At 41.7% G+C, this 59,088-nt stretch overlaps 5 protein-coding genes across 7 annotated transcripts; 3 read left to right on the top strand and 2 right to left on the bottom strand.

Annotated features, from left to right (window-relative positions):
- The first annotated feature begins 1,898 nt into the window (after window positions 1-1,898).
- On the top strand, window positions 1,899-5,075 carry LOC117451115 (cytosolic 5'-nucleotidase 3-like). The gene is made up of 9 exons (XM_034089233.2): window positions 1,899-2,048; window positions 2,386-2,484; window positions 2,576-2,645; window positions 2,738-2,784; window positions 3,257-3,342; window positions 3,432-3,521; window positions 3,614-3,776; window positions 3,848-4,048; window positions 4,706-5,075. Exons 1-9 carry the CDS (start codon window positions 2,046-2,048, stop codon window positions 4,814-4,816), a joined length of 870 nt encoding a protein of 289 aa, XP_033945124.1. The 5' UTR covers window positions 1,899-2,045; the 3' UTR covers window positions 4,817-5,075.
- An 847-nt stretch (window positions 5,076-5,922) lies between these two features.
- On the bottom strand, window positions 5,923-12,129 carry LOC117451566 (peptidyl-prolyl cis-trans isomerase FKBP10-like). The gene is made up of 10 exons (XM_034089934.2): window positions 11,857-12,129; window positions 11,000-11,145; window positions 9,867-10,056; window positions 9,647-9,792; window positions 8,794-8,983; window positions 8,568-8,713; window positions 7,782-7,971; window positions 6,887-7,029; window positions 6,644-6,807; window positions 5,923-6,567 (listed from the first exon to the last, which is right to left on the bottom strand). The coding sequence occupies exons 1-10, from the start codon at window positions 12,042-12,044 to the stop codon at window positions 6,385-6,387; spliced, it is 1,686 nt and encodes a 561-aa protein (XP_033945825.1). The 5' UTR covers window positions 12,045-12,129; the 3' UTR covers window positions 5,923-6,384.
- A 2,091-nt stretch (window positions 12,130-14,220) lies between these two features.
- On the top strand, window positions 14,221-19,998 carry p3h4 (prolyl 3-hydroxylase family member 4 (inactive)). Its single transcript, XM_034089379.2, has 7 exons — window positions 14,221-14,775; window positions 15,730-15,879; window positions 15,971-16,142; window positions 16,444-16,572; window positions 16,660-16,805; window positions 17,005-17,088; window positions 18,633-19,998. Exons 1-7 carry the CDS (start codon window positions 14,335-14,337, stop codon window positions 18,780-18,782), a joined length of 1,272 nt encoding a protein of 423 aa, XP_033945270.1. The 5' UTR covers window positions 14,221-14,334; the 3' UTR covers window positions 18,783-19,998.
- Window positions 19,999-22,131: 2,133 nt separating this feature from the next.
- Window positions 22,132-43,380, bottom strand: LOC117451652 (disintegrin and metalloproteinase domain-containing protein 11-like). 3 transcript variants are annotated; one of them, XM_034090052.2, is made up of 26 exons: window positions 42,629-43,376; window positions 41,764-41,954; window positions 37,902-37,978; window positions 37,543-37,609; window positions 34,951-35,033; window positions 34,746-34,809; window positions 34,588-34,648; window positions 33,891-34,072; window positions 33,129-33,200; window positions 32,785-32,951; window positions 32,601-32,685; window positions 31,956-32,046; window positions 31,435-31,486; window positions 30,764-30,863; window positions 30,213-30,284; window positions 30,030-30,122; window positions 29,192-29,272; window positions 29,044-29,094; window positions 28,899-28,962; window positions 27,812-27,917; window positions 27,349-27,468; window positions 27,101-27,269; window positions 25,617-25,728; window positions 23,843-23,933; window positions 22,712-22,729; window positions 22,132-22,297 (listed from the first exon to the last, which is right to left on the bottom strand). In XM_034090052.2, the coding sequence occupies exons 1-26, from the start codon at window positions 42,687-42,689 to the stop codon at window positions 22,282-22,284; spliced, it is 2,346 nt and encodes a 781-aa protein (XP_033945943.1). In that variant the 5' UTR covers window positions 42,690-43,376; the 3' UTR covers window positions 22,132-22,281. The 3 variants fall into 3 exon arrangements, with proteins under 3 accessions (XP_033945943.1, XP_071060099.1, XP_033945944.1); XM_034090053.1 differs by lacking the exons at window positions 22,132-22,297; window positions 22,712-22,729; window positions 23,843-23,933 and adding an exon at window positions 23,942-24,101 and having other exon boundaries at window positions 42,629-43,380; XM_071203998.1 differs by lacking the exons at window positions 37,543-37,609; window positions 37,902-37,978; window positions 41,764-41,954; window positions 42,629-43,376 and adding an exon at window positions 36,523-36,568.
- Window positions 43,381-49,627: 6,247 nt separating this feature from the next.
- Window positions 49,628-52,470, top strand: 42sp43 (P43 5S RNA-binding protein). Its single transcript, XM_034089820.1, has 9 exons — window positions 49,628-49,846; window positions 49,941-50,041; window positions 50,122-50,218; window positions 50,363-50,451; window positions 50,693-50,766; window positions 50,995-51,078; window positions 51,158-51,387; window positions 51,570-51,623; window positions 51,915-52,470. Exons 1-9 carry the CDS (start codon window positions 49,694-49,696, stop codon window positions 52,176-52,178), a joined length of 1,146 nt encoding a protein of 381 aa, XP_033945711.1. The 5' UTR covers window positions 49,628-49,693; the 3' UTR covers window positions 52,179-52,470.
- Window positions 52,471-59,088: the final 6,618 nt, after the last annotated feature.

Genomic DNA, 59,088 nt, shown 5'->3' on the forward strand with positions numbered 1-59,088 from the left:
CACAGATGTCGCAAGTTTTGAGGGAGCGTGCAATTGGCATGCTGACAGCAGGAATGTCCACCAGAGCTGTTACCCGTGAATTGAATGTTCATTTCTCTACCATAAGCCGTCTCCAAAGGCGTTTCAGAGAATTTGGCAGTACATCCAACCGGCCTCACAACCGCAGACCACGTGTAACCACACCAGCCCAGGACCTCCACATCCAGCATGTTCACCTCCAAGATCGTCTGAGACCAGCCACTCGGACAGCTGCTGCAACAATCGGTTTGCATAACCAACGAATTTCTGCACAAACGGTCAGAAACCGTCTCAGGGAAGCTCATCTGCATGCTCGTCGTCCTCATCGGGGTCTCGACCTGACTCCGGTTCGTCGTCGTAACCGACTTGAGTGGGCAAATGCTCACATTCGATGGCGTCTGGCACGTTGGAGAGGTGTTCTCTTCACAGATGAATCCCGGTTTTCACTGTTCAGGGCAGATGGCAGACAGTGTGTGTGGCGTCGTGTGGGTGAGCGGTTTTCTGATGTCAATGTTGTGAATCGAGTGGCCCATGATGGTGGTGGGGTTATGGTATGGGCAGGCGTATGTTATGGACGACGAACACAGGTGCATTTTATTGATGGCATTGTGAATGCACAGAGATACCGTGACGAGATCCTGAGGCCCATTGTTGTGCCATTCATCCACGACCATCACCTCATGTTGCAGCATGATAATGCACGGCCCTATGTTGCAAGGATCTGAACACAATTCCTGGAGGCTGGAAACATCCCAGTTCTTGCATGGCCAGCATACTCACCGGACATGTCACCCATTGAGCATGTTTGGGATGCTCTGGATCTGCGTATACGACAGCGTGTTCCAGTTCCTGCCAATATCCAGCAACTTGGCACAGCCATTGAAGAGGAGTGGACCAACATTCCACAGGCCACAATCAACAACCTGATCAACTCTATGCGAAGGAGATGTGTTGCACTGCGTGAGGTAAATGGTGGTCACACCAGATACTGACTGGTTTTCAGACCCCCCCCAATAAAGAAAAACTGCATGTTTCAGAGTGGCCTTTTATTGTGGCCAGCCTAAGGCACACCTGTGCAATAATCATGCTGTCTAATCAGCATCTTGATATGCCACACCTGTGAGGTGGGATGGATTATCTCGGCAAAGGAGAAGTGCTCACGATCACAGATTTTTTCAGATTTGTGAACAATATTTGAGATAAATGGTTATTTTGTGTATATAGAAAATGTTTTTGATCTTTGAGTTCGTCTCATGAAAAATGGGAGCAAAAAAGTGTTGCATTTATATTTTTGTTCAGTGTAAAACCATGTCCTGAATACTATCAGGACATGGTTATAAGACATTTTAAATTAATATTCTATCACATACTATAGGCCTACTATGATTTGTATTGCATAATATTCTGTGTTTTTTTTTTTGTTCCAATTTTTCTCATTACATATTCTATATTTTGGCTTTCTATTGCATTTTTATGAAACACTATACAATAACCTTTTCACTTAAACACACTTCACTAATATTGTATTACCATATAATGAAATTTGTATAACGTTTTACGATATTCAAGTGGGAACCTTCTATCTGTGCCTTTGCCCTGGGTGGAGGAATACATGACGTCCCACTTGAAGTTATACAAGTAGTGGTGATGCATTTACGTGTTCACCATAAAACTCGTACTTGTGAAGATATATCATACGGAAATAAATGCTTGGAATCTTTAGGTCGCAAAATAAATGATATTAGTATCTTCATATTTTCTGTCATATGTTTCCATTCATCGCTCCTAGCACACGTTACATTTCAGCTATGGGGAACAAAACATTACTGTTCACCACATCACTTGAAAAAAAAATACCTACACTTTGGTCAGTACCGGAAGGCAGCATCACCGCTCTGTCAGCAGATGTCAGATGATTCTTTAGCTCGCTCTCCCGTAGCAACATTAAGGGGATTTATCAACGGAGACTGGCAACTGTTGAAACATCTTTTATCAACATTAACTGAGCAGCAACCTATATCCAGACAATGGTAATCATGTTTTAAGTTAAAGTTGTTAGTGTGCCATGCACTAAAAAGAAAAGCAACAAACTTGCATACTAGCTAGCTAGGTCAGCTAAACGTACCTAGCATGGCTGTTGGCATCACTGTGGCTAATATTAGCTTATGTTCCTCTGTGTTAGCGGCATCGTCTCTAACAGTACATTCAATTATTATTTGACTATGGTGTCAATGTTTGGTACTACTGGCAAATGTTGTGCGTTAAAACAGCTGTCTGGGGGACATTGTGGTTTGCTTGTGTAAGACATTGTCTAACCACTTTCTCTTATGACGTTTAAACTAACCTGCATATGTATTCAATGCTCAGATTCCAGAGTTGTCCAACCCCTCGGTGTGTATGAGGGACCCTCAGAGGGTGGAGGAGATCCTGCAGTCCATGGTGAAGGCTGGCTCCAACACCGTGCAGGTACATATCCACTTCTACCAAGTGTTTTCCCTAAATTACACGTGCAATGTGAAGAAGTGTGATATTCTATTTCTATTCCTATTCTATTCAGGTGATCGCAGATTTTGACATGACTCTGACAAGATTTGCATACAAGGGCAAAAGGTGCCCTACATGTCACAGTAAGTGCCAGATGTAGTTTGGGGTTTTCATGCATTCAAAGGTTGGTCTTGGCCAAATGTTGTAGACATTTTGTCTCTGATTTTATTTACAGATATTCTTGACAACAGCAATCTTATCTCCAATGAATGCAGAGAAGAGGTAGGAGTGAGCCTTTAGTGCAAACATAATTGTTTCCATTTGTTGGACTATTGTCTTTAAATAAACTTCCAATATATGTTTCTGCAACTGTAAGCCTCATCGGAGACACAATGCAGTTGATGCATGTTCAAATAGTTAGATATTACAAGTGAATATATGCATATTTGCCTTTTTTATCTTAAGTGAAAATGCTTACATCTTAAGAAGCAGATTACCTTAGTACAAACAAGCACAATTCTTTGAAATGCCCAGTAAGACCAAATATTGCTTATTATTTGGGTGTACTGTATATATTCATTTTAAGAGAGTGTTTGGACATTATCAGCATTTTAAACACAGAAAGAAACACATTCCAGAATCCCTAGGACAAAAAGAAATTGTAAACTGACAATTATTTCTAATTTCTCATTGGGTAAAAAGCAGTTGTTTCCTGACTGTAACAGTGCTCTAAGTATTGTCCTGTCTCTGTCAGCTGAAGGTTCTGCTCGACACATACTACCCTATAGAGATCGACTCGGCACGATCAATAGCAGAAAAGCTGCCCCTGATGGTGGAATGGTGAGTATCCAACACACCTTTTACTCAAAATATCATATTCCTTACTTTAATGTGTTGATGCAACTGAGTCACCCACCTATATGTCACAGGTGGACTAAAGCTCACAAAATCATGGTGCAACAGAAGATTAGGAAAGACCTGCTGGCCACGGCGGTGCGGGATTCTGACGCCATGCTGAGGTCAGAGCGAGTGATCCCTCAGAAGACCAGAACATCCATTTAATAGTCTACATGTTGAAAAAGACGTGTATTAACAGTTGCTCTTTCATCAGGGAGGGCTACCAGCTCCTCTTCGACCACCTGCACGAGCACAGCATCCCCCTCCTCATCTTCTCTGCTGGAATTGGAGACATCCTAGAAGAGGTTATCCGCCAGGCCGGAGTCTTCCACTCCAACGTCAAAGTCTTCTCCAACTACATGGACTTCGATGAGTCTGTGAGTATCCGCGCCTCAAACTACGGTTGACCCCCGCACCAGGGATTGACTTGATGTATTTGCTGCTACAGGGATTGTTGAAGGCTTTCAAGGGAGAGCTGATCCACATCTACAACAAACGGGAAGGCGCTCTGCTGAACACCGGTCACTTCCAGGAGCTGCGGACGCGCCCCAACGTGCTCCTGCTGGGAGACTCTCTGGGAGATCTGACCATGGCCGACGGGGTGCAGGACATGGAGAACATCCTCAAGATCGGCTTCCTTAATGACAAGGTAAATACAACCTCACACACAGCATTTACACACCACCTGACTCGGGACAGTTTATCCCACAGGCCATACGACTGCTCATCTCCTGAGCTTGCATTTTGTGTTCTTTTTCTGTATTCATTTGTTATGTCTTGTTGTGTATACTGTATTTATATTGCATTGTTGAGGAACCTTGGACCCTAGTTTGTCATTACACAACTACACTGTAGTTGTGAATAGGACATTAACCCTTTGAGATAAAAATGACCACATGGTTACCACTTTATATTTATGGCAATCTTAACCTGTTTACATTCAGGGCATTGTGTACATTTGGTTTTCGCACCTTACTGATGATCTGTGTTTACTTGCACTCGGTCTTACATTTCTCCTTAACTGCTACAAAGAATTGTGATCACCTGCTGCTCCGAGATGAACACTCACATTTAACTTCTAAGAGAACAATAAGCATACATTTGTACGAAATCATGTTATTTAATGACTGTATGGTGGGATGAATTTGGACACTGGTTATACTAGTTGATGGAGAAACTTTTAAAAACGAAATGTCTCTTAATTGTTTGTATATCATTTTGTTAATGTAGCTTTTATGTTTTTTGAAAATCCACTAAAGAAAGTGTAAAAAAACCTACTGACTTCACATCTCCTTTTTCTCCTCAGGTGGAGGAGAGGAAGCAGTCTTACTTGGACTCGTATGACATAGTGTTGGTACAAGATGAGACCCTGGAAGTCCCCAATGCCATAATGCTCCACCTGACGGGCAACAAGTAAAGAGAGCCCTGCTGTTTTCTACTGTGCGCTCCAGTGCCATCAGCTGAAGCTCAGAAGGTGCCAGTGGAAGGCTTATTTAGAAAGTTACACGATTGTTTTAAAAAACTCTTCACAAGTCCAGTTTACAGACACAGCTCACGTTCACCATGTCACCCTTTGATATGTTCCTCCATTGGCCTTCCACTTGTGTGTGTGTGTGTGTGTGTGTGTGTGTGTGTGTGTGTGTGTGTGTGTGTGTGTGTGTGTGTGTGTGTGTGTGTGTGTGTGTGTGTGTGTGTGTGTGTGTGTGTGTGTGTGTGTGTGTGTGTGTGTGTGTGTGTGTGTGTGTGTGTGTGTGTGTGTGTGTGTGTGTGTGTGTGTGTGTGTGTGTGTGTGTGTGTGTGTGGTGTTTTTATTTGGAGGAAGAAATAAGATAATATTGTTTTAGTTGGTGGGTCTGTTTTTGTCTTCATATAGGATGTCATGATAAAGGGAAAAACGCACAACATAAGTGGCAGCATTTGACATCTGGTTTGAAACCAATTCCTTACAATAAGCTCTTTACCAGCAGATACAAACTTGATCTTTTTCAAAAGTGTTTTCTTACAGTGTCGAGTCTTCCAGTTTCTGGACTCATTGTAAGTTTACAGTACAGGTTCTATTTGTTATGAACATTTTTACATTTTGCAATGTTTTTGTTAACATTATAAGGGGTAATACGAAATACGGTAATCTGGCAAATACGTCTGATTTTAAGCTTAAAATAAATAGTCATTTTTTAAATGTGGTGGAGTGCACTGAAGGTCAACGTATTTAAAATGACTAACATCTATCTCATAAGTGTTGGTATTAAGATTATCATAATTTAGTGTGTTTACATGAAATAACCTGTCATTTTAACAACGGTTGATTCAAAAGTGTCCACTGCAACAAACATTTGGTTTTTAATTCAATAATCAGTTTAATAATTAATTTTTCATATGGATATGATGCCATGTTCAGTCATTCTGAAATAAAATAAATGTAGTTTGATTCTGTCACACATGTCATACCTCTATCTCCTCCATTTCTACACAGTTGTCTGTCAAATCAAACTGAAACATGTATTATCATTGTGTGAAATAAAGTTTCATTTTACTACAAAACTGTTTATTTTATGTTTCACAACACATTTTGATAGAACATTTTATACAAACCTGATATTATACAAAAAAGCTACTCCAACGTAATCTGTTTTTTCATCATGTTTAGATGAGGCATTGATTTCGTATTTAATACAGTTATATTCTGGAAGAGGGGCCCAGCCCAAATGCTTTTTACGGTTTGTAAATGGAAAGATATCAAATTTGCCTCGTTCAACAGAACACAATTTCACTACAGACAATTGTTCTTCCTTTCACATTTTCACACCTGTTTCATGTTCACACATTATTTTAATAAAACCAAGTTAAGTAGGACTGCCTTAAAAGGCTCAACAATGTTTCTATCTCCGAAGCATTTTCAAAATAGTTGCAGGACAGATTCTCATATGACGACTTCAGCCACTGCCTGCCTGTTCCTCTCCACCAATACAATACAGAACGTCCCATTTACAGCTCGTCTCGTCTCACTTGTTGAGACTCCCCCTGAAGTTTCAGTTCATCTTCAATAATCTTCCCGTCTTTATTTAAGTCCTGGTTATTGAACATGTCCTGAATGATGGTGTCGGCATCAAACCCTGGCCGCAGACGACCTTTGTCCTCCTTAACCTGGAGCATGATGAAGGCCGAAAACTGGAGGAAACAGGAGATGGTTGTTAAAACATATTCACTGTGTATATCCAGGCTGGATAGATGCAGTTACTCTTACCTCCTCTAGAGGGACCTCTTTGTCACCATTGAGATCCATGGCAGAAAAGAGGGGGTCTGGGCTCTCCCCCAGCCACACAAACATGAAGCCTTCCGGAATACCTTTCTGCAGCTTCTGCAGCTCCAGCTCGAAGAAGAGCACAGCGCTCCCGGGAACATCACCAGCTTGGGAACAAAAACAGAGCAGAGGAAATATGAGTTGGGGTAAAAAGAAAAGTGTGTTTTGAGTGAAGTTCATACTGACCTCCATTTTCACCATGTCCCCAGTGTGGTGGAGCGACCACCTCCCTCCTCTCGCCCACACACATGCCACTCAAACCTTCCTCCAGACCCGGAATCACCATATTCGCTCCGAGAGTCGTGATGGAGGGGGAGTCAAACTGGTCCCTGGAAACGGACAGATAACTGGTTAAGACTTTTAACAGTGGGGAGTTAACCTTTATGCATCAGGACATTTTGGCTCTTTCATTTGATTATAATTGTCGATGCATCATTGATGCATATTGCATACATTTTAATTTAACTGTGTAGCCAACAAAGAGACAATCAGAAACCCCCCCAATTTGACATACAATTCTTTGATACCCGGCCTTTAAATCATCTCAAGCTAAAACTCTGGCTTTACATTTTAAATTTGTAACTGTTTTCCACAAAATTGAGCTTGTTTTTAATGCTCAGGAATGTCTTGCCTATTGGGACATGCCGCCGTCCTGTTTTAAATTAGGCATATCCCAAACTGTGAAAAACACAGAAAATAATAATTCATCAACAGTGGGATTATTTATAAACTGGCATTTAAAGGGTTACAATTCAGAAAGAAATATTATGATAAAAAACTGAAGTAGGTTAAAAGATCTAACTTGAGAGAAAATAAAATAGTAATAATAATAATAATAATAATAAAATAACACTCTTTTTCCCTCTAAGAACATTAAATCAACTTTTCTTTTTAAAGGGATGCAAAGGGTTAAAAATACTAATTAAAAACCTCAAATCTCTGAACCCTGAGCCTATGCAGGAATATGTGTTGTAATCACGGATACATAAATGGAGTTGTATCTGCAGTTCTAGTCCCACAATGAATCGATGATTACATGCATGCAGCAGCAGGGGGGTGCAGTGTAGCAGGGGGCGCTCACGAGGAGTACAGCAGGGTGCCGTCCATCAAGGAGCAGTTATAACGATACTGAATCAGATCATCAGCTTCACTGGTCACTGTGCATTCCTGGGGCTTGTGGGTAACTTTAATGTCGACTGTGTCTTCGGGGTTGTGGAAATCTATGACGTGAATGTCGAAGACCAGAACAGCAGAGCCAGGAATGAGGTCAACTGGGGGGGAAATAAACAGGACTAAGTGGTTTGTTGGTTCATACAAAGTGTCTTTTGATTTTTCTTAAAGGTCCCCTATTATACTGTTTTGCATTACTTTATAATAGGTCTCAGATATATACAAGACATGTCTCTGAAGTGTTTGGCTCCAAACACCAAACAGCTCATTGCAGCATTACCCATAATCCCCTCTGTTTCAGCCTTGTCTCAAAAGTGCTGATTCTCTGTCTGTTACTTCAGATGAAAATAAGGAGCCCCTCCCCACGCCCCTCCGAGAGATATTTGGTTAAAAAGAACACAATGGTGCTCTAGGAGGAGATTCAGGTGATAAGGGGGGGGGTTACCTTGGTTGGTGATTGGCTAATGGTTACACAAGCCAAAACATTGTTATGACATCACAAAGTGGCCAAAATCTGATCAGCTCATTTTCAGACAGGTTTTTATATAAATGGATCAGGACAAAAAGTGAGCGACACTTTTTTCCTGAAACTTTCAGAATCTCCCACGCAGAGGGGACACATGTTTATGCATAAAAGACATGAAAAAGTGGATTTTTTTCATAATGGGTGACCTTTAAACGTATTTGTCCAACTCACCAACTCCTTCCTCGCCGTACGCCATGTGAGGAGGGATGGTAATCCTCCTCTTCTCTCCTATGCACAGCCCAAGCAGGGCTTTGTCCATTCCTGGGATCACGTATCTCTTGCCGATGTAAGTGTTATAGGTGCTGTTCCGCTTGTAGCTGTCAAGAGAAGCGTTACACTCGGTTATTTTCCAGTTATATGTTTTATTGCTCTCCTGGAAATGGAATCCTATGTTCACCTGGAGTCGAAGGCGGTGCCGTCCTGGAAGCTGCCGTTGTAGTGGTAGCGGATGTAGTCTCCAGACACCGTCCTGCGGGTGCAGCCTTCAGGCACCTCCTTCACCACAAACATGAGATCATCTTTAGGGTTGAACACATCCACCAGCAGCACCTCAAACACCAGCGTAGCCTGAGGAGGGACCGAGGTTCCTGTTGGAAGAAAAAACAAAATGCGTCTTTATTTCAAATTCTAATTTGGTATGCAGTAGGGGAGAAGTAGTGGAGTACAAATACTTCGTTACTGTACTTGAGTACATTTATCTGGTATCAGTACTTTACTCCACTCCACAACTTTTTACTTCTTACATTTTTAACACAAATACCTGTACTTTCTACTTCTTACATGTTCAAAACAGGCTCGTTACTTTAGTTTTAATCTGCGTTTGTTGGCGTGATCATTATTATTTAGAGTCATTGCGTGCCTATTGATTTTAACACGATCCGTGTATCCATCATTTCCTGGTATTCTCTTAAGAAGAGGGACCAATGAAAACGTTGTCATGTTGCCGTTGTTCAGCATTCATTAGCTAACAATGACATTATTGTTCTATTAATATAAAGGGAGGTCAGTTATTCTTTAAAACAGCTGGTAGTTATGGGTACTTTTTACTTAAGTACATTTCGAAGCCCATACTTCTTTGCTTTTACTCGAGTAAAGAAGTTTAGTCAGTACTTCTACTTTTAGTATTTTTAAACACGAGTATCTGTACTTCTACTTGAGTAAAAGATGTGTGTACTTTTGCCATCTCTGTTGGTATGTGAAATGATAAGCTATTAGCCAACTTTAACTCAAGATGATTTATTAGTTAGTACCGTGGCCAGTCTCTCCATACGCCAAGAAAGGTGGGACGATGATGATCCTTCTCTCCCCGACACACATGCCCAAAAGCCCCTCGTCCATGCCTTTGATGAGGTCGCCCTGTCCCAAGTAGGCGTCATAGGTTGAATTCCTTGCGTAACTAAATCAAACACAAGGTAGGTGAGAATGGAGGAATCCCACAACAGTCACCTTAATGTTAGAACCTAACCTCACCTGGAGTCGAAGGCTGCACCCGACAGCAGGGTGCCGTTATAGTGGTAACGGATGAAATCTGATGTCTTTGTGGTGCGTTTGCAGGCTGCAGGTTTGCCGAAGGAGCGGATATCCACCTTGTCCTCCTCGTTCCAGATGTCCAGCAGGAGAATATCATACACCAACACAGCGTCAGGAGGAATTACACCACCTGGAAGGCAAACAGCACAGATTTGGCCAACACCAGTACAGATTATGCATCCAACAAAGGGCTCTTAATCACCCATAGGGTTTGACAGTTTGAATCTGGATGGAGTCAACGATCACTTAACCATGGTTGAAAAGTTATGAAATCTATACATCATTTTTAAGATACGCTAATATTTTTTATTTCCCATGTCACATCGGTATCACTTTCAAGTGCACCTCGTGGAGACCAGTAATACATATTTTTGAGTTAATGTAAATGCAACTGATTGTGTTAAATATATATCTTATATCGTAACCTCTTCTAATTGAATAGATTTGAAAATATTTTTAAATGTGATATTGGATCCTTAGCCAAAGACTCTATTATATCCAAGGCCGGATTAACCATAGGGTCAAATTACTGTAGGTCTCACTATGTATGCGCTCAACTTTATTACTAAGCGGCGGCGGTGTATAGCCGAATCACAGCCCCACGCTTGAGCAACCACACCATTTCACTACATATTTTATTTTTGTAACTCTCAATGTTTGTGACTAAGAACTCCTCGTGTACTTGTACAGCCAGCCAGTCATATTTTGGCATTAAGTGGGGTGCTGCTCTGAGGTTTTGATTGGTATTACCTAGGTATTCCTGAGCCATCTTGGGATCTTATCCATTGTATCTTTGTCTTGTGTTTTTTGACTGAAAGGGCATGGTTGAACTATGTGGCTGCGTCGCTGCTTTTGACAAATAGGTGTGCGATTTGACATGCCAGATTGACTGAAAATTCTAAATATTGGTCATGTTGGTAGGATTGGGTAGGCGTGGTGTTACTTGTTGGTACGTGGGTTGGGGGGGGGGGGGGGGCATGAGTGCTCAGTGCCCAAGGGCCCCTGGAGGTACTAATCCGGCCTTGATTATATCATATCATTTTGTGAAGAAACTTCATCATGTGTTTCTTCACCTGCCCCAATGCTCCCATAGGCCAGGTAGGGGGGGATGGTGATCCTCCTTTTCTCATTTACACACATGCCCTGAAGGCCGCGGTCCATCCCAGCGATCAGTCTGCCAAAGCCCACCTGGCTGATGAAGGCCTTGCCTCGGTCATAGCTGTAAACAGAGAAGAGAGCAGGGTGAGAGGGCATAATCAATGGAAACCACTGAAGGTAAGTAGGTTGAAGGATCCAATTAGAAGGCAACATAAGAAAAAAATGATGTTCTATTGTAAAAAGCTAACGTCATGGTGCTATGGAAATGTTATGGTGATATAAAGTAAGCATTCAATGTTCCATCCACATTAGCAGTATTATAAAAAAGGACAATATGGGCCTCCTGGCTGCATCATAATCAACCATTTTTTTAAATATTTAAACTTTAAAAACTGGGAAGTCAACAAAAGACACAATTGATTTTGAATACTTAATTAATGCCTAGATTAAAGTCCTATTTATATAGTTCCATTGACAATTTCAATGTGATATGGCGATTGACACGTCTGCAGTTGTAATCTCAGTAAATGATCTGTGAATCCATCAGGAAAAATGATCGCATTTCGATGTCGTATTGTCTCCAGGAAAGTAAATAACAATACCTTATGAAGACATTATTATCCCACTTTGCAACACAATTTTTGGAAGAGCTAATATGACATGGTGCATGCTGGGTTCCATTATACTTTTGCAGATGCATGTAAGGTTTGATGTTACTGTAGCTCGTTGTTTACTTCACAACATATGTAGAGAGACAAACTTAAGGCTGTGAATGAGCTCACTCTAAACGAATTGTATTTACATTCAATTATGTTTTTTGCTGTAACTGCACCTGGAGTCAAACTTTTTCCCGTCTTCAAAGAAGGTTCCGTTAAAGTGATAACGGATAAAATCGTCAGTCTCCACTTCTCGAGGACAAACTCTCGGTATGTCGTACCGATCCACAACAACGTCCACAAAATTACAATAAACAGTAAGTACATGAAGGCAAAATGAAGCACTATATATTAACAGATCCATTTGAGCAGTTGTGACAATAACTGCGGAAGAGAGTCTGTAACGGGGGAGTGATGAGGTTAAAGAACAGTGGAGAAAAGTACAGACAGGCGAGCTGGGTCAAGAGTGTCGAGTTGAGACGGACTACTTCCGGTTAAAATTACAAAAATAAAAGCCTTCTGAAACAACATGGGATATGATGACACAGACTGTTAAATAAACGGATACACACCTATGATACACACACAGGCAGAGGTGGAAGTACTCAGATATTGTACTTGAGTGAAAGTACAAGTACTAGAGTGTAGGAATACTCTGTTACAGTAATAGTCCTGCATTCAAAATGTTACTCAAGTAAAAGTAGAAAGGTATGCATGGGCTTCAAATATATTTAAAGTACCAAAAGTAAAAATACTCATTATGCAAATGTGTCAATTTCAGAATAATATAAATTATATGTTTTGATTATAATTATTGATGCATTAGACTAGATCACTTTGCATGCTGCAGTATAGCTTGTGAATTTACTCCAGGTGTAACTAAAGTCTTATATAAGTGTTGTCACATCAATAAAACCAAATATGCAAGTAATTAAAGAAATGTAGTCGAGTACAAGTACAAAGTAGCATAAAATGGAAATCCCAACCAAATTTCTTTCACACAAAAGTATGGTTGAACTATACGATCAAGCTTGGTAAAAACGCATTGGAATAATTCTGGTCAATATTTCTTGTGTACATTTTCAATAACTTCACAATATGTTATAGTAAGTAGTAAAAGTACTACTAAATGATCCTCTGTTGGTTGCACTTCACTACTTTTTTTTTAAACTATTTAACAACAACAATGCTTTGCCACATCAATGATCGACTGCTAGTTGTGCTACACTGGTAAAATATGCTTTAAACAAATGTTGGTGTATATTTACATTTAACTATTGTCAACAACTTCACTCTTTATATTTATTTTATTAAAGAGAAAAAAGCATTTACTTTGTGCTTTTACTTTGGACTGGAAACGACACAACGTCCGGCCATTGTTGTCTCTGTCTTGCTTGACGCATCTTGGGATCGTGAACTCCTCAGAGCAGCAGGAGGTGTGGACCCTGGGCCCCCGCCCTCTTTTTAATGGAATTCTGCAAACGTGTAATGCCTGGCCCAGAGGCCTGACTGCCCCCATAGTCTCACTCATGAGTTGAGCCGAAAAGGATAACTCTGTATCATCTGAAGGTAATCTTTGGTTTCAGAGAAAAAAGTTTGGCTTACTGTTATACTGCAACTTTTAATCAGTTATTATTACACACTTTTTGGAGACTTCTGTCTGAATCACAATAAAAGGCCCTGGGTCCTAATAAGCATCATACTCAGAGTTCTATCAAAACATGCCTAGTCTGATATGTATGAATGTGGAACGATACAGATATTGCAGACTCAGGTGTTATATTTGCCCAAAATCAAACATGCAAATTATGTTGTATCTCACCAACCCAAGTCTCAGCCTGTCAGTTTGAGCCTCGGAATGTGGACAACCAAGATAAAAAACAACTCTTAAAACTCTTTGGACAAATGTTCAGTCAATATTATTTATGAATACACCATATTCCCACAGTTAGAGAGCTGCAGGGAACATTAGTTCAAGTATATACAAATTAAACGACTATATCCCTGTTTTTAAGTTACATTTTTGTTCAGGGGTCTGTTGAGTGTTATGACCCTGTAAATCACTGAGGAAGCGGGCTGGTGATGTATGTCCAAATGCTCTCACGTTTGTCAAGCACAACATATATATCACCATGTATACCGGAAGTAAGGACTTGTTTTTTCAAGGTAATTGAAAAGAGTATAATCGGCTGTAGGGCTGGTAGAGACCATTTTACCTGATTGATATTGCAAGTTTTTTTTTTTATAAGTTTCTTGATCAAACTTATTTAAGTAAATAATAATAGAGAAGTCTACTGCAGGCCAAAACAATTACTTAAAGATTAATAAATGCACAAATTACGTTCCTGTTTTTTGTAATTAAATGAATGCCTTGTGGAAGTAAATGGAGTGGAGACAAACCATAGAATATCTAAAATACTCAGCCTGCTAAGTGAGACTTGTACTTTGAGTAAATGTGCCCAAAATAAAAAAGATCCATCACACAAATCAGTGCAACCTTTATTTTGAAAATCATAGCCAGAAGTTCTTGTTTTCAGCATCTGGTTCGCAGCTTTCACATACGTGCAAGCAGACATGTACATTCCCTGGTGAAGAAAGGAAGTTTCCTGCTCCATTCAAAACAAGAACTCCTGCTGGAGCCGGCCGAGGTAACGATGCTCCTGAAGGGCTTGTTTCTGGCCCTGCTCCTCCCGGCCCTGGTGCAGGCTCAGTATGAGAACTACAGCTTTAAAAGTTTCCCCCAGAAGGACATCATGCCGCTGGACTCCTCATACAACTACGCACTGGAGCAGTACGGGGCCGAGAACTGGGCAGAGAGCATCAAGTTCCTGGAGCTCAGCCTGAGGCTCCACCGGCTGCTGCGGGACAGCGAGGCGTTCTGCAGCCGCAACTGCAGCTCCGTGAGCCGGGACAACGGCTCTGTGTCCGCCGACAGCAGCCTCCGCGTCGTGCGCCACATCCTCCTGAGGGCTGCGTGCCTTAAAAAGTGCAAGGCAGATTTTCCAGTGTTTAAAATCTCATACCCACGGAGGGATTTACTGGAAAGTTTCGAGAAAAGAGTACCGTATCGGTACATACAGTACGCACATTACCAGGTGAGAGCAAAGGCTTGATGTGTCGACATTTGTGCCAAAGACTGGAATGCAAAATAAATGTAGGCCTACGTTATGAAGTTACACCAAAGTGGATGTTATAAGAATGTCAAATAAATTGCGATGTGGCTGTTATGATGTCATTAGCATGTATAATAACTAAGTAATAACAGTAGCATACAGTAGCCTACATGTGATTGAGCATTAGCTGGGCGTAACGGGCGCTATTGCACAGCAACATTTGCAGTCGGTTTCCTAAAGCACATTGACTGAGTTTGACTCACGGAGAGGTAATATGTGGCTGGTCGGTGTGCTGTATAGTTTCCCTGCTGCTTTGTTGCTCCATCCTGCTGAGCGAGCCGGAGTTGAGCATGTGCCACGTCTCTTCCAGTGTTCCCCCCAAACAACCCCTTATTATGCTCTGCCGGCAGGGTGATGAGGACAGGTTACAAGGCAAAAACACTGACCTTATTTAGCTTTTCATAAAGTCTTTAAAGATCTCCAGGTAATCTTCATGTCATTGTGAATACACAGCCACCACCACAAGCCCTTTAACTGTGCTATGATCCTCCATAAACTAAATTAAGTTATTGACATGACACCATTGAATTAGAATTAATTGGAATAGTTTATATTATTCTTGTAAATTCAAAGGTGAATCAAAGCTCTCAATATGGTGATGAAAAACCCACCCATAAACTTGTACATTACTTTGATTTTACTCACTATTTTTGTTTTACAACCATGAACATAAGAAATTGTTGTAAGTGTCAGTATTTCTACCACATTTCTGCATAAAGCACCACAGCAGTCTTTTCCCTGACTCAACACAAAATCATATTCTGACATCAGTGGTCCATGATGATGTCAGTATGAGAGATGATGGTTCATAATTAAATGAATGTAATACCCCAAATGCTTTGATATCCATTGTAAAGCGTATCTACTCTTCCTCAGATGAACAACTTGGAGAAGGCCGTGTCAGCGGCTCACACCTTCCTGAAGAAGAACCCAACTGATCCCTATCTGATCAAGAACATGAACTTCTACAAGACACTGTTTGATGTGGAGGAACATATCATCGACCAAGAGGAGCAGCCGTATGAAGTTTGTAGAATAACATTGAAGTTATTATCCAGTGGACGAATTAAACCCATGCTAAACTATCCCTATCCACACGTCTCTCTTTGTTATCCAGAGTGTTTTCGTGAAAAGTGTGGCGCTTTACAACAGCGGTGAGTTCAGCAGCAGTGCCCAACACATGGAGCAGGCCATCACGCAGTACTTTGAAGTGTACAGTCTCTGCTTGGCAGGCTGCGAGGGCTCATATGAGATTGTGGAGGTCAAAGACTTTTATCCCACCCTGGCAGGTAAGGCGACAAACCCCAGACTTAAACACTGTTTAATTGAACTGGTGAATTCTGAAATATTGGGCTCTTTTACTTATATAACATCTTTCAGACTACTGAAAAGGAAACATCCATTATATTTCAGGACGAACAACTGTTTAATGTTACTTATCATCCGGGGAGGTTTCATAGTGATATCTATCAGTTGAAATGTGTACATATTTTTTATCTGAAGTGTGTCCATGTAAGAAGAAGGTCATTTAAAAGCTGTTTCTGTTCAGAGTGTTTTAGATACTAAATAATATGCTTGTTTTTTCTCCAGATCTTTACACTGATGTGCTGAAATGTAAGGTAAAATGTGAAGAGCACCTGAAGCCCAACGTTGGAGGCTTCTTTGTGGAGAAGTTTGTCGCCACCATGTATCACTACCTCCAGTTCTCCTATTATAAATGTAAGAACTATGACTCTGGATTCAGGCTTTTAACAGCAGTGTGTGTAGGATTGTTTTTAACACATAATATTGTGTGGTCCTTTACAGTGAATGATGCAAAGAACGCTGCTCCGTGTGCAGCCAGTTACATGCTGTTCGACCGTAATGACCAGGTGATGCAACAAAATGTAGTGTACTATCGCTTCTACCGGGAGCAGTGGGGACTCGAGGAAGACGACTTCCTGCCTCGGCCTGTGAGTGAACTAGCTGTTTTTCTTCTCAAGCTGCCCCAGCCTCAATCACATTTGGCACTGTTGTAAATACTTTAAGGCTTCCACAGCGAGAGGAAGTAAACAAAAGGACACCAGGCCAAATGTGTTTTTCTTTGCGGCGTGAAATAAAACAGGCTTTGGCTTGTTTGTGCCTTCTGCTGATGTTCTTTTTGTTTTTCAGGAGGCCCTGAAGTTCTTTAATGAGACAACCAAGCAGAAAGAGATGCTGGAGTTTGCACTGAACTACCTACAGACTGACGATGAGGTATGTTTCTACTGGGCAGCAGAGTGATAATGTTAGCTCAGATAACTTGCTTAATGTCTGGATATTATAATTGAGTTATCCCATGAAAATATCTGTAAAGCAAGCCTTTGTAACTTTTGTTAAAACGGCACCACTGCATACATAAGTGACAATTGTAAAAATAATGTTAAGTGCTTAATCAGTGTAGCTGTAATATATCTATACCTTATGTCTGCTAACATTAGCAACCATAAGCTAATTGTCATACCAGACTGTAGCTGAAAAAAAATCATACATCTATGTATACATTTTTCTATACATTCACAATATGTTACAGAATCCTTATTAATATATCATCTGAAAAATGAAAGATTAAAGGACCATTTCACCTAAACAAGACGTGTAAAATGACTTACCCAAAGTAGTGGTATCTCAGTATGATTTGATCTGATGACGTTTTCAGATGTCCATTGCAGAGATTATTTTTGTAACTGCACAAACACAATTCCATCAACCTCTATTGTGCTAGAGTGGCGGCTCGAGTCAGACATCTCTAAACCTCAGCAGATAAAACTGTCTGCATCACTAGACAACCTGAAGGGTGCTCATGTATCCGAATGTGAACTGACACTTGAACTTGTCTCAACAATAACTAAAGTGGATGTTGTAGTGTGAGTTTGGGCTTTTCTTTTGTTTATTAAATTATTTAAAGAGGCCCTATCATGCTTATTTTCAGATTGATTGGATTTCTGCCTCTACTGTGTGTCTAAGTCTCCATGCTTTAAAGTTCAAAAGGCTCTTTATTTTTCTCATACTGCCTGTGCTGCACCTCTTTTCACCCTCTGTCTGAAACCAGAGCGCAGTCTGCTCTGATTGGTTAGCTGGCCGGCTCTGTTGTGATTGGCCAATGTCCCACACCTTAGCCTTTCACGTTCAATGTGTTGGAGCACTAGCCAATAGAAGAGCCACTGTTGCATAGTGATGTCACCATGTTACATGAGTAAACAAAGGAGTCAAATGGAGGCGTTTCAGACAGGGGGGGAGTGAAACTCTCTGGAGGGATTTGAGCCTTTGCAGACCCTTTACATGAACCCAAACCATAGCACATACTACAGGAAAGAGAAATCACCAAGAAGCCCCTTTAAAATATGTTTGGGGATGTAAACGTTTACTATGCAGGATTTAACTAGCAGACTAAATGCAAGCTGCTGTTGAGGTTATGGAAATGGGAGCAGGACAAAAAAGTCTAAGAGGATGAAAGAGATAGAAAGAGGGGAGGGAGGCTGCAGGAGGGGGGCTGCGCTTTCCGCCAGCAGCGTGTGGTATGTAGCTGAGAGGTGTTGGCCACTGAGGCTGTGCCAGATCCATTTATCTCCGTCAGCCCCTCCCACCCTGCCTGGACCTGAGGCTGGGGGGGAGGACGCAGAGAGTTTAAACTGAATTACAGGGAGCACAAGTGACAGATTTACAGACATGAAAAGGAAAAAGTAGGTTTTTGCCAGATCAAATGAAAGAATGTAAGATGATTGCTGTTGACTGTGAGTACTTTGTGTTATCTTTTTAAGGACGAGGTGAGTACAGAAGAAACGGCCTCCCCTCACACGCCGCAATCTGACGCTGAGTTCGAGGGGATGGGAGACTACGAGGAGACCTTCCTGGCTGACTGGTGGCAAGAACCCAAAACTAAGTGCGATGCAGGAGAGGTTTCAGACTGACCTGGCTTCCTGTGCAGAACGCTTCTTCATCTGGCTCTATTCCACCTTTAATGGCGACAAACCAAAGAATGCTGACCTCCATGCACACAGACACTGACATGCACAACAGTATTTAGCAGAAAAAGCACAACTAGGCTGTGTACTTTCATCCAGCTGAAGAATAAAACGACAAATATATCCATCATGTTGATCAGGAATCAGATTGACATATTGTGTCTGGGCTGCCATCAGCCTTTTAAAACTGTTATTGTTTTATTAAAGGTCACATGTCATGCTTTTCCGGTTATTACCCGTCCCCTTGTGTGTTATGAAGGTTTTTATGCATGTAAACGGTCTGCAGAGTCAAAACCCTCAAAGTACACCCTGTAGCGAGTAAAACTCTAACACGGAAAATACCTCCCAAAACGCCTCGTTGGAGATACGTCACTGTCCATTTGATTCTTCCGGGTACATCATGATGTCATGTCGTCCCCGGAACGAAATGGACCAATCCGTGGAGCCGTTACGTTACGTCCGTGGAGCCGTTACGTTAAGCCCCCGCTGATTGGTCCAAATTGACCAATCCACGGACTTCCTCATACACACACTCAGTGCATGCAGCTCTGCTGATCTCTCCTCCCTGGCTGCAGGCTGATAACAGACAGTTGGGATCGCGGCGAAATTCTCTCTGCAGACCCATTCTCACAGCGTTTATCAACCTTTTTCTTACTCAATATCAAGCCACACTTATTGTTTTTACTTCGGCTGTGACTTTGTGTGTGCTCAGGGTGAGTTTCGCTGTGTATCGCTAAACAAGGAAATCACACCTCCACGGAGTTCAGCGCGATTCACAACGTCCCGACTGGTCCCGACCAATCGGAGCACACTGGGCTCACAGGGAGGGGGGGGGGGGGCAAGAGCTGCAACGAGCCGTTTAGTGGAGAGAGTGAATACACATACTTTACAGAGATGCTGTATGCGAAACCAATGTGAGTTTGGAAAATTGCACAGTATAAATCTATTCTAGTAGACCTCAACAATGGAATTATGATCAGTGGAAATGGCCATGACATGTGACCTCTAATAATTGGCCTCTATGACAATACCTGTCAATGACTTGTATGCATCTGTGCGGTGATTTAAGGAAGGTGATTTTGCTTTTAAATAACAATTTCTCATTCCTCAACTGGGTTTTGTTGTAATCATTTGCTTATAAATAAAGTAATATTTTAATATACCTTTTTTGTTACTTAATATTCCATTAGATTATCAGAAAAGTATAAGGTGCACCAACTCCCTACATTTGATTGGTTTAGACTGGTTGAAAATAGTCAGATGCCTGTTCCACTTTCACAAGTGTCAGGTCTTGCTGCTGTTTCTCATTTTTATTTTGTAAATTGTACCGGTTTTATCTATTTAGCCGGATTAAAGACAAATGAACAAATCAAAGACGCCAGTTCGGACTCTAAGAAACTAACTAACTGATTTTTGCAGTTAATTGATCTTACAAAAAAATAATCTATTACATGAATTAATAATACAAATAATGGTCAGTCAAATATAGATGGATGATCTTCAAATTGTACATGATTTAATTAAAATTTTCATTTTAAACCTTTGCGCCCTTGTTTCCTTTATACCCACTATAATATATAATCATTATATATCACAATTATGAACTTTCAGAAGCAGAAAACCAAAGCATTGAAAAAGTATAATCATTTATTAAAATCATGAACTATAAATACCAAAAAAAAAACAAGGTAGCCAGAGATGAAGGTGTGTTTTAAATGTTTCAGTATTTTATTTTCCTTCATTGTCAAATCAACTACAATCCTTTAGTTAATTTCTCTCTTTTTGTCGCAATTCGAAAAGATTGTCTAAAAATATGGGATACGATTTATATTATTCTCTTTTTTTATTTACCTTTGAAATCAAACAGATTGTATTTCATACTGCTGTACATTTTATAATTACAATAGTGCAGCTGCCATAGTGCAAAGCTCAAAGGAACCAAACTGACCTACGTACAGTTTCAGACGAGCTGCCTCCTGGACCCCCCCACTAGATCTCTTTAATCTCATTTACAGCGGCATCATTACAAAGCCTCTTGGTGGAGCTGTTCACCCAGGGCTCAGAGCTATCAACAAACGTACAAAATATCCTGGACATCTAAGGGACAGCTGGAATGATAAGAGTGAGAGATTGAATATTGGAGAGATCTGCAGATGTCTTGTCAGAATACAACTCATTATTTTAACATAGCTTTTAAATACATCTTCATACAGTGCATTCAGTCATTCTCGCACATATTTACAAATAAGTGTGCATACAGTTGGCTAGTGCTCCTTTTCTGTAGATACATGAAATAAAAACAGTTTCATTCTGTATTAATGTGCTGCCTTTATGGTTCCATGGCTGCAGTTGTAGAAAGAGATGATATTCTAAGGTTCAAAACCTGCCAATCTACTGTGATAGGAGGAGTGTTAAAGTGTACATGGACACAAACGGCCCCTAGCACTAATGTAAACGCACATACATTCTTACTTTCTTTAAAAATCTCTTACATGCGTACATTCAGACATACAGATCCGACCTGGGCGAGGGTGCACACTTTGGGTCTCAAAGTGGTGAGCACACAGACGGATAAAGTGGAATGTATGTCGGCTGGAAAGCACTAAGTTACGGTCTCTGCTGAAGTTCAGTTGTTTTTAAAATGATCCCAAAACCATGACACCTTGCTTCCCTTTTTGTACCTGAACACTTGCGTAAGGGGGCAGGTAAGATGCCTCAAGTTTAAAGAACAAATAACGATGAACATAAACTCGGTTATCAGTCTGGGATCTGGCTAGTGACTGACTGGTTTTTGAGCCTTCGGTTGAGCCCTTCCACATCAGTCCAGTGTTTTCTGTTCGAATTCATGGTGCCAGACGTGTGGATTAAAACAGACTATTGTCCACTTTGAGGGCCTGTCCTTTGAGGAACTGTGCCTTGGGTCATTTCAAAAGAAAGCATTCAGCTCCTTTTACATTAGTTTAGTCTATTAGAAGTCCAGTCTGTCCAACATTTAGCTGTGGACTCAGTTGGTGGCCAGATGAATTTGTATCCAGACAGGCAGGCAAGACAAGTCTGATATAGAATTGGACGTCGATATGATCTTCACCAGACTGTTCAAAAGGAGGTGCACAGACACCGAATCACACTCCACCAGACTGGAGGAAGACCCCGGTGTCTCTCAGGGGACGGACCCCCTGCTCGGGCCCACACACAGTCCTCGGTGGCGACGATGGAAGCAGCCACAACAAGTCTGACTTGGCTGGTTTGGTGAATGGAGCTCCGCAGGGCCCGGATGGAGGACGGACGATAGGAGGAGACGGTAATCAGTAGAGGTTTGGAGAAATTTGAGATGTGGAAGACTTTTTTTTTGTTTCCCTCTTCTCTGATGTGGAAAGCACACAGTGCGAGGAGGAAGACAGGAGTAGACAGGACAGACAGACAGAGAGAGAGAGACAGACACATCTTATCCACCGCCAGATCTGAAAGCGAAGGGAAAACGGAGACAGGTAAGAGAAAGAAAAACAAACTGTGTAGGCGACAGGAGAGGACGTTGATTTAGAAATGGGAAATGCTATTCTGCTTTGCGATGATAAAGGGAATATTAAGGGATAAGGGACAGGAATGGGGAGTTTTTTAAGCAATAATTGGAATGGGGTGAAAGCAGAAGGAGCAGTGGGATGAACAGGACGCATGAGGCCCTGTGGGGACAAACCAAGGGAAGAACTTGAGATGGTGAAGGGAAGAACTTGAGATGGTGAAGGGAAGAACTTGAGATGGTGAAGGGAAGAACTTGAGATGGTGACTGAGGGAGTAAGGATCCATGGTGAGGGGTTTTGGGATGTTTTGTGATGCTGCTCCATGAACAGAATATCAGAAGTGTGTGCAGGTTATACCTTCCTCTCCGGATGTTCCTGCATCCAGTGAAGACACGTCAAGAGAAAAGACAAGAACAAAGACATGTCAATATCAAAAGGAAATTATGACAAACTCACAAATAATTACCTTTTTAAGAAGCATGTAACGAAGCTGATCATTCAAGTGTCATGGAATCAAACAAACAAGCAGGCTTCCTTTGTGGCTTCAATCAAGCTTTAGTTCTGCAGTAAGAAACTAAATCATTCAAAAGGCAGATGCTATGTTATCCCATAAACATTACCCTGTCAACAATGTTAAGTTAAAGCAAACAAAAGAACTGGTATATTGCCACTTGAATACATATCAAATCTGAATGAATATTTGATTTCCCTTATAAGATTAAACAAAACTACACACAGTAGTTCCTTCAGTCCATTATTCATCTTCCAGTCCTCTCCAAAACACGTTTTGCCAGTTTACAATGATGGCATCATTGCACTGACCCTTCAGCCCCCGCCCCCCCCCCCCCCCCCCCCCAGCCCAAGGTCTCATTCGGATAACTTCGTACAGCTTCTCACATGCACACATGCACAGACTCTTACCTCTGGCCCTAAAAGGACTGGCTGCATGCCATCAGTTATAAACATGTTGTCTTCAAATAACAAGGCTTTCCATCAGCCTCGATTATCTTATGAATCTAAGAGCAGTCCTTTTAGATCAGAGTGTAAGGATTGAACCAGAGCAACATGCAGAGGTAGAACAGAGCAGAATGAGCGCACTAGGGATTAGGGTGCAGCCTGTAGCAGAACAACTGGGTACTGCGGGCTAAGTGAGCACCAGCGGTTAAACACATTTCAGAAAAAGCCTATTTAATTAAATGTTTTCATAAAAGGATAATACATCTAGTGGATCCAAGAGAAGCTCTGCAGCGGTCTCTGGCAGATCAATGTCTCCGTCCTGCCCTTACACTAAAAGGGACGGAGAGGTGCATGGTGTTCCTCAGGGTTCATTAATGGTTTGATCAAAGGCGCCAAACGCAGACAAGCTCTGACTGCCTTTTGGACGATGAGTTGCAAACGGGCATCTAGTGGTTCTGAGTGAGAGTGGGAGGAGCGGGGGTCCTTTAGGTAGAAGCAGACAGGTACACAAAGGCATGCCAGAACTCTTACTTAAATCCCCATCCTGTCCCCCCTAGGACTATAGCTGCCAGGAGAATAGCCCCTGCGATGGACCCTATTATGATATTGGTGCCACTGGGACCTGCGCAGAGGAAGGAGTAGGGAGGAAGAGTGCGGAAGAGGAAGAGGAGGGGCAGAAACAAAACAACACCACTAAAAAACACACGTTAGAGGACAGCATCAACACTGTACATCAACAACGACAACTAGAGAGAGAGAGAGAGAGAGAGAAATGCAGATGGTGGGATACCTGCAGACAGAGAAAGAGAGATGGAGGAGAGGAGGACACCAGCACATGGGGTGGAGGTGGGAGAACGGGGAGGTGAGCGAGGGAGGTCAGGGAGACAATGGTAACAAAACAAAGGAGAGAGAGTTTTATTACTTTGTGTTTATTCCCCCTCTCCTGCTCTCTCAGCTGGACCTCTCTCAGCTGGACCTCTCTCAGCTGGACCTCTCTCAGCTGGAGATACACACACACACACACACACACACACACACACACACACACACACATACACACACACACACACACACACACACACACACACACACACACACACACACACACACACACACACACACACACACACACACACACACACACACACACACACACACACACACACACACAGAAAGGAAAACACTGTGGTCTAAAAAAGTGATGCTAAAGGGAGAGTTTTGATAGTTTAAGTGGGAATGAATGAGGGACTTATCAATAGGCATTGAGATGATGGTAGGCGGGTCCCAGTTTTGAGAAGCAGACAGGAGTAGAGAATAGAATATAGAATAGAATCGTTTAAAGTCATTATACAGAGGCAGAGAAGCTAAGCAATGTGCTGCTGTGGAGGGGGGCAGCAGCAAATGAAAAACAGCCCACCTAAATAAATCCGTGTTGTCTGTGTGAGGCGGGTTTGATTAACCTTGCTGTCAGACAGCCTGAGGGAAACTGAAGCTGTTATCCAGTGATGGAAGAAGTACTCAGATCATTTAGTAAGTAAAAGTACAGATACTATGGTGTTAAAATACTCGATTACAAGTCGATTTACAACGTTTTCGTTTTTCAAAAAAAGAACGAAAGTATTACAATCAAAATGTATGTAATCTTTATGCACATTGGTCAAAATTGCAAAAAGTACATTAACTTACTTTCTACCACTGCTGTTGTCTATGCTCTTGTCAAAGCCACCAGACTATATTGACAAAAACAAACTTTTAACTTGTAGAACAGCTACTCCCTTTTTCGTCTTATTTTGTGACTTTTATTATTTCGGATTAGCGAAAGTCACGCATTAATACAAGCTGAGTAAATGATCGAGGCAGTCTTGTTCTGCAAGGTTGAAGTGCTGTTTCCGTCAATAAGGTCTGGTGGCTTTTGAGAAAGCGTTGATGAATATAACGGCTTCAGTTCTATGTTGAAGAAGCTGTCTGACAGCAAGGAGAAGTGGTGAACATATTCAAACAGACAGAGCTGGCCTTTCTTTTAGGTTGCTACAATCACTTTTGCTGCATCTTCAGCGGCACGTGTATTTGCTCCTGCGCCCGTGCAACCACCATCTACTGTAGATCACACGCTGACTATGGATGAGAGCATCATAACACCCACTTTAAACAATCCAAAGTATCCCCTTTGACTTAGCAGAACTACTCTGTGTGTTTAAAAGGATGAGATACCGTGCTCTGCTCAGTAGAAGCTACAGGGATGATGGGTAGAGATATGAGAGGCAGACAGAAAGAGAGACATGGGCAGGGGGGGAGGGGTATGGACCTTTCTTCTCTGGGCCTGTTGGGACGGTTGGCTCTGGGATGGGGTCGAAGACACTGCAGTCCTTGCCTGTGTAGTCCCTGTCACAGATACACTTCACTTCATTACTGCAGGTCTACAGAGAGAGAGAGAGAGAGAGAGAGAGAGAGAGAGAGAGAGAGAGAGAGAGAAGGAGAGACTAGTGTAGTGTTCAATAATAGCTGCTAAGAAGAGAAAGATGTTTAAACTACATCAATGTTTAAAACACATTGTAGCTAGTTAGTATGAAGTCGGTGAAATGCGTCACTCTGGTCCAAATATGTCACTCTTTCCTACGTGAAGCCAAACTGTTTTAACCCATAAGGACCCACCATTACACAGGTGTCACATGACCTTTAAATGTTCTGGAAAGTTCCTTATACAGCTTTAGCCTTTATTTTATCTCATGAAGTCCCTAAGTGACACACACTGAACAGTTTGGTGGGTCATGGTCCAGGACATGTGATTTTGTGTTCCCATGACAACTTGTCCAAGATGTGCCAGAACTAGCTACATTTCAGAAGCTTGTTTTTTGTTGCTAAAGGTCAAATTCAAGACATTTAAGAATTAAAATGCTCACATAACATGTCCTTTATTACATTTAACCTGTTTTGGAAACATTTCTTCATCAAATTGATATGAAACAAACATCGCTGTGACACTGGTGTCACATCGGGACTTTAACCCTAAACATTCACAGTAAACCCGGAGTGACATATATGCACAATTAGAAATATTATTATGATCTGCTCAGTTAATTTAGCTGATTCAATTATATTGAGTTAATATATTCTTTATTCTTCAATTCAAAGAATGTTCAAACTAATTTAAACCAAAAAATCTTCCTCATTAATTAAGTTATAAATAAGAGTTACTTTACCATTAAAGCCCAATTTGACATATATGTCACTGTTCAGATATTTGACACTCTTAATTTCCCTTAATTTCCCCAGAAGTAGAAATGGGTCCGGGTTCTTATGGGTTAAGGTTTTTTTTCTTTGGGTGGATCTATGTTATTTTGTATTACTATTTTTCATAGTTATGCTTTGAAAATGATAAGCAATAGATTATGAATGCATCTAATTAAGTATACGGTTGAGACACTATATTCTTGGTGGAACTTGGGAGCTTTGAGTATAAATAATCTACTTATATATATTTTTTTTGTTGTTCTTAATTTCAGTGTATACATACAAACATTTGCTTTGGTTTGTCCTAACTTGGAAATGGCTCATATTCTTTTTATGAATGGTTTATATGTGAATTTTAATTTTAAGTTGAAAGTGAAATGAATAAACTAAACTATGACCACTTTAATACAAATACTGTAGATATATGTTCCCCTAGTTGTCACCAAAATGAGCTTCATAAATATGCCACGGCTGTTGTTTTAGATGCACAGGTATTCCTTAATGGTGTAACTTGTATGACTATAAATGTTGAGTTGTGAGCTCAGGGCTATTGTTTACCCCGTGGTCGGAGCAGATGCGCCCAAAGGTAGATCCCGAGCAGGTGCTGAGGTTGAACGCGGCCACAGGGAGGCAGCGTCGCTCCAGACACATCATGTTGGGCCCGCAGGGGGCGCCGTCCTCCACATAGCCCAGGTCGGAGCCGTCCTCCAGCAGAGCATGGCCTGCTCTGAGGGGAGCATCACACAAGTGAGACAGGTGGGAGAGCAGGAGGAGAACTACAGATCAGATATATGTGACCCACTGACCTGCAGTCCAAGTACTTGTTCTGGTGGTAGAGGGTGAAGCTGGTCACCTCCCCCTGCAGGTCTCCAAACTTTGGCTTCATGGTGACGTTGGCACAGAACAGGAAGCCGCATAAAACATCCCTACACAGGAGGAGTGATGTCAGAGAACAATGGGGGCTTTGTTCACAGAATTCAACTTGAATAAAAAAAAAAGCTAGTCAAGAACTAGATGGAGCTTATTTTGGTGACTGAGATTTTTTGCAACATAGTTTCAGGCAGTTTACTAATTATCCTCCAGGTGTATGTAATACATACATTTTGTATTTGTTTCATTGTAGGTCATGAATCAGCTAACAGCAGTTTTGGTCTTTTCATGGAATTAGCTTTACCAGTTGGTAAAAACTGCACAAAATGCAGCTGAGGCAGCCCCGTTTTGCAAAAACAACAACATCTTATTCTTCTATGAAATGATCAGCAGACTCACGGCTTGTTGCACTGCAGCCAGCCCTGGCCCTCAGGACCCGGGCCACAGTTTCCTTTCTCTGTCCCCTCAGCGTTCAGCTTCTCATAACAAAACCTGTCTGCTGAATCTGGGAGGAAAAAGAAAAGGAGTATAAGACTACAAAGCCATAGATACAAAAAATACCCTTTAATAATAATAATAATAATAGCTTTGATTTATATAGCGCCTTTCAAGGGACCCAAGGTCGCTTTACAAGTAGTAGGGCAAAAACAAACATAACAAAACAAAAGTCAGACAGACAAAACAACAGATCGATTAGGGGCCGAAAGCCTTGGCAAACAGATGGGACTTGAAGGCCCTTTTGAAGGCGTCAAGTGTGGGGATGTTGCGAATCTCCGCAGGGAGAGCGTTCCAGAGGGTGGGGGCTGCCACACTGAAGGCTCTGTCCCCAAAGGTGCGGGGGGTGGTAAGCAGGCCAGAGTCTGAGGACCGCAGGTTCCGGGGTGGGGCATGTGGGTGAAGGATGTCCGATAGGTACTGGGGGGCAAGGGCATGGAGGGACTTGTAGGTCAGGAGGAGGACTTTGTAGGTGATGCGGGACTTGACTGGCAACCAGTGGAGCTGGATGAGGGTGGGAGTGATGTGCTGCCACGGCTTTGTGTGCGTGAGTACCCTAGCAACACAGTTTTGGACATACTGGAGCCTGTCCGGGGTTTTGTTGGGAACCCCGAACAGGACACCATTGCAGTAGTCCAAGCGGGTGGTGACAAACGCATGCACTAGGGTTTCGGCAACCGACTCCGAGAGTGACGGTCGGAGTCTGGCGATGTTCCTCAGGTGGTAAAAGGCCGATTTGGTCACAGATTTTACGCGGGAATGGAAGGAAAGGGTGGAGTCGAGGATGACACCCAGGTTGCGGGCTTCAGGTGATGGGGAGATGGAGCAGCCGTCGACCTCAAGGACGAAGTCACCAACCTTCTGGAGCAGGGCCTTGGGTGCCACAACCATGAGCTCTGTTTTATTGCTGTTCAGTTTCAGATAGTTGGAAGACATCCATGTTTTGATGTCATGCAGTTACAACTATAATCTTCTTGTGCTCTATACTTACTATAACCCCAGAGGCCCCTACACTGTCCATCACGAGTCCTGCATCGTCCTCCGTAACAGCGGCCCTGAACAAATGAGGTAACAACAATCAAGAATACATCATAACTCAGAGTGAGCAGCAGACTAGAAAACAAACCTGCCTTTACCTGACTCGTATCACATGTGTAGCCGTCCAGCTTGTGCACATTGTGAGGACACTGCAAGAGAAGAGAAGTACTTCATGTTCTGAATACTATTGTTAATCTTGTAGTTCTTCCCCCCCCCCCACTGGTATTACATAACAGTCATCTGTACCTGGCTGGAGTCTCCGGTGCAGGTCTCTGGGATATCACAGTCGTTCACAGCCTCTCGACACACCGCGCCTCTCTGCTCATACTATGTCACAGCATGAAAAGGAATCAGGGAAATGCTGGATATGAAATATTCATTAAACATTTCCGTTATTTTTGCCTTTTATTCCAGTTTAACTTAATGAGTAGTTGACAGGATGCCTGGTTTCTAAATGTGGTCCAACAGAAATTACAGCAACACATTTGACTATTTTAAGTGGAGGCATTTCAAACGTGGTATTTTCTAACCCGACAGGGGACACATGAATGGGAACACCTGAATGAAAGAGCAGAGTAGCACATGAGATACAGATACCTCCATGTGCCGGGCTCACTGAATAATTGGTGAGTATAACAATGATGTGAACACAAATGCTTTGTCCTTTGAAGTGGCCAGATCACAACCCAGTTTCACAGTTAGACCGTCATGAAAGACATCTCCAAAACTATAGTGTTTATAATAGAACAACTATTCTTCATTTGATCCTATTAAACTATGATTGTCTCTGATGCTTTATGTCCTTTTCCCATGCCTGGCGACGCTTGGTTTGATTTCTGCTGTACTTTGATCTTGATCTCAATTACCTGATCAAATGAAGTTGGTCTAAATGAATGAGGGAACATGCGGTGGAGGAGGACTGGTGTTTATCCCTCCCATAAAGTCCCACAGACTTGAACAAGATGCACTGCAGCTGTTCTCGAGGCTTGCCCGACTCTGAACTAAGACACTTTATGTTGGTTTTTCACCTATCATTTTACATCAGGTTCCCGTTTTTGATCCCCTGTCATATAAGTGGGCTCACCTTGCAGCCGCTGCAGCAGAGTCCGTTACTGCACATGGCATCGTGGGTAAGTGTGCACTTTTTACAGCAGGCTCCTCCGCTACGGGCGCACTCCTGCAGCCACAGATGGAAAACAAACCGTCAGCTCATTTCCAGAACACAGCTTACAGTAAGAGCTGGCACGGTGTCCGACTGGGGACTCACCACCTGGGATCCACAATCACACTCTTCCCCCGGCTCCACGAAGCCATTCCCACACTCTGGAGGGTCCAACAGCTGATGGACAGACAGGGACATATATCAGCACTTCTTTATATAAGTGGGAGTCAGATGGACAAGAGAGGAAATGTGTCAGTTGTAGGAGATGAGCAGAGATACTAATATGAATTACCGTAAAGAAGAAGGAAAGAAATTCAATTCAAATATGTGTTTCCAATGGAAATGAGAACACAAGAAAAATAATAATAACACTAATTATAATAATTAGAAATATAATAATACAAAATAATATAATAAAAAAATAAACATAATAGTCCGTATTATTAAAATTAGAAGAATAAGAGATACTTTATGGTAATACAAAACAGACAGCAATAACAGTACAAATAAATATTAGTCATCAAATATTACAAGCAGATTTACATAGTGTGTTTTGGAAAAAGGGCAGTCGGAGGGAGAATGTCAGAAAATTAATTAGTATAAAAATGTTATGCAGAGAGGCTGCTCCTCTCACCACATCCCATCATGCCCCTCACCTTGTTTGGCTTGTTGAAGAGGCAGCTCCCGCCCCCCTGGAGCAGGAACTGGCTGTACTCATCAACACTGCAGCGAGAGAACTTTCTGGGAAGATAGTATCTGTGTTCACACACACACACACACGCGCACACACACACACACACACACACACACACACACACACACACACACACACACACACACACACACACACACACACGCACACACACACACACGCAGAAAGAGATTGAGACCAGGACGTGGCAGAAATGTCCCATCACTTTGCAATCGGACAGTAACTGCATGATCTGCAGTAGGATATTATACAAATGAATAATTCAAATCTGTATTGCACACATCTAAATCATGCATACCGTGTAGTAAATACTTCAAATTCAATATGTAATTCTTGGTTAGCTTGCTGATGTTTGATAGATCAACACCTGTTCCTGTTGCATGAAATCCAAGCTGTGATTATCACAGGCATGGCTCACTGAAGACAGAGTACAAGTCAAAGCATCCCTCTGCTACAGGTGTTTAATTCTCTAATTGAGTGAAATTAACGGAACAGATCACAGCTTAGGGTGAATGCGAAAAGAAACAGTCCTGCTGTTTAATTGTGTCAACAAACAGAGAAGAGATTTATGTTTTGTTTTTGTTTAGTTCAGTGTGCTATAATGAGGACATTTACCCCGTGTCCTCCATGATGCAGCCCAGCCAGGCGTCTGGACACCTGCAGTCTCCTGTGAGGAACACCAGGAGGAAGAAGAGCACAGAAACTCCAATAAATAATGTAAAATAAATAACGTAGATCAGCATTTAACATCCGAGCTGTGACACTTCACATGCTGGAAGATGTATGATCTGAAAGGAATAGAACTGATGGCAGATAAATGGAGAGCCTATAGTGTGCGCTCCTGGCATTGAATAATGGCCTGATGGCTCTTCAACATTAATCACAGAGCACATCGTTCAGTTGCAGCGAGGCTCTAACCCCCACCTGCCTTCTTGGAGGCAGGTGACTAATCACCGAATGGAAAAGTCTAATTACAGACGAGACCTGCTGGACAAGGTTACCCACAATGCTCTCCCTCCCTGCCTCCATCCTTCCCCCACTGATCCTACTCTCTTGCTTTGATAATTAATTCAGTTCTACCATTAGTTTATAGATGTCTCTATCCTCCCCCATCCACAGTCACTGTTATTGTTTACCTGCAGAGTTGCGCATGTTGTTCCACCTCATGCCGATGTTCTGGCCGAGACTCTGGCACAAAGTGATGGCCATCGCTCCTACATTCCCATACTGCAACAATCACACAGAGAGTCCACACAGGAGAGCTTTATTGTGAGACAACACGGATATAAAACGCTTAAGGAGCTAGGCTTTGACCAACATGGTGTTCTGCAAATCAGGATTAGAGGAAGATTTTAGCAAGAGAAGATCAATATCACAATACAGTACATAGCAGGCTAGCAGTTTTCAGTTGTTTCCATTATTTATGCTGAACTAACGGACTGCTGGTTCAAGATAAATGTTTTACTTAAACACGAGAGGGATCAGAAGCAATCATCTCTTATAAATCGTCTTCTTAAATAGCATATTTCCCACAATGTCAAACTATTGATACTTTATATCAAGATTAGCTAACAAACTAATTTGAAACCTATAATATTTAAAATGCAAACATTTCTTCATCTCTTGATTTAAACCTGGCAATGTGGAAACAGACTTGACCAACAATTCTACCTCTGAACTTGACTGGTTCAAACGAAAAAACCTTTTTCAAACTTAGATTCAGATAAACCTCATGTCCTAATATACAAAGGAAAATAGATATATGTGTAGCTTTCCCTCACCTCGTTGATGCCCCCTCCTCTTGTTAGAGAGCACACCCCCCCGGTGTAGGCCGTCCCACTGCGGCTACTGTGAAATGTACGCCCACTGAGGCGGGAAAAAAAGATACCATCGTTTAGAATCAAACGTATCAAGCACCCAAAAATCATCCAAGCCTTAAATCTCCAGATATTTAAATTGCCTTACGAGAAAAGTTGGACGATGTCACTCTGATCTTTGATGTTGTCCTTCCTGTGTCTCATGAAGTTCTGCAGCGTTATCAAAGGATCTTCCATTATTGGCATCATATTTTTAGAGGTCCAGGTCTCCATGGCAACCAGCACGATCCGCGTGTTCAACTGTTCCTTGTAGATCTGAGGACGGAAAACCGCCATCACGTTCCTGCTTTGTTGGTGCGACACCTGTGCTGTCAACACTCTGTGTGCCATCTGGCATGAATCATTGGAAATAAGCACACACTCCCTGACAGGTGGCTGTGTGCCGAGCAAGCGGCGTTTAAGAGAAGGAGGACTGTTAAACAAAGCTCTTACCGCATCTGCCATGTTGACCACTGCTTTGGCAAAGTTCTTGGTTTGGCTGCTGGAGTGACGCAGCTGTACAAACTGTGGAGACACAGAGATACACAGATGGTGTGAGAGATCTCCTTCAATCTCTCACACACAAAAGGAATACAGACAAACAAATATATAACTGATCCAATCCATCCATATATCCGTAAATTCATCCAACCATCAGTCCATCCATCCATTCATCCAAATATTTAACTGATCCAATCCATCCATCCATCTATTCATTCATCCGTTCATACATCCATCCGATGTCTCCGGCAGCCAAAATGTAGCTTTCATTTTCATTTCATTTTCATTTCCATTTCATTTTCATTTCATTTATAGGGATGGGTGGCGCAGTGGTTTGTGCATCTGATCACCAGATCAAGGGGGGTGCTGGGGAACTCCAGTTCGAAACCCGCTCCTGCCGCCACTGCATCAGGCCATTGTGTCCTTGGGCAAGACACTTCACCCGGATTTGCTCCTGTGGGTATTGTCCACAGTGACCATTGCATGTATAAAAAATATGTGTAATGTGTATTTGTAAAGCGCTTTGATCACTGGAAAAGCGCTATAATAAATGTAAGGAATTATTATTATTATTTGTCTCCAGATCTCCCTTTAGATCTAGGTCCTATTAAACAGCCTCATTGACAATTCAAATGTCTCTGTACGACAAAGACCACCAGTGCAGATGTCTGACGTCTAAACAATTTTAACCGGAAAGAGTACTTTTTTACTAACCATTTCGTTGTCGTTGACCACCATCAACTCAATATATTTGGTCTCAGTCTGGACAGAGGGTTTGCGGACAGATCTCTTGGATCGCCTCAGCCCCCCTGACACCTGCTCTTCTGTGGTTTGGTCCGGTCTGTCGTGATCACCATCACCTCCTCTGCTATCCCACTCACTGTCCTCTGTACAGTCTGGACACACAGAGAAGCTCCAGGCACTCAGAGCAACACTACTTTTTATAATGCTGTATGGTACAGTGCAAATATTTGTATCTACATTGTCAGTCAAAGATTTAAATATCCCAATCCAAAAGCTGAATTGTACATGGGGGTATAGGACCATTGACTACGGCTTTGTATTCAAAAAGTGTTATTCCTACAGTACATAAAACCTACGCCTTTGTTCACTTTTCTCTTTCACTGATGTGAAGAATTCCTCTCTTTGACTTCAATGAGAAAATAATTACTTTTTGTATGTAGGAACATTTTGGAGTGTTTTTGTACAGCGACATAACAGTACCTATGAAATATTAAGCAACAGTGCATTTGAAATGATTGCAACAGTGGAGTGAAGTGAAATCTAACTTGAGGCACTGCGGTTATATTAAAATCTAATTAAGATGAGAAGATTCAAAAAAATACTTTAACGCAGTATTATTCTGATGTGATGCGAGTGTCAGTAGTTTGTTTTAAATTCAGTCATTTACCTGTGCAGTGAGGGGAAAGTCTGATATCAGGCATCCTGCGGATTAAGTGAGCACCATCCTCCTATAACACAATCAATACAGATGACATTACACACATTAGTACCTCAAAATTCAACATCCAGATCTCAATATTGTATTAATATCACTCTCCTATTTACCTGATTGCTTCCATTTTGAACAGGCTCGATACCGTAAGAGAAGAAGCCGTCAGAGAACATGCCGCTAGGAACCAAGAGACGGGTGGTGAGATGTAGAGCAGAAAGAGACAGACAACTCGTAAATTAAGTACAGTTCATAAGAAATGTGTTTTTTAACAGCACAACAAATGTGATTTTATAAATAAAGGTTTACTGTGGGGCTCACCACAGGCCGTGGCAGGTGGAGAGCGCTGCCCAGGACTCGGGTAAACCTCGTAACCTTCCCTGGTAGTAGCAGTGCTCTCCTCCCTGTGGACACAAGAAACAACCTCTACTGACACACTTCAGGCTCACTTTCATACTTCATTGGATATTATAATAGGTCAGCCCGGGGTAGAAAACCTCCGCAAAGGTAACTCCCCTCTCCTTCTTTCCACACTTGTGCATTTACGGCACAGTTTTTGACCTACTTGTGTCCTCTTCTCTACCCCACTCTTTCTGCTTCACTGCCAATAAAGGTGGAAGTAAATCCTTGACAAGGATCTCTTCAATAAATCATCCATCTTGTTGCCCACACAGTTAGATCTGAGAATTGAACATGGGATGAAGGTTGCAACTGAAAAACACAGGGTGAGAGAGAAAAAAAAAGGAAATGGCGCTCTGCTCTTTCCTGTCCTAGTAACCTTGAACACCACGATAGAGCGTTTTGCCTCCAGCTAACATTTCCTCAGAAGTGGGCGCACCGCTTCACGAGGTCACAGTGAGCAAGATGAATCACCAGGAAAGGTGAGACAAGTGAGAAACATTGGTTCACCTCGACCAAATTGAGTTCAGCAGGGTGTCTCAGCCTTGCCACAACAAAAACGCCTCTTGCTTTAAATGGAAACAAAAGCCGGGGTAACAACACATTTTCCATTTGAATTTATTTCCCCATCGGACTCACACTTCCAGACCTCTCTGTTTATTTTAGGACCACATTTGACATCTGAGAAAAAAAAAGCTTGATGCTTATTGTTACAAAATGTTTTTAAAATCCAAGAGTTACATTTTGACTGTGAAGGCTATTATGTTGCCAAATAATTGCCAGAGGATTGAATAGTCTGTTTATTTGCTGATATAAATCAATCAACGGAAACCCACAGGATTTCAGGCTGTAGAAGTACATCAGTGCAATATTATTGTTTTTTGTACCTGTAACTGTATACTTTCACTCCAGACAATAACACAGAAGGGATTCCTCTATTCACTATTTATCAGGGTATTACAAAAGAGAACTTAAGTGTATTAATGTTGTGTTTCACGGCACCCTCTCATACATTGTTACCATTCTGGAGTCAATGCCAGTAAAAACAAACTTCTTGTAGTTACATTTTTCCAAAGAATTCTACATTTTATATTTTAGAAAATAAAAAGAGGTCTGGAAACACAAACATCCTTCCGTACTCTGTAGTGTTTTCTATATAATGATCAGGTGCTATAAATGACTAGAATACAATTAATTAGTTTTCCATGTTGTGTAGGAATCCTAAAAAAGCATTTTGGCGACTGAGAACAGTCAGGTGACGTGCTGCCCAGAATGCATCACACCTGCGATGTCCAGCAGCACAGAGGCATGATGGGAGGCCACCGTCCAGCTGAGAGACAATCTGTCCGGACCACAGGTCTCCATCCCGGACATTTTAAGCCTCCTCCCCCTCCTTCCCGCAAAACTGGGAACAAACTGATCATCTATGACCGCACACACACCCCCAAAATTATCCAAACTTATATTGCCTTTGTATTAAATGGTATTTAACACCTCAATATCCTCCTTCTCTTCTCTCGCCGGTCTGCTCTTCCCTCCCTCTCGCTCTTCTTCCATTCTCCTCACCGTACTTAATGACACTGCTGAGCTAACTGGTTGCTATGGAAACAGGCTTGTGATTGGTCAGGAGGAGTGAGGGAGAGTTTGGCACGATTGTGGGTGGGGAGGGGACATGTAGTGCTTTGACTGCTAGGGGGGCAGTGAGTGACACATTTATACAGAAAAGAGCCATCCCTCCTGGGTAGCAGAATGCAGTGACATTCCTCTAGTCTATGCTCAGAAGCACACATCACATTAGATGTCAAGGCTTTCATCCAGTTTCCTGTTATCTCCTAATTCTTTCTCTGAGCTCGTGGATTTTACACCACAGACATCTGCTGCCTTTCTTCTTGGCTGTCGGAGAAAGGCCACAGCAGAGAGGCATCGTGCACTCCGCTGACAGGAGAAAGGCACCAGCACGGTAACATACATCTTAACAGCTACATGGTAGTGTACTTTGAAGCAGAGAGCACACAATGCTCTTTCTATAAATAGTTAAAACAAGAAGATGAGATCAAACTTTAATAAAACATCACATCAAAATCAGCCTCGAAAGATAAAAACAAAATGTCTTTTGTTGCTAAATGGAGACTTTAACCAAACAGATCTGTGTTAGATGAGCCTAAAATATATATTTCATATCAAATATAAATTCACCTTCTCTTGTATTGGTTATCGGGCTTTTATCGTTTCTGTTTTTATTACCATGATAATTGCCTTTGAACTCCCTTTTAAGTAAAATGGTGTTGTATAAGGAGCTCTGGTGAGGCATTGCATCTGACAAACAAAACTTTCATTCTAACATTCATGGCAACAGCAAGATGTGAAAAGTCTCAGTTTCTGCAGCCAAAGAACTGAACGCTGCACTGCCATTCTGGTCACATCATTAACATGCTGAAGTCTTTGTGCCAAAAGACAAGTTAACTCACTAGAATCGTGTCAGTACACACGCCCACGCCACACAATCAGTCTTACCATCGACTGTGAGGGTCTGCCATCATGGTTAAAGTGCCGCTCCACATATTCTGAAGACAGGAGGTGACTGCAAAGAGAGAAGAGACACCATTAACATCCTTAACAGCATTATCTCAATCACCATGTCATCAAAATTGGTTATCAAAATGATATTCTCAACCTCCCCTCAAATGTATTTCACAAAGAATACATATTAACATGTGATGTTAATAAAATCAGTGGAAGCTCAGCAGTGTGTGTTTGCCACATTGGTATTGGTAAATGCTACTGAGTCCAGCTGCAGTGGATTAGGAGCACCTACTGTTACAAGCGTGTACAAAAAGGCAGACCTGATGATTTGTTTGGATGGTAATACTAACTGGTTTAGCTCCAGGTCCAGAGTGAAGGTGTGTCCAAATGCTTCCACTTGAAAATAGCTCTGGGACAAGTGGACAGGCTGAAAAACAACAACGAGCGAGAGCGAGACAAATTAAATAGTTGATCAATCAAAGTGTAACAAAACAATTGTGGATAAGAGAGTCGCTCTATAACAGCCACAGAGTGATTGAGAAAACAGTGCCATGAATAATACAGCAGATTCAATAGTGTGCGCGCTTTAGCAACTCAGCAGCTGAAATAATATGATTGATAACGTCCCCATTGATCGACAATGGCCGCCAGCATTTAGGCAGGCCTGACTGCAGAGAGTTATGGTTGTTAAAGAGCTAAACTAGGATTTCGTAAGAGGGTGGGAAGAGGAGGAAAAAACATTGCTGGTATCGTCCCAATTAAAAAAGAGAAAGACTAGGACAGCACGGATTTGATTTCTTAGTATTGCCTTCTATATTGACTGGTAATCTTACAAATTCAAATTGGAGTGCTGTCATAGTCTTTATTTTTTCAACATTTGCATTAATGATCTGGAATCCAGTTTAGTGTTTTAATTTCTATGGTCTATATTCAGCCATGCTGCCCCTGATGGACATCTGGCGGAGGAGGTGAGGAGGAGACAGCAGGGCCAGGAGAGAGGAAGGCTCACTGCAGACTGAACAGTGTGTCTCTGGAGCAGCTCTGGACTTTCATCTCAGTCTGGAGGAACCAGGCTGATCCAATGCATCACTTTGCAGGAATCATTCCAGTGAGCATGGACAACAGACGTCTTACTGCTGCCTTGTTGCTGTCTACAGGGGCTTCTGTCTCTGTACAGTGCCGTGTTCCACAGCTTTATATTTGTGTTCAGATCATAAAGTGTGACTGCTCTTAGCTAGGTGAGAATGGAGAAACCAGCTTGAGTGCGCTAGAATTTGAAAGTACACAGCCGATAAATGAAAAGCCCCTTCATTCAGACTTCCTCACAGAGCCCCTCCTCCAACACACGAACGTGCACATGACCTATGAGGGCACGAGATATGTTTATGCACGAGATGGAAGGCTGACAGGCAGGTAGGCCATCCAATTATCTGCCGCGGCCCGAGGAAGATAATTGGCCTTGCTTTTTACAGCGCCACGGCTTCCACAGATGAAATATTTGTATATATTTATTGTCAAAGCATTTAATGTATTCATTGCTATCGGGATGTTAAGAGCATTGCATGGAATATAACAAAAAGGGTTTCTGAAGTGAATTACCTACCCTACCTTTAAGGTGGTTGCCAAACCTTTTATTTATCTGCTCAGAAGGATGTCTATGTTCAAATGTAAATTTGCTAGGCACCTGAAGGACTTCTAATTAAGGTTGTTCAAAAGGTGAGATTCATTATTTCTTATTGACAAAAACAGCTCCATTTAGAAGCTGCTCTCGCGAATGTTACCATGGAGGAAAAAGTACTTAGTTAACTTTCATAAAACTTTGGTGGGGGGCTGTATCATAGTCCAAGTCAGAATCCGGTACATGTTTGGAGCTGAATCATGCTGCGTATACAAGGCAAGGCAAGTTTATTTATATAGCACCTTTCAGCACCAGGCAATTCAAGGTGCTTTACAAAAATGAAAGACATTCAGACAAAGGCATTTAAAAACAGTAAAAGATAATAAAAGAAACATTAAAAGAAAAACAAAAAATGAAAGACATTAAGAAAATGGCATTTAAAATCAGTCATTAAAAAGAAAAGCTAATAAAATAAACATTAAAAGATAAAAGTTACAGTGCAGTCTAAGATATGAATAGTTCAATTATTTCGGTTCTTGATTTTTCATTTATTCTCAGAACCTCCCTTTGGAAATCCGAACATTTCCGTCCCGATTGTTAATTTAGACTGATTGTTTTCACCATGTTATGCTCGCATGACATCCACAATCGGACCCTCAGGAGGGTGTACTAGCCCCCTACTCTGCTTTGCGTTCCATAACAAAGTCTTTAAGTGTTACCTGAACACCCCGTGTTACCAAAACACTATTTTTCAGCCGTCGGTGCTGTGATACTTGTTCCTCAGTACAAATCACCTAAAAACTGATCGTAAACCCTGGCTACGATGGATATCCCAAATATCCTACTTTCGAGCAGTCCCTCTCATAAATGTCATGGAGAAATTAATTAAGTTTAAATTTAAAACATTAAAAGAAAAAATACATGGATAAAAGTTACGGTGCAGTCTAAGATATGAGACGTTATCTATACACACATTATGTTTTTGTTACGGAAAGGGTCTTGACAGAGGGCTTCACTCAACAAGTCCCCTTCTACTTTTTAGATAATAAGTAATGCCAAGGAAGTTGAATGACCTCTTTATGTTAAGCAAAAAACACATGTGGGGATTGTTCTCAAAGTGGTTGTTTCACAAATGACATACAGGGCTTTAATGAACCAATCAAATCAATTTCAGATAACCTGACGGTAGATAGCCTACCAGCCAATAATATAGCTATCCTTGAACAGCATGTCAACTGCTAAACCAGAAATGAAGTCTTTATGCTAAATTAAACAGAAAGAAAGGAATCTTATTATTAGTTTTTTAGGGACACAAATAATTTATCACAACAAAAACAAGTACGGCAAAAGCAATGTGTCAACAATTTTCATCGCAGCATGATATGACAGAAGAGAAAGAAAAGGGTCAGCTCACGACCCCCTGCTGCTTCTAAATGTATCATGTCCCTCACTCCAAGTGTCTTTAATATTTAAAAAAAAAAAAAACACAGCAGGTCTGGAGAAGCAGCTAAAACATGGACCTCTGAAACATTGTATACTTGAACAGTGTCCTCATTTGTATATTCTGAATGTCTATCATGTGAGATGCTGTCGTGTTGTATTCATAGTAGCGTGCTCTCCAGGGGCAATAACATTCATTTGGCCTATAGTCTTTAATCATGTGCTCTCTCATAACAGTTACATGAACTACATCATATCAGCATGACCAAAAGAGAGAGACGGGGGGGTTGCTAAAGCCTCTTTGGCCATGCAATATTTCTCACACAGGCCTGCTTTATAATGAATGGGGACATACTTTAACACACCACTGAATAATGAAGAAGTGGAGGGCTCAGCCCAGCAGCCGGATGATCGGAAATAATGAGTCAATATTTCAGGGCGGGCTAAGCTTCATCGTGTGAAGATGAGAGGCACTACACACAAACATTTAAAGACATCGTTGGTCAACTGTGCATTTACTACAGAGCTTGCATGGTGAAAAGAGAAAGCAGGTCTAAAGGTTCAAGTTGGCTTGAGTTTAGGCAGAAGAAAAAATCTGTAAAAAACACAATGTATGTCTGTGCTTCCTCTCAGCTGATATTACTTCACGGTGGACATTCAAAGGTATTTTCAGTGACTAACTAGGTCAAAGTCAGAGAGGAGTCTGCTGCAAAACACCGCCCTGCCATCCCTGTGCAGCTTCAGCAGCACTGTTACAGACACTGGAACAATGTGGTTCCCACCAGCGGAGTAACAGTCTGTCTTAATGTCACACACACACACACACACATGTGCACGCACACACACTTGCTACACTGTCCCTAATAGTGAATCTTCCTCAGTAAAGTTGTATGATGATACTGAGCACTATAAAACATGTTCAATGATTTCCTGAACTCACTTTTGGTCCAGAAAGAAAATGAACCAATCTACTCCTGATTTTTGCTGGGGGATTCTTAAAACCCTATCAAAGCCCCATTGATGTTCCTCACCCAAAACACTTAAAACACTATGACCACTGAACTCAGAATTTCAGATAGAACCAATGTGAAAATGAACAGAAGTGGGGATATGAGAAATAATTGATGCCAAAAGCTGTGTTAGTTAGAACTTACCAAAGTGTACTCAGTGCTGTTCTTCACCCTGGTATCCAAGTAGTCACGAGCCATTTCCCCCTCCGACTCGATCTTTTGGACCAGCCGCTTAGGATAGGAGACCTCGATGGCAGTGTCCCCGCTGTCCGGCTGCCCTGCCGGGGTGAACCAGTCCCAGATGCCTCCATCCTGCACTGGGCTCCTGTCCACACCTGCAGGATGAACAACAGAGAAACTCACAGGGAGGGAGGGCACGGGTGTGTTGGCCATGTAGGCACACACCTGTCTAATTGGCTGGTAATGTGAACATTATAGAGGTGATATATTGTTTAATAAAACACAATGTGGGATGACCGAGATAAGTGTTTGTTTCTTTAATTGTATGGTGACTTAATTGATCACACTGACTAGTTCATTGAACAACATTGCATCTGTCACTGATCTATTCTAATGTAATGGCCACAATAAGATATTGTAGGAAATAATGAATGTCGCAATTTGCAATAGTTTTTAGGCTACATTGTAGACTGACGCCCATCTTAATAATTGCACAGGGCCATAGCCTCACATTTCAGCAATCTTTAGACAGGCTGTCAAACACGGTAACTGGTGTTTGACAGGTTATATCATTGTGCGTTGATATGAATTAAACACCGCTGGTAATGGTTATGGATAAATGCGAGGGGGGCTGCGATGGGAATGTGTTGATGCAGGAAATCAATCGCCTCGGAGACAGAGTGCTGCTTGGCACCGGGTGACTCCTACAATAAAATCGCCGGAGTTAGAAAGTGCTGGTGCAAGTGAAAACAAATTGTGGATGCAAAGGAAACGAAAAAGGGTGCTCCCGCTCTTTATCCAAACCTCCCTCACTCTCTCTCTCTCTTACCTGATACCGTAAGCCTCTCGCCCACTGCAGCAAAGACCATGAAGCACCACACCGCCAGCATGATCTTCACATATTCCCCCGGATTACAACATCGAGAGTCGCAACAATGTCACGAACTCGGCCGACGGTAGGGAGGAAAAAGACCAAGAACCGCACAGCAGGAATGACGGCGAAGAGCGAGAGAGGATCTGCTAAACATCTGATGATGCGGGTCCTCTCATCTCTCCCCCTCTCTGTGTTTCTCTCTCTCTCCCTTTCTCAGGCAGACACCGAGACTTTGGTGAGCATATCGGAAGGATCAAACGCGAATCATAACCCAGACCTATGGCGGAAATTATATATTGATCAGTGCGGAAATAGTGAGGTGAAGGGAGAGTGCGCGCTTCGGATGCATCGCTCCATGTAAGTTTGGGTGTATATGGGTGGGTGTGAGGATGTATATGTCAATCTGCGGTATGCTGAAACGACGGGGAAGCGGAGAGAAATGTGTTTGCGGTGAGGAGAGCACGTGGGACAGCGGGACCCTCCCTCATCCCGGGCAGCCTCTTCCTCCCGTTGCCAGGGAGAGGATGCGACAGGCTGGGTGCTGCTGAGGAGGTGAACCGCGGAGCAGGAGCCGGGGGGCATTCATGGCCTCACTGCACACGGGGATGAATGGGTGAATATATCTATGGTCCCCATCATCATGATTTAATTTCCACCTGTTTCCATGGTAACCAAGTCAAACTGTTTATATGTTTGTCAATCCTTTTTTGTTTCATGTAGGCTAGCCTAACTTATTGTGACATAGCCTATAAGTCCATGTCTTTCTCTTCTGTTAAATGTACAATAAAGTCAAATTTCATTGAAACCAAACAACAGTTCCATGACTTATTTTCCTGGGATTGACTATTTAAGTAAACATGAGCGGGTCATATGATGTGTGAATGTATTGTGTGAAAGATATTGCAGCAGACAATCAATTGGCTTTTTATGAGGACCCATACAAAGATCAATCAAAGAATGAGGCTGCAGAGCTAAGTGTTGCTGTCTCAGCCCTGTGACCTGCAGCATTTGCTTCCTTGATAACGTTAAGTGTTCCAGCAGCCATCCTGCTAATGGAGGCACATTGTGCACTGACAGCCCACTCTGAATATTTCATCTGCCCCCCTTTGAGACAGGGATCAAGAGATAGTGGGGAAGAGATGGAGCGGAAAGCAGCAGGATGAGGGCAGCATCCATGCTAAATATGTGCTCTTTCTGACAAATTGGAGTTCTCCAACTCGCATCAGAAACCAGTACGACTGAGCCTTTCGTCTGTTAATCTGAATTCAAACATCACCACATGTGCCTTTTGGTGCCTTTCATGGGATGAACATCTGATCACACAGTGCTGCTCAATTAATCAGCAGCGTTGAGTAACAAAAACTGCAGAAAGACCTCTGAGAAGTCAGGCTGCTTCAGAAACTAAATAATTATTATGAGCTGTGGTCCAGATTTAAGTGTTTCAATCCTTTACTGAGGTAGAACCATCGATGCCAAACTGTGAAAACACTGCATTAACCCTCCTGTTGTCTTCGGGTCAAATCTGACCGATTTACTTATCATAACTTTTTTGTTTTACATTCGATTGCATTAAGGCTTTATGATATCCTTCACAATTTGAACATATACAATTGCTGATCACTACTTTCATAGAATTTTGGATGATTTAGTCAACTTTGTAACACCCATGGTGTTGCCGGTCAAAAATGACCGCCATAAAGAAAAGGAATTAGTAACCATCCAGATCAGATAAAACACACACAAACACCCACACCCACGCGCACACGCGCACACACACACACACACACACACACACACACACACACACACACACACACACACACACACACACACACACACACACACACACACACACACACACACACACACACACACACACACACACACACACACACACACACACACACACACACACACACACACACACACACACACACACACACACACTCTAGATGTGTTTCCCCCATGTGCCCAATCCCCCCATGTGAATTACACCTGGCGCACACACAGAACAATTTGACACATGTCCCGCTCTTATGTGCCCATCCCCCCACATGGATCACACCTGGCACACGCAATACATGTACAGTGTCTATTCTTTGTGTGAGGGAATAATTCTCCTTCACTCCTAAGATATTTAACCTTATTGCCTGTTGACGTTTACGACCAAACCCGCTCTGTTATCTCTCTTAAGGAATGGGAGGCTCCAGCTATCTTGATAAACCAGTTCAACTCTCGGTCACAAAATGGTTTACGGCTGTGGGAACGCTGGCTTTCTAAAGCTCAACAGATGTTTACGCCTCCCCCATTATGCTCATTAACTCTCTGTAAACTAGTTAAAAGGTCTATTGAGAGATAGGCTGATCAGAATTGACATGACAACCCACCCGTGCAGTCAGAACCTTTTGCTGCTGTGACTTGTGATGAATTCTCCGGCCGTTGACTTGTAATAAACTACCAGTGTTTGACATCAAAGCTCCAACTCTCCTCGTGTCTCTCTGAGTCCTGACTCTCCATTGCTGCAGAAATTTCCCTTACACTTTGTATATTTTATTTACTGCAGTTGTTCATGTATACCAGTAGTGAAAGGGTGTTAAATGAAATGTGGTGATGATTAATGGTTTTTGTGTTAATGTAATGGCAGTTAAAACAGGACCGGTCAAATTTGACCACGAACACCAAAGTAAGGGGGGGAAACGAAGACAATAGGAGGGTTAAGGAAAAGGCCTGCATTGAAAACCTTAACTAAGTTAAATAATAGGTATTAATATGAAAGTGCAGTACTTCAAGTATCACGCTAATAAAGTAAGCACACATTGCAGTTATTTGCTAACGGTCAGCGTTTTCATTCTTCATAGACTGTTGGATGTTTAATCTACACAGCAATGCATCATATTCAATAAAACCATCATTTGTAACTTATAGCTATCATGTGAGAACCACCTACCAATCATTCAAAGTTTGCTGAGCTCTGAAAAACAGCCTTGTTTGAGCCTTGTGATGATGCATTTAGAACTAATCCAAAAGGGTTTTGAAATAGTGTATTTATAAGAAGTTTTCACAATTTATGAAGACATTTTTAATCCTCCAGTGATATCAAAAAACTGATATCATCACATTCAAAGAAACAAGATTTTACCTGCAAGGGATTGAAAACAAATATTTTGTAAAGCAGAGCTGTTAGTTATAGTTAAGTAAAAAGTACAATCATTTAGTCACAAATAGTGCAGCAAAGTACAAAAGCAAAACAACTCCACCCTGAATAAAATTAGGAATTAATGAGACGTAAATCCTTATAAACTAACTCTTATAGTCTGATGGTTTGACCTGATATGATAGAGACATGAAGGAAGTCTTTCCCCTAAAATCTGTTTAAAAAACAGAGACACTAAGGAAGATCACAACAGGACTTACCCAGATATTACAAAACAAATACAAACAGTGTACAGTCAAAGTAAATGCCAGAGTGAGCCAGAGACACACTACCCCCTACTGTGCAAATAGCTGCATCACACTTACAACAGGCTATTTGCAACTATCAAGTCAGCCAGGAGAAGGGCAAATATATCTCTGATCACTTTTGGAAATAGATTTCTTTCTTTCTTCTGCCATTGTGTCAGGCGTAGTGTTATTAAGAGTGGAGAATATGTCTTCTAAAAGGTTAAGAAAGCATTACATGTGTTGATAATCACATTATTTGGAAGAGTTTTTTTGATAGATACCACAGTGTATTATTGTACTAAATACTAGTGATGTTACGTATTGCGCCGAGGCTTCGGAGCGTGTGTCGAGTAATCCCCGAAGCTTTTTGTGAAGCATGTATCGAGGCTTGTATCGTTTTGGGCCAGTGACGTCATCGATGACAAACGAAGCCTCTCTGCCTGTCGATACCACGTGACTGCTTCACGAAGCGATTCAGATCGGTTGAACTGTTGAACCACAACGCTCATAATACCCATGGATGTATACTAAGAATCATATTACCCCTCCTGTACCCGGCGGGCCCGGTGACACGATGGAATCAAGAGAGCTCAGACCAGGGGCGGACTGGGACTACAAATCAGCCCGGGACTCTCGACCGGCCCACTTTGGTAGCGCCGGCCCACCGCAGACTTGTATTATCACTGGTCCCATTGTAACCACTGGCCCGGAGCATTCGTCCAAAAAAAAAATCGACTAATAATGAAGAAAATGAACACATTTGTTGCAATAGTAATGTATGCACTAACTACATTACTAGCCTACTTCTGTACTACAACATTTGAATCATCAGTTCTCATTTTCCTCAATTGTTCATATTTGGTTTATTAAAATAATGATATTGTGGTCATTGTTAAAAAATGTCTGCTATTATGAGTATTATTATTTGTATAATGCACTTTCTGCCTTCCTGTCATTAGGAGTTAGACATGTAATGGCTATATGTAATTGATTTGATTAGAGCCTTCATTATTCTAAACTGCTGGGACATTTCGCCAATACCTTTATATGGTCTCTTCACTTACTTGTCAGCATAGGTCGGCATTGATGTACAGAGCCGACAGAAGAGCTTGTTTATATTGTCATCATATTGAGAGATGCAGCCAGTGACGCGTCCTGAAACCAGGAAGTAAGCTGCTGGTTCCCTCGACAAAAAGCAACGGGATTTCTCCACAGGGTTTTGGAAAATAGCTGGAAATAAGGTCTGTGGAAAACAAACCTGTTTGATAAATGCACGTTTTGTTCAGCCGGATAATCTCCACATGTCTACCCTACTTTTATAATTTTCGAATAATAAATCTAATCGATAGATTATAAAAGGGTTTTAGGACGAGTCACTTCACCACCAGAAGCCAACTCCATCGATCAAGCTGGATGAAACTTTCTCTCCCTCTTCTTCTCATACTCCCTGTCACGGAGCGTCCACACTACAGCTCCAAAAATAGCTTGGAGCTGGGCGTGTCTGGAGCTTGGGGATTTTATTCAAGTAACACGGCCAACAACCAATCACATGAATCTCCCGCCCCCGACATACAAAGCAAAAACCCCCGGGGATTTTATGCGAGCAATATATATATAAACTCCCCAAACAGGCGAAAACCTACCAGTTTCCCCCACTGTCTCTGCCACCTCCCTCCATGCCTGGTTCCTCCGGTTTGTATCCCGGTAGGTGAAGAGGGTCTGGTCATACAAAACCGGGTGATTCGCTACGGCGATAGTTAGTTTCTCCTCCGACTTTTTTGAAATATAGAAATGAACGGCGGGATATCTCTCCCAGCTTAGACGCGGTTTGATTGGCTAGCGCTTCAGCTGTCAGATTTTGGGAAACGGGATTTGATTGGCTGGCGCTGGCTACTCCGGCGTCCAGGCGACCAGAAGTTGAACAATGTTCAACTTCTGGTCGCCTGGGACATAGACATATAAAGAGTCAAAGAGACTCTTTATATGTCTATGGCCTGGGACGCCTCGCTCTGCTACCCACAATTCAGTTCGGCGAAAAAGCGCGGCTACGTGACGTCACCCCATTGAAAGTGAATGGGCAGATTGGAGCAGCTTGGAGCAGCTTGGAGCTTTCGACGCTGTCGACGCTGTAGTGTAGACGGGCCGTCACTCTCCTTTAACTCCTCCGGTGACTTTCTTTTATTTGAAGATTGTTTTTTGCCCGGCGCTTGACCGGTTACCGCTGGTATTAAAAACATTTGGCGAATGGTTAGGTGGCGCGATAGTCTGTAGTGAAGCAGCGCGCTCACGGGAGCCTGCTCGCGCTGCGCTCCGCAGCAAACAGCTGTTTGCTTTTCCCCCAACAACGACAACCGACTCACAGAACGCTATGTTGTAGCGTTAATAAACGAAACAATTTAACTAAATTGCTAGTCAAGCTACCAATACCACAGGAAACATTTTTTTAAAGCAATATTTGTAGTGGCCCAAGCGGGCAAGTGGAAAGTATGTTATGCTGGCCCGGGGTGTCTAGTGCTTCCGGGCCAGCGGGCCATTTAATATCGAGCCCTGCCGGTTACCGCCCGGCCCACTTCAGTACCGGCCCACCGGGATTCGTCCCGAACGTCCCGATGGCCAGTCCGCCCCTGGCTCAGACCCTCATAGAGGTCGGAACATGTCATAAGTATAAATAGATACAAGCATAAATAAATGTAGGAATAAAAACATCAATAAATACAGGAATACATATCTTGCAGTGTTTCAGGGAGCTTTAGTGTGTGTACTGCTGTGGCTCAGCTGGAAAGCAGTTGACTCATGACCGCAGGGTCCCTAGTTCAACGACTGAACAATACGTATTTTTTGTTGTTTATAAAAGCTACAGCTAAATGAGATAATGTAGTTAATAAATGTATTCTTTGATATGGTTTAGCTTTTCTCAGGCTACAACATGGTTAAGTTATGGATATTATTAAGGAATACAAATCCATCTTTGCAATGTTTAGCAGCCTCATTAGGCTTTTCAATCACAATCATTCAACTGGAATAAATACACTATTGTTAACATGAACATATGATTGTATGTTTGTTGTTTAGAGTTATTCTAAGGCTTTACTCAATGGGAACTCGGTATGAGATGATGGAGCACACTGTTGAGATGTCCAACCTGCCGGTTTTACACACTTTGACCAACAGGGGGGGTTTGTGTTCAGATGAAGCCTCATGAGGTGAACCCTTTTGCGAACCAATTGGCTGGAAAGCTTCAAAACTTCATAAGGCTTCATCTCGCCATCACTACTAAATACAGTGCTAGTCTCTTTAAACACTGATAGGCAACACCTTAGTGGCGTTAAAAAGTTGGTGCATGTGTTGGCTTGCCCGTGTTTTACGTTTGTTTGCACACAGCTGAGCTGCGCAGGGCAATCAAGTAAATTAGTTTCAGCTTCACTTCTTGAGCCGAGCCAAGTGGTAAATCATTGAACACATGCTGGTGACCAGGTGCTGCAAATTAACCAATTAGCTCTCCCTATAAGACAGGGTGATGAAAGCAGCAACCTTTCCATTACATTTCATCTTAGTAAAAGTGATCACATATCGAAGAAAATGAATGGTGTACCCAACGGGAAAGCTGTCGTCAGTCCGCCGCTTCAGCTGTTAAACTGCGAGCAAGCTCACGCTGCCTGTGGAGCGACGTTCATCAGAAAGTGGAGACTGATGGAGCACGAGATGGTGCACGCGATTGTGCACACTGGAACGGTGAGTTAAATGTTCAGAATTCCTAAAGTAATACACCAATGTAACTTTTAAAATGCATTTTGCCAAACAAACATGACGTTGTTCCGTCACACAGCACCCGTGTCTCTGCACAATTGCTGGCTGTGGTCATCGTTTCACGAGAAAGTCCCACCTGAGCCGCCACATGCTTCAGCACAGAGGGGTGAAGCAATTCCAGTAAGTCACATAATGTCACTGTACTGTTTCTCCTCACAACCAATACCCACGTTCTCATTCTTTAATTTCCCTTTTGGCAGATGCAAATTTGCGAGCTGCACGCAGAGTTTCTTCCACAAAGGCAATCTGAAAAGACATGTTCGCTACGCCCACGGAGACAAAGACAAGTATTTCAAGGTTTGTCTTGGTAAACGAATGTGCCCACAAGATGGCGCCAAAGGGTCGTATTCAAACAGCGTCCCCTTAAATGTACTGCTTGACGTTCAATAGCCAGTTTCAAGTCCTTTGTCATTTTAACCACTTACTATTTTTCTCCTACAGTGTAAACAGCAAAACTGCTCATTGACATTCAAAAAACGCAGGCTGTTTAAACTGCACCTAAAGGAGCATGGATTGCCTGCTACCTCAAAGTAAGTATGTCAAAAAAAGATTAGCTTTCATGTCAGAGTAGAAGACTACGATGTGCTGTAGTTTAAAATCAGACCGTTTTGTCCTATGAGTTAATTAAATGCATGTTAAATAATATGCACTTGCAATTTATATAATAAGATCCTTAATACCTGGCATGCAGGTTCTAGCAGAGATAAATGAGTGGGTGAAGTTGATTTTTAATTCATTTGTAATTCTTCCTGTCCTTGGTGGGTTACTTAGGTGTTCGAAGGCTGGATGTGCTGCCATGTTTAACTCCCATATTGAACGCAAAGCCCATGAGAAGAGGCATGCAGGTTGGTCTATTTCATAGCAGGTGTCCTTTAATCTTCTAACCCTGTGAAATTCTTTAATTAAAAAGGGGGTTGTGGCTTCATTTGCATGTAACCTTTTTGTGCATCCAAGCATATTCTTTTAAGACTCATAACATGTATGCCAGTTCCTCAAATGGCTCCAGAAGGGAGCCAACTGGGGCCGATCCTTTAATTTCCCCACTCACTGGCCTTGTTGTTTGGTCCCTGCAGGTTACAGCTGCCCTCGTGATAACTGCCAGGTGTTAGAACACACGTGGAGCAAACTTCAGAAGCACCTGCATGCCAAACACCAGGGTAAATATGCTCTAAATGTTCTAAAGTAATTTGTACCAACATTTTGTTTTGTTTCTCACACTTTGAAAATGTGTTGTAGCCAAGTTCATATGCCAAGTGTGTAAGAAGGAGTTAAAGAAAGCAGAAGCTCTGCGGAAGCACAAACGGATCCACGCTTCCCATAAGCCCGTGCTGGTTTGTCCCAAGGAGGCCTGCCAGGCCTACTTCTCTACGACCTTTAACCTGCAGCACCACATCCACAAGGTGCACCTCAAGCTCCTCAAATACAGATGCTCCTTCCCTGACTGCCCACGCACGTTTGCCATGAGGGTAGGTAACACTGTACCCTGTAAGGAGATTTATTTTCTTTGTAATTAATGGCTTTTCTGACACTGTTTAGGTAAGAATTGCTAATTTCTGGTTGTAAAGAAAATGCCGAATGAAGTGTTAATAACATGGATGAATTACATAATTTATATTCGTTAAATGTCTTTTCTTGTATTATTACATAGGAGAGTGTGACCAGACACCTGCTTCGCCACGACCCAGATGCCACTACACTGAAGGCAAGTCTGCAGATGTGATCTAAATCACCACATTAGTGAGCTCTAGAGCTAACTGGGAATATTGAATTGGGTTTTCTCTTTGAAACCTGTTTATCTGACTCCTCTGTGCTTCTGGCCAACTGAAGCTTTAGAAAGTAAGGGGGATATGTGAATATTGGGGGGATGTATATGGTAACTTCGGCCTTGGATTTACATGATCTTGTGTCCAAGCATTCCAAATGTGACATTGCACCGCAAGAACAGCCATTTTTTTTCAAAATCATTCTCATAAATTGCTTAATTTCTCAACAGAAACGTCGAAGGCCTAAGAAGTCCTGGATGAAGCGTCTGGACGGACACCACCTGCCCCTTGTGGAGGAAGACCTGCGTAATCTCTTTGCTCTGCGCATGAGGATCTCCAGACGTGCCAAAGTAGAAACCAACCTCCATGGCCTCTTCAATGAACGCAAGATCCGTCATTATGTTGACCCTGAAGTCAACCTGCGCAACTTGTTTGGTATCAAACGGCCTTATGTTTTCGAAGAGAAGCCTGAGGTCGAACCACTAAAAGTATGAATGATAATCCCTCCCAATAGCAGCAACGTTTGAACTCCCTGAAATCTGTTATTGGACTGATTTTTTTTCTTTGTTTTTGAGAAAATTGGGTCTCTTTGGTTCAGTTTTTTAATGTGGATGACACATTCAAGTATTTGTATTTCAAAGTAATTATTTGAATATGACTTGACACATTGATTGTCAAGCTATGGTGAATTTCAAAGATTGAATTCTAGTTCTTGGAGACAAAGGGTTCTCTTGAAATGTTTAATTTGTAATATAACAGGTGCTGACCCAATAAAATGAGTTACATTTTGATCAAAGTTTAAATGGTGTTATCTTTTTTTTTGGCTCATCAGGTATCATCTTCCAGACCTAAGATGCTCAGTCTCATTTTTTTGCAATGTAAAGAGTATTTATTTGTTGCCAATATTTAAACAGTTATTTTCTTCCAGCATCTATATGTTGTGCTTGCCTTGGCTTCACATATTGGTTGATATTTTCTGAACATTTTGGATCTCATGAAGTATGGACAAAAGGTCTTGCATTTGAGTAAGAGCTGAGTCACTGAAAGTATGTCACTTTGGGGGTGGAGGAGACCTTTGAACACACAGTCGATGAGTAGCAGCTGTCCAATCTTTTAAAGGTTAAGCTTTTCAATTTTGATATGGGCCTTACCAACATTTACACAAGATGGTGCTTGTGTGTAGTTTAAATGCTTTTCGTTACTTTGATTAGTCTAAAGTGCTTTCTAGGTTTTCATTAAAACATCTGTTATAATTTTTCCAATGTATATGATGGATTTCTGTTTTGTCTCGCAGTGTTAGAAATATATTTAGCTCATTTACAAAGTAAAAGTAGCAAAACATCACAAGTAAAAGTCTTTCATTCAAAACTACCAAATACAAATAGTCATCAGCAAAATTGTGAAGAATAAAAGTAACTACAATGCAAAATGTCAGAGCAGCATTATATATATTATAACATTTTAAACATTGCTTTACTTGAAGCACCTTGTTTGTCAGAAGATGCCCTCATTTTTGACTGCTTTTAAAATGTGCAATGTGCTAAATATGCAGTTAATTAACGTTAGACTTACATTTGGGTAAAAATCTAGAATTCCCTCTAGCGTAGAATCAAAAATAGGTATACTTAAAACGTAAAGGAGGCCCACCACTTGACTCATGCCGTTGGTGTGAATGAGTTAGTGTACCTCATTCACACAAACGGTGTTTCGGGGCCGGTTCGGAGCTGGAGCTTGAAAAGCACTGCAGTGGAGCAGCCTCTTATACCTCATTCACACCCAGGGCCGAATCCAGGATTTCCTAAATACAGAGGTCCAAACATGCTAGGGGGGTTCGGGTGATATCCCCCGAGATTTTGGTGATTTTCATGATCTAGTTAGGTGCTTTTTAAGTCCTGTGGGGGGTCACACATTGGATAATATATTGATTTCAAACCATGTCAGTGGGCTGCAGCATCAATTAGTTTTGAAAGTGTGATGCATAAGAATCAGTTTGTTACTATTAATGATCTGCACATGCAGAAGAGGCTAAAATGATCACAAAACATTGTCAACATTCATTTTCCATGTCTCTCTCCTTTCCATAACCTGCAGCCTCTCTTCCATCTTCTTTAGTCTCTCTGTCTTCTTCCTGTTCATTACTCTCTCTGTCCTCTACTCTTTCTCTTTGTTCAATCTCTCCCTCGTTGTTCACTGTTTGCTCCTCCTCACTTGTCGCTCCTGCCAGTGAATTAAAAGCAATTTAGCAGTTTAGTTAATTTCACTTGTTTGTTTGCATAATCTATCTTTTTATTTAATTCTGTTTTGTTTGATTCTCAAAAGAGAACAAAGATGTAAGCAAATTGTGTTTTATACAATTGTATGTTATTATGACATAACTGCAATATATGTATGTTGTTTTACAATTATGCCTATTGTCTATATTGTAAATGAAGACTATTGTTATAGATGTAGATAGATGGATAGATAAATAGATGGGGATATTAAGCCTACATTCTTTTGTGTGACTGTACCTGCAGTTCCTCCCTGACTTCCATCACTTTCTCCTGTCCTGTCTCTTCCTTACCAACGCTGAGCTTCGACTGACGTAGTCTTTTCATTTCATCTGAGTCAGTGTAAAAAGAAAACAATACAATGTTATATCTTCAATGTTTTATTCAAATTGAAATGAAAGAAAAGCATTACAACATTTGTTAAAAGGTAATCCTTCTGACATTGGATGAATGTAATTAACGTTAGCTCTCTAGCTAGTTTATTCATGCAATTTAAACCAAAGTATAGCCTATCGCTGCAATATAAGTTAGTGTGCATGTTGTCGTACGTCCACTGACTAACGTACAGCGTTCACACAGGATCTGCTGGTCATATGATCGATGTCCTGATGAACAGAAACGGGTCATTCTACAGAAAAGGTGGAAGTGCTGTCACTTACTTTTTCAGACACCAAAATACATGACATTGACCAAATACTCACATTCATTATATATGTTGAATAAATAGAGATTGTCTTTGCAATGGTACTAAATAAATAAAAAATGGTTTTATACGTAAATTGCAATTTATTTAAAATGCCAAGTTCAAGGAACTGCCTTGTCACTTTGATCATGTAGTTTTAATTTAAAAGATTTTTCAATAAATAAATCTAATTTATATTTACATAACATTACGAGCATTAAATATAACACTGAAATGGTAAAAAAAAAACGCAAATTATTATTAATAATATCAAATAAATGTCAGTCACCCACAATTACGTCATTGGTGTTACTGCTACACAAAACGCTTTTATTTTGAAATAATGTACTGTCTCTGAAGTGCCTCCTGTAACAAGAGATCATTTGAGGCAGTGCAGTGGACAAAGACATGAGGAAAGTCAGATACTTCTTATTTTGTTTGTTAAAGGTGTCATTTTATCTTCAAATTTTACATGCGTCTTTCAAGTCTGTCATTAGTGTTACTCATTGCATAGCCCTAGGGGTGAACATTTGAATGGGAAAATGTATTGTATTGAAGAGTTAAACTATTTTGATATTGACTGAAGCCCAGAGATGGGGTCGTTACTAAAAAAAAGTAATATATTACATATTACATATTACTTTAAAAAAAAGTAATATATTACACTACTGTGTATTCGTCATTCAAAACAAGCAACAACCGGAAAACAGAGAAGAAGAACTACGTGTGTGTGTGTGTGTGTGTGTGTGTGTGTGTGTGTGTGTGTGTGTGTGTGTGTGTGTGTGTGTGTGTGTGCGCACGTGTGTGTGTGTGTGTGTGTGTGTGTGTGTGTGTGTGTGTGTGTGTGTGTGTGTGTGTGTGTGTGTGTGTGTGTGTGTGTGTGTGTGTGTGTGTGTGATATAAATAAACAACAGCTATGTGCGTTAGCTTCACCTAGCATGTGTTCTTTGCAGGTGTTTGTTGAGGTTTGATTATGACTGATGTTAGTAAGTAACGAAGTAACGCGTGTCGGGGCAGATGTTAGTAACTGTAGTGTGATTACTGGATTATAAAAGTAGCGCGTTACACTACTCCGTTACCGACAAAGTAATATTATTACAGTAACGCGTTACAAAGTAACGCGTTACAAAGTACAAAGTAACGCGTTACAAAGTAACGCGTTACAAAGTAACGCGTTACAAAGTTACACTTTGAGTTACACCCAACTCTGTGAAGCCACATTTGGTCTGACACATTGCAGCCATTTTGTTAAAATGGTAGTGTTTTCTCCAAATAGAGAGGCGAAGTCCCTCCCTTTCCGGGAGCCTCCATGGGACCCCGGAAGCGTAAAATTATACATTGAAGTCAATGGAGAGAGAAAGGTTATCTTTTGATCCCGTTTGAATTGTACCACGAATGACACATATGATGTTTGTCAATTTAAAAGAATATTTTGCAAGTCAAAAAAATTTAAATGTGTCGTAAAACTGTGAAGTTACACATTTTTTTGTGTGAAACCGCTGAGTGAACTACAGGTCTCTTGGTCTCGCACAATACGCGTCACCATCACAAAGATGGCCGTCACGTTAGCAAATGTCACCTGTTTCTTTCAGAATGAGAATAAAAGTATAAAACGAGGTGAACATCACTACAAGTCTGGGCATGTTGAGAGCTGTACATACACGAAAGGGGAGTTAGTCGGTTCTGTAAGAGCAGCGGGACCGGCTTTACAAGATGTTGGTGAGTAATATGAGTGCAATGTGTAACGTTAATGTCAGCTAGCTAACATTAGCTAACAAGGTACACTAACGTGTTTTGTTTCAGTAACTAGTTTTCTCCTTAATAACTTCGTGGTCTGTGTGTGCTGTGGATAACATTAGTGTTCACAAGAACAAGGTAAACTCCCGTGTTTTGTTTTAGTTGCTCTTCAGATTGAAGCGGCCAGTTTTATATCGACTATACTGTATGTGTGATCTTTTACATCTCGTTGTGTCATTTGAGTTTATTTGCTGTGTGTAGATTCAAGGGTTTTGGTTATCTTGTCAATTTGTTTGGTTATCCAGGCACAGCTGTGCGTGACTCCCTCGGGTACACTGGTATGTGTTTTCCTAATGTAGAGAGCATTGATTAATTAATAAACTACACACTGAGTCTAGATCCTGACCAAATCCTTTTTTATTGTTGATCAAATGTTTTTCAAAAATGTATTCATACACATTTAGAAAAATACAATGTACAATCACAACAGTACAACACAAATTACAAAAAATACAGAAAAAACAAACAATAACAACAATCAGACAAGAGGACAAAACTATGGAAAAATAACCCCTCCCACCCCCAGATCCGGACCATCCTTGTATTATTGCTCATTCAATCTATTATAGCATGCTAACAAACATGGTACTTACTTTATTTGTACAGATCTGCATGGGAGACGATGGCGCGATGCAGAGGGCTGTCTGTGATTGTGCACGGGGGATGTACAAATGCAGCCACGCTGCAGCATTGGCAATATGTGCCATGTGGCAGATCAGCTCCACAGATGTTGAGTGCCAGTGGAAGAAGCCTGGCACTTCCAAAGTAGTCCAGCCGGTGTCTCAACTTTACCAACAGTGAGAGGAGACATACAACCCACTGGCCAGAGACATCGCCACTCAGGATGTAGACTGGTTCAGGTCTGCACTGAGGGGTGCACAGTGTGGCATGGCATGGCTTTTGTCACCTGAGCCAGAGCCGCGGCCTCAACATCAGGCCATTGTCACCGTGCCGGAGCTGGTGAAGGGGCATGGGGGTCGGGGGCTTGAGGCAATTCTTGCCTCAATGCAACTGAGCAGAGACCAGCAAGCTGCCATCCAGACAACCACCGGAGGACAGTGGACAAATCCGTGGCAGTTACACAGGCGGGGCAGGTTGACAGCCAGCAAGTTTGGTGCTGTGCTGCGGTCGGGACTTTCATCCACTCCATGCGCGTCCCTCATGAAGAGGGTGCTCGGGGGGTACAACTTGGATGGAGTCATGGCTGTCGACTGGGGGGTTGTAAACGAGGCCGAAGGGGTGAAGGCTTTTGTGCAGGCTTATCAGGTGACAGTGTTCGAGTCTGGTCTCTTTGTGAGTGAGTCGGTGTTTTGGGAGCATCCCCCGATGGACTTGTGCAGCCATCTGCCCTGCTGGAGGTGAAGTGTCCACCATCATTATACATGATGGTGTATATAGGATATATATATATATATTTGTATACATATCTGTAAATTGTATAATTTTATTTGATTTATGACAATAAAGTTGACTTTGAAAAAAAAAAATATTCTTTATGAAAATAGTTGACTGTTGGAGAAATGAATTGATTTGATTTTCTGAAGTTAATTTAACTTTGCCGACCATGTAAGGTCATTATTAAAAAGGTACAATCAATTTGTTTAGGGTTGACTAAAATAATGATAAACATTTCATTTGGATAATTTACTGACAGAATAAGAAACTCAATGATGCTCTACTCACCTGTTCCTTTTTATAAAGTGAAACAGTTGAAACGATAGATTTTAGTAAACTTAAAAACAACCTTCTCCAAAAGCTATCAAGGAATATACCGAATACTTATTTTAGAACTTTATTACATATTATTTGTATATAGTTTGAATGATCCATAATTGACAGAAGCTTGTGTTTACATTGACCTGTCACTCATATATTAATGTCTTTGTAACTTCTGTAAACCACTACCTCACTCATTTATTTCATTCATCACGGTTCAGTAAACTAAGTGACACATGAACCAGTTTAATCATTATAATAACGTAGGATTGCAACTCTTTGAAACTGTAGGTGGCTCTTAAAAGAGCCGTTGTGTTTGGGTGTGCTGGTCTCGGGTCAGTCTAAGCCCTCTCTCCGCGGATGCGGCGGGCCAGCTGGATGTCCTTGGGCATGATGGTGACCCTCTTTGCTTGGTTCATCTTACTGGGGGGCAGCTACATGGATGTCGGTGCAGTCCACAGTCATTGTGCAGTTGAAGGCAGAATGAATTTATTATTGACTCCGAATGAAACACAACTTCATGTCATACAATACATTGACTTTATTTGTAATTGTGTAAACAAATATGAGCATTGATTAGCAAGCAGGACCTGCAGGAACAGAGCACGGTGATGGATGGAGCTGGGAAGAGAGAAGAATAAAGAAAACAGATCAACTTTATTATCGGATATTAAAAATTCAATTTCAAAACAAGTTGCCGCTCCTACAGTTTTCTAGTGTGTAAAGATGATTTCACATGACCTATGCAAAATATCACACTCAATACATGTGTGTCTCTGGGGGGTGCATTGTGCCTTTGATGTATATAAATAATATACCATAACCAAATACTATTACGTACAGTGGAAATCAGGTTGCCAGGGCAGGTCAGTGTGCATGTTCCTCAGGGTCTCAGCAGTTACAGGTGAGGGAAAGGAAATAAAAGAGAAAAAGGTCAGT

This window comes from Pseudochaenichthys georgianus, chromosome 8 (assembly GCF_902827115.2).
Source record: "Pseudochaenichthys georgianus chromosome 8, fPseGeo1.2, whole genome shotgun sequence".
Taxonomy (NCBI): domain Eukaryota; kingdom Metazoa; phylum Chordata; class Actinopteri; order Perciformes; family Channichthyidae; genus Pseudochaenichthys; species Pseudochaenichthys georgianus.

Excerpts from the sequence above, each read along its gene's own strand:
- LOC117451115 (XM_034089233.2), top strand. Across the intron at positions 3,343-3,431 it reads CTGCCCCTGATGGTGGAATG|GTGGACTAAAGCTCACAAAA; the intron begins GTGAGTATCCAA and ends TATATGTCACAG. Across the intron at positions 3,522-3,613 it reads GATTCTGACGCCATGCTGAG|GGAGGGCTACCAGCTCCTCT; the intron begins GTCAGAGCGAGT and ends CTCTTTCATCAG.
- LOC117451566 (XM_034089934.2), bottom strand. The coding sequence starts at position 12,044 with ATGGATCTGTTAATATATAGTGCTTCATTTTGCCTTCATGTACTTACT. Across the intron at positions 10,057-10,999 it reads CTATGGGAGCATTGGGGCAG|GTGGTGTAATTCCTCCTGAC; the intron begins GTGAAGAAACAC and ends TTTGCCTTCCAG. Across the intron at positions 6,808-6,886 it reads GGGACATGGTGAAAATGGAG|CTGGTGATGTTCCCGGGAGC; the intron begins GTCAGTATGAAC and ends TTTGTTCCCAAG.
- p3h4 (XM_034089379.2), top strand. The coding sequence starts at position 14,335 with ATGCTCCTGAAGGGCTTGTTTCTGGCCCTGCTCCTCCCGGCCCTGGTG. Across the intron at positions 14,776-15,729 it reads TACAGTACGCACATTACCAG|ATGAACAACTTGGAGAAGGC; the intron begins GTGAGAGCAAAG and ends ACTCTTCCTCAG. Across the intron at positions 16,806-17,004 it reads ACGACTTCCTGCCTCGGCCT|GAGGCCCTGAAGTTCTTTAA; the intron begins GTGAGTGAACTA and ends TTTGTTTTTCAG.
- LOC117451652 (XM_034090052.2), bottom strand. The coding sequence starts at position 42,689 with ATGCTGGCGGTGTGGTGCTTCATGGTCTTTGCTGCAGTGGGCGAGAGG. Across the intron at positions 34,649-34,745 it reads TTCAAAATGGAAGCAATCAG|GAGGATGGTGCTCACTTAAT; the intron begins GTAAATAGGAGA and ends ATTGTGTTATAG. Across the intron at positions 30,123-30,212 it reads GTGATTGTGGATCCCAGGTG|GAGTGCGCCCGTAGCGGAGG; the intron begins GTGAGTCCCCAG and ends CTGTGGCTGCAG.
- 42sp43 (XM_034089820.1), top strand. The coding sequence starts at position 49,694 with ATGAATGGTGTACCCAACGGGAAAGCTGTCGTCAGTCCGCCGCTTCAG. Across the intron at positions 50,452-50,692 it reads GGATTGCCTGCTACCTCAAA|GTGTTCGAAGGCTGGATGTG; the intron begins GTAAGTATGTCA and ends TGGGTTACTTAG. Across the intron at positions 51,624-51,914 it reads CAGATGCCACTACACTGAAG|AAACGTCGAAGGCCTAAGAA; the intron begins GCAAGTCTGCAG and ends ATTTCTCAACAG.